Source organism: Physcomitrium patens, chromosome 11, assembly GCF_059467195.1.
Source record: "Physcomitrium patens ecotype Gransden chromosome 11, ASM5946719v1, whole genome shotgun sequence".
NCBI lineage: Eukaryota > Viridiplantae > Streptophyta > Bryopsida > Funariales > Funariaceae > Physcomitrium > Physcomitrium patens.
Genome location: NC_143420.1, coordinates 16,700,885 through 16,770,368, shown reverse-complemented (window position 1 = coordinate 16,770,368; position 69,484 = coordinate 16,700,885). Strand labels below are relative to the sequence as shown.

The 69,484-nt window shown below is 34.2% G+C and overlaps 8 protein-coding genes across 24 annotated transcripts in view; all 8 read left to right on the top strand.

Annotated features, from left to right (window-relative positions):
- The window catches only part of LOC112288978 (VQ motif-containing protein 31), a 2,475-nt gene extending 2,260 nt beyond the window's left edge, over positions 1-215 (top strand). The window contains exon 1 of the mRNA XM_024533797.3: positions 1-215. This exon is cut by the window's left edge and continues 2,260 nt beyond it. The gene's annotated coding sequence lies outside the window, so the exon portion shown is untranslated.
- Positions 216-11,269: 11,054 nt separating this feature from the next.
- Positions 11,270-15,807, top strand: LOC112288822 (target of rapamycin complex subunit LST8-1). Of its 2 annotated transcripts, XM_024533457.3 has the most exons (11): positions 11,270-11,998; positions 12,260-12,361; positions 12,739-12,851; positions 13,243-13,312; positions 13,417-13,494; positions 13,755-13,871; positions 14,198-14,292; positions 14,535-14,614; positions 14,874-14,933; positions 15,325-15,462; positions 15,583-15,807. In XM_024533457.3, exons 1-10 carry the CDS (start codon positions 11,891-11,893, stop codon positions 15,450-15,452), a joined length of 951 nt encoding a protein of 316 aa, XP_024389225.1. In that variant the 5' UTR covers positions 11,270-11,890; the 3' UTR covers positions 15,453-15,462; positions 15,583-15,807. The 2 variants fall into 2 exon arrangements, with proteins under 2 accessions (XP_024389225.1, XP_024389224.1); XM_024533456.3 differs by having other exon boundaries at positions 15,325-15,807.
- Positions 15,808-19,048: 3,241 nt separating this feature from the next.
- Positions 19,049-20,722, top strand: LOC112288824 (uncharacterized). Of its 3 annotated transcripts, none has more exons than XM_024533460.3 (3): positions 19,049-19,357; positions 19,982-20,114; positions 20,402-20,722. In XM_024533460.3, exons 1-2 carry the CDS (start codon positions 19,217-19,219, stop codon positions 20,051-20,053), a joined length of 213 nt encoding a protein of 70 aa, XP_024389228.1. In that variant the 5' UTR covers positions 19,049-19,216; the 3' UTR covers positions 20,054-20,114; positions 20,402-20,722. The 3 variants fall into 3 exon arrangements, with proteins under 3 accessions (XP_024389228.1, XP_090110602.1, XP_090110603.1); XM_090254476.1 differs by having other exon boundaries at positions 20,238-20,722; XM_090254477.1 differs by lacking the exon at positions 20,402-20,722 and adding an exon at positions 20,254-20,301.
- A 3,426-nt stretch (positions 20,723-24,148) lies between these two features.
- Positions 24,149-27,504, top strand: LOC112288821 (mitogen-activated protein kinase homolog NTF3). 9 transcript variants are annotated; one of them, XM_090254472.1, is made up of 4 exons: positions 24,268-24,588; positions 25,155-25,227; positions 25,369-26,190; positions 26,318-27,504. In XM_090254472.1, exons 3-4 carry the CDS (start codon positions 25,768-25,770, stop codon positions 26,999-27,001), a joined length of 1,107 nt encoding a protein of 368 aa, XP_090110598.1. In that variant the 5' UTR covers positions 24,268-24,588; positions 25,155-25,227; positions 25,369-25,767; the 3' UTR covers positions 27,002-27,504. The 9 variants fall into 9 exon arrangements, with proteins under 9 accessions (XP_090110597.1, XP_090110598.1, XP_090110600.1 ...); XM_090254470.1 differs by having other exon boundaries at positions 24,372-24,810; XM_090254471.1 differs by lacking the exon at positions 25,155-25,227 and having other exon boundaries at positions 24,149-24,588; positions 25,349-26,190.
- A 987-nt stretch (positions 27,505-28,491) lies between these two features.
- Positions 28,492-30,540, top strand: LOC112288823 (large ribosomal subunit protein eL32z). The gene is made up of 4 exons (XM_024533458.3): positions 28,492-28,662; positions 28,814-28,995; positions 29,512-29,647; positions 30,077-30,540. Exons 1-3 carry the CDS (start codon positions 28,573-28,575, stop codon positions 29,639-29,641), a joined length of 402 nt encoding a protein of 133 aa, XP_024389226.1. The 5' UTR covers positions 28,492-28,572; the 3' UTR covers positions 29,642-29,647; positions 30,077-30,540.
- Positions 30,541-34,627: 4,087 nt separating this feature from the next.
- LOC112288234 (uncharacterized) lies at positions 34,628-38,330 on the top strand. 4 transcript variants are annotated; one of them, XR_016505642.1, is made up of 10 exons: positions 34,628-35,255; positions 35,546-35,631; positions 35,985-36,040; positions 36,193-36,254; positions 36,377-36,436; positions 36,535-36,600; positions 36,822-36,940; positions 37,154-37,269; positions 37,450-37,661; positions 37,930-38,330. XR_016505642.1 is itself a non-coding variant. In XM_024532228.3 (9 exons), exons 1-9 carry the CDS (start codon positions 34,866-34,868, stop codon positions 37,599-37,601), a joined length of 1,107 nt encoding a protein of 368 aa, XP_024387996.1. In that variant the 5' UTR covers positions 34,685-34,865; the 3' UTR covers positions 37,602-37,784. The 4 variants fall into 4 exon arrangements, 1 of the variants encoding a protein (XP_024387996.1); XR_016505640.1 differs by having other exon boundaries at positions 34,684-35,255; positions 37,450-37,689; XR_016505641.1 differs by having other exon boundaries at positions 34,685-35,255; positions 37,450-37,725.
- A 1,734-nt stretch (positions 38,331-40,064) lies between these two features.
- Positions 40,065-44,694, top strand: LOC112288758 (lysophospholipid acyltransferase LPEAT1). Of its 3 annotated transcripts, XM_024533290.2 has the most exons (11): positions 40,065-40,537; positions 40,835-40,988; positions 41,199-41,705; positions 41,913-42,029; positions 42,530-42,567; positions 42,838-42,902; positions 43,110-43,178; positions 43,391-43,524; positions 43,778-43,918; positions 44,103-44,199; positions 44,510-44,694. In XM_024533290.2, exons 2-11 carry the CDS (start codon positions 40,893-40,895, stop codon positions 44,524-44,526), a joined length of 1,281 nt encoding a protein of 426 aa, XP_024389058.1. In that variant the 5' UTR covers positions 40,065-40,537; positions 40,835-40,892; the 3' UTR covers positions 44,527-44,694. The 3 variants fall into 3 exon arrangements, with proteins under 3 accessions (XP_024389058.1, XP_024389054.1, XP_024389056.1); XM_024533286.2 differs by having other exon boundaries at positions 40,835-41,705; XM_024533288.2 differs by having other exon boundaries at positions 40,835-41,705; positions 44,506-44,694.
- A 7,862-nt stretch (positions 44,695-52,556) lies between these two features.
- On the top strand, positions 52,557-56,833 carry LOC112288936 (GTP cyclohydrolase 1). Its single transcript, XM_024533699.3, has 4 exons — positions 52,557-53,266; positions 53,463-53,682; positions 54,802-55,164; positions 55,285-56,833. The coding sequence occupies exons 1-4, from the start codon at positions 53,171-53,173 to the stop codon at positions 56,256-56,258; spliced, it is 1,653 nt and encodes a 550-aa protein (XP_024389467.1). The 5' UTR covers positions 52,557-53,170; the 3' UTR covers positions 56,259-56,833.
- Positions 56,834-69,484: the final 12,651 nt, after the last annotated feature.

Here is a 69,484-nt window from a genome sequence, read left to right as displayed (position 1 = left end):
AGCCTCTACAGACCCTTTGCTCAGGGGCTTTTGACAAAAATCATGAACATGGTTGCCTCGCTCGTCAGAATCCCCTGGTCATGGGGCCGGGCTGTGCGTTTTTTTAGAATCGTTTTGGACAGCTTAGCGTGTTTTCTTTTTAAGTAATCAGAAAGAGATGTACTTTCAGCGGTGACTGCCGAGTCACAGACAATCAGTGAAGCATATTTTTGATATTGACTAGTCACTAAATCCATTTCTTTTTCTAATTGGTGCTTATGTCGTGCTGGTGAGATTATCGAACGATAGAGGGATGGGTTGTTTGCTGAGCATTTTAAGTACACGTGATACTAACCTCATCAAACCCTAGCCATATATCTCCATATACCCTCACAGTTGTATTTTGTATTTTGTTCATCCACGTCAGTGCTAGGCTCAATGAGATGCCTTCTGTATGAGCATACTTTCATGACTAGCCGAAGCAGGAATGATCATTCCGTGGGCTAGAGGACTGTGCCACAAGGAAATCACTCTAAGCACACGTGTCAATGGAATAGATCCCCCTCGTATATACTCACCCAACAATGTTGATTTTTGAATTGTCTTCGCCTTTCCGCCCCTGAACAACTGTGCTACACCGACAATGAGACGGTAACCGTTTCACAACGTTCTAACCACACGCACCCACGTAACTACTCGGGGGTCTCGTCTCACCCACAGCATCAGCAGATCTGAGGCTGACTGTCGTCATTCGCTTCTGGGTACTCCTTACCTCAAAACGAACCTTACCACTCGCCATCGAAGTTCAGCGTCCCAGGAACACAAGCAGGCCTGTCCTTGTGAGGATTAGGCACCGCCATCCGGAGGATGACACCCATCCACTCGATGGCATTGTACTCTCGCCGCTCTGCAGTGCTAGGTGACTATCGAGAGCACGCATCAGACTCGCAGTGATGGGCCATGAGACTCCCCCCCCTACTTTACTTCAGCTATTACCGTAGTGTACGATATTGTTGCCTGAAGCTTTAATGATTGTGAGGAGGTCTGAATGGCATTGCATCATCACATCAATTTATCACAATGGCGTCAAACCAGCCATCTTCGTTGGAAAGCTTCAAGAAAGATATTTCTTTGCTGCTTGCAAAATTGCTCACACTTAGCCCTTTATCTCCTTTTTCTTTGAAAGATGGAAGAGCTTGTGCAGTTACATGACCTATGCTTTCCAATTGAGCTTCGTCCCCCACAATACTCAAACTTTGCATTCTGCTTGGATCTTCGTATTGTGCATCATTGCAGTCAACAATAATAAGAGGAAAATCTTTGAGAAATGAGCAAAAAACACCTACTCAGCTTGGACAACTGGAGTATGTTCATGTGATTCAAGTTTTGAGAAGATATATTTTCTCAATATAAGGGTTTGTTGAAAATAGAAACTACACTTGGAATTAAGCAACATTCCATTTTCTTTCTTTCTTTTTGCTGTGTTGCTTGTGGCCAAAGTAGAAGTAGAGACAGCTCTGCGTGAGAAGTCTCTTTGAATCTCTACATCTAATAAAACACAGTAATATTGTCATACAGCGGTTTGCCATTTTTTGGAAACTCATCTCACCTCACTATTATAGAAGGTTCTTCATTAGACATTTCTAAAATAACATTTTTATGTGAATTTTCTTTTCTGATAGTATATTTAGATAATTTCTTCTTAACTTTTGTTCAACTTTCAGATGAATTTTTAATACAAATATCAGACCTAAGACAATTAAATCATTAAAATCTAATGGATATATCAAAGAAAATAACGATTTAAGCTTTTATTGATTACTTACTAATTTACTAAAAACATTTGCTGCATTATAATTTATGTGGGATGGTATGTATACGCATATAATTGAACAGGAGTATTCTGATTTACTCATCCAAATAAAATAATGATATTATTCAAATTTATAAAGCCTATTGATAGAGTTCCAAATACCATCCACTTATTGAAATTCTCACTATAAATATTTATTTGTAAACTCTTCTCCTTGAAATTTGCAACCTTTTTAACAATGAGGATGCTCCACTGCTACTCGATCAATTTCAGATTTTAATAATTAAATATCTAATTTACATTTTATTCTTTTGGATGATAAATAAAGAAATAAGAGCTTAAAGTTTATTGTAGAAAGTTATAATTACTAGTTAATTAGATGATCTTATAAGATATTTCATTTTTTCATCATCAATTTCTTTTCATTATTTTATTTATTAAAATTCTAATTTTTTTTGATGATATTGAAACTAAACAAAAAAAAAAAAAAAAAAAAAAAAAAAAATCTCAAAATACATAATCTATTTGATTTGCAAAATTAAAAAATATATAAAATATTATATATATATATATATATATATATATAAAAGAGAGAGAAAGAGAGAGGAATGTTAAATAGATTAAAGCTTTTACTAAATTTATTCACCTATTCTAACCATCAAGAAATAAACAAATGACATCTAGATTCATTTCTCCACTATTGGATCCCAAAACCTATGAAAATCAACCACATTTATCATGACTACCATATTCTTCATCATGGCCAATTTAGTAAAAAGCTGAGTCTATTTATTATCCTCCTAACTATAAAATATATTTAAAAATATGATGTTTAATAATATAAACATCACTGAAAGTATATTGAAAAAAAAAATATATATATATATAGCAATTATTAAGCATAAATTGTCTTAAGATTGATTCCAAAATAGATTTTTGTTGTCATTCAAAGAAAATTAAATCTTATTCTATTACAAATATTTATAAATAACATATATTTAAATATTTATACATATATTTTTTGATACATTACTGTAAATTTATACTAATGATAAAAGTAAACAAAAAAATTATACATATATTTATGGCATCATAAGTAAAATAAAAAATCATTATCTGATTTTTCTATTATTTTTTTAAATTTACCTTCTCATACATATAAAATTAAAAAATATGTCATTGCCAAAACTATTAGCTATATCATCCATAAATATCTATATATATATAGTATATATATATATATATATATATAGAATAATTTTTAGTTTTTTATTTATTATATTAATAATTTTTCTTACACAATGGTAATTCAATTAGAAATATTACTTTCTACAAAAACTAAAAGAATATATATATATATATATATATAAATTTATAACATCATATTATAAAAATTATTTGTTTTATATTATTATTATCAATAGAATAAAACAATGAATTTATAATAGAATATTTATATGTGAATATATTTAATTAAATAACTTTTTTAACATATATAGTTAAGTTTGCATATAATGATACTTACAAGATGTTTTTCAAATCTTCTTCAAGATGTATAAACTACTATTAGAATCAACTTATTATTTGTCTTCTTGAATGTTTCTTACAAATAAGTTGATATATTAATATCATATTATTTAATTAAAAAATATATAAACAATACCTACTATATTATTTTTATAAACCACTTAATATCGTGTATAAGGTTATTTTTTTATATTATAGAAATTTTATAAAAAAATATTATAAATTTAATTATTGCTTATAATTATTTAGATAAGCAAAATTAAATTGTCACAAATATACCTATAATTATATAGATAATGTGAATATGTAGAAGAAGATAAAAAATAATTTGATAATATTTTGTAGAAAAGATTCCTAGAAGCTTCATAGATGTGATTTCACCTTTATACATGTCTATAAGTGATTGGTAGATTAGAAACTTTGCCAACAAATTAATCACATGTCACATGTATTGATATCTTGTGGTAAAAGCTAACAATGTGGTGCACTTATAGGAATTTTGCCTTACAAGTTAAGACATATGTCTGACAAATTAGGCACATGTTTGTGGTCTTATTGAATATTGCCATGTAGCTCTTAGGTAGATAGTATATATAGAAGCAAGGGTGAAGCCCTCTTCATTCTTATTAATTTTTTTTTGCTTCTAATCTAGTTTCAAGAATCTGTAATTTTCTAGCCTTTGGCAATAGCCATTCTAATTTCTTATTAAATATATTTACTTTCTTATTTTTAATTTTTCATTTCTTTTTAATTTATTTCTTACTTCTTTAGATATTTTTTTTGAGTTTTTGTTCTTGATGGATTAACAAGAATGTTAATTCATTGTTCTTGCCTTTCTTTTAGAAATAAGTAGATTCATCCACTTCTATTCTTCTGTTTCAAAGGTTACAAACTACTCACCTTGAATTAACATTTATTTTTTTAATAATTATTTTTTAAAGAGAGTGGATTATCCCTCTTTGTAAAAATTCTCATTTGATATTACAGGTTCTAAATTACCCTCTTCTAATTTGACTTGTGGATTTATTAAGTTATTTGGAATAGAAGAAAAAATCATAGATGCTACACTTAGTGAAAGTGAGAACATATTTGCAACTATTGCAGATCTCCACAAATTTTTTAATACTCTTAAGATGGAAATTTCATGCATCATCAATGCCAATGAGAAAAATACTATTCTTACGCCTATGAAAAGAGTTAAGAGTCTATGCAAAGAAGTTGTGTAATTAAAGGAAGCAAGTAGATTGATTTCACAACCAAATTCAAGAAGTCTTTCTTTTATAAATACAAGAGAGGCAAGGAATATTATGCCTAAAAAGTTTGATGGAACAAGATCAAATTTTTGAAGATTTTTGGAATAAGTCAAGTTTTGTCTAAAGTTGCATACTTTCCAATATCTTGATGGATTTACTCAAGTTGGATTCATAAACATACTTTTATCTAGAAGTACTTTCTTTTAATTTGCATCTTTGATGAAATAGGATTCAAGATTGCTTTATTTTTTGAATTCATTCTTAGAAGTATTTACAGCCACATTTGAAAAAAGTGATTGAAAAAGAGTAGTTAAAATTGAACTCTTATCTTTATAATAAATATCAAGATTAGCCACCATATATGTTGTTGAATTCTAAAATCTTGCTTGTGATATGGACTGAAATAATAAAGCACTTATCAATCAATTAGGATATAGGTTAAAGAATAATATCAAAGATTTATTACTGACGATGTCAAAAGTAAATACTTTAAAATAGTTTATTGCTTAAGGCATTGCTAGCAATAATTGACTATTTAAAAGGCATCAAGAATAAAGATTTGGCTAAAAAAGGACAAATTTGGTAATAATGATAATTCTTAAGCTTTTAGAAACCTATTCATCAAGGCTAAAATCAATACAAATTTATATGGTATATTTTAAACCTCTTACTAAGTAAAAAAAAGACTTAACATCATCAAAAGGGTTTATACATATATTGTAGAGAAACTAAATACACTGCTCAATATTGTCCAAAAAAACAAAGCAATCACAAAATAAGGAGCATGATTGCCAAAGAAGATAATGTATCAAAAAATAAGTTTTCCTAGTTATAATAAGGATTGTGTAGTTGAAATTATGTGCAACATCTAATAAAGGTCCTATTTTCTCCTCAAATCTTGAATCTTCTTTTATAATAGATATATATTTAAAACCTAATAATCATAAATTCTTTGCCTTATTAAATTCAAAAGCCTGAGCTTGTTTTATAGACAAAGAATTTATAATATATATATATATATATATATATATATATACACATTTTAGTCAAGAAAATAAAACTTGTATATATAAAAGTCATAGATGGTCATTTGTTACCTTCAAAAGATGTTACCTATAAGAATGTTTATTTAGAAGTAGCAATTAAAGATTATAATAGTATAGTAATATTTAATAAAATAAGATCTCTCTCCAACTTGACTATTTTATAATTATCATGGTTAAAAAATTATAATCCTTAAATAGATTGATTTTTTATAATCTTAAATTTTTTAAAAATTTAATCTAAACTTTCATTAGTCAAGTAGAAATACATAAATCTAGTATATCCAAACATATACTTCTACACGCAAGAGCTTTCATGCATACTACAAAAAAAAATCATCTTTTGCTATACACGCCACGTTCATTTTGATGATAAAAAAATATCAAGTGGTATCCTTAGTTAATATCAAGATTTTTAAGGCATTTTTGAATTTTTTTTTTTTTTTTTTTTAGACCATTGTCCTTTGATTCTTTAATTGATCGTCAAGGAGCTTAATTGCCATTTGGACCAATCTATAACTTATTGCATAATGAATTAGTTACACTGAAGGAATACATTCATAAGAACTTGACCAAGAATTTCATATACTAGTCTGAATCTCTAGCAAAAGCTCTTATCTTGTTTGTAAAGGAAAATGATTTATCTTTATAGATGTGCATAGACTAAGAGGGACTTAATAAGATCATTATCAAGAATAGGTACCTTTTAACTCTGATTTTAAGACATCTTGACTAAAATAATCAAATAAATATTTATACAAAAATACAAAAAGCATACTTGGTATGCATGAAAAAAATGAATGAAAAACTATATTTCAAATTAAATATATATATTTTGAATATAATATCATATTTTTTTGATTCATAAATATATTAACTATTTTTCAATCTCTATTAAATGATTTTTTTCATGGATTTTTTGATGACTTTATTATCTATTATTTAGATAATATTTTAATCTACTCTAAAAATATTGATGAATATGAATTTTATATTTGTCATATATTACAAAAATTAAGAGATATAAAGATTATATGCCAAGATGGAAAGTGTCTATTTCACATATTCTAAATTGGTACCAAGTCTATTGAAGCATGTTTTTATCAAGATGTAATTTTAAGATCACTTATTGATCCAAAAAACAACAAAATTTGTGAGATGTTCTTTTTAGATATTCTTAACTTGCATCAAAATGAAGAGATGCAACTATTGATTAAGAACAAATGTTTTTCTTTAAAGTAGAGTATTTTTATCTTTGAGTCATGAAATCAATGTTGACTATTGATTAAACTTTTCTCAAGCAAGTTCATTCAAAAATATCCTTTGATCATTTTATTTATAATATTAAGAATAATTTTTCTAAGTCTCATGATACTTCTAAGTTCAAGTTGAAGAATAATCTACTCTATTTTTAGAGATGATTATACATTCTAAAATGTAAAACTAAATTATATGTTCTTTAATCTCATCACAACTTTTTAGCAATTGGACATTTTAGATACAACAAGACTTTGGAGCTAATATCTAAAAATTTTTGGTGGCGTCAAATGAGGAAGGTAAATAAAGACTTTATACAATCATGTGATATTTGCTTAAGATAAAAAAAACTCCTTGTCATTGATCTTATGAACTTCTTCTTATTGATCCTATTCTACAACAACAATGGTCTTTTCTTTTTATGGATTTTATCATAGATCTTTCAATCTCAAATTTGTATGATCTCATATTCGTAATAGTAGATTGTTTTATCAAGATAGTATATTTTATACCATGTACAAAATCTATCATAAGTGAAGAAATGGCTAAAATTTTTCTAGACAACTTCTATTACTATCATGGATTGTTCAAGGATATTATATTAGATAGTAAAATTTAATTTATATTAAGATTTTAAAGAATCTTTTTTAAGATTCTAAAAGTGGATATAAATTTTTCTTTGGCTTTTCATTCTCAAATTAATGGAGAGAAAAAGCTTATAAACTAAGTTTTGGAGTTGTATTTAAGATATACCATCAACTACCAATAAAATAATAAAATAATTCTTTTATTATTGGTAAAATTTGCTATAATAATACGATATATTTTTCTTCACAATAAATAATTTTTTTTATTAATTATGATTATCATCCATGATTTGATGCTTCTTTAAATAGATGACAAGATACAATATGTTTTATGTCATGACCTTGGAAGAAACTTTCAATGTTTGAGGATTTTATTGGAAGTGAGAATGACTCTTAATGGTGTTACAAATGTTTTATTTGAAAGAAATTATAAAGGTTTGAATAATGATTAAATAATAGGATAGTCTTCTTGCTCTGAAATGAAATATTATTAGTGGCTAAGAGGATGTATCAACTACCTTCAAAAGGATGAATGATCAAAGTATGTGTCAAATATAATTTTGCTCCATCATAGATTTTCTCAACATATGATTATTGTTCTTCATGGAACTTCTTTCTAAAAAAAGAGATAATATCATAGATATATCTATAGTTATTTAGAAAATATGAATTGATAGAAATATATAAAAATAATTTAATTTTAAAATATCTTTTGGAGACGGTTTTTAGAAGCTTCATAAATGTGGTTTCAACTTTATACATGTCTATAAGTGATTGATAGATTAGAAACTTGGCCAACAAGTTAATCACATGTCATATATATATATATATATATATAGTGACAAGATTGAAGCCTTTTTTATTCTTATCAACTCTTTTTTTGCTTTTAATTTAATTTCAAGAGTCTCTAGTTTTCTAGCCTTTTAGAAATAGCCATTCTTATTTTTTATTAAATATTTTTATTTTTTATTTTTTATTTATCATTTCTTTTTTATTTATTTTTATTTATTTACATATCTTTTTTGAATCTTTATTTTTGGTATAAATAGAAGTAAGTAGAAGTATATAAATTTGATAATATTTTATATAGAAGCATCTTAAAAGATTTATTGATATAGATGATATTTTTTTTATGTATTTGTGGATATTAGATAAGTTTAAACTTTGTCAAGAAATTAGCAATGTGTGACATATATTGGCAACTCTAGGTACAAATAGGCCAAGTTGTGCACATGTACAAAAATTATCTTGTAAATTAAACATGTATGAAAGGTCTTATAGAATATCACCACATAACTTTTAATTAAATAGTATATATGGAAGTAAGATGATGCCTTCTTCACTATAGCCCATATCTTTTTTATTCTTAGTCTTATTTCAAGAATGTCTAATCTTATTTTCTTTAGTAATAGGCATTTTAATTCTAATATTGTTCTATCTTTGAGTGAATACCTACTCTTGTCCTATAATACAAGAGTATATTGAAGTTTTTAGTATTTGTAATTCATGTCCTTGACAAAATGATTCAATTACAAATTCTCTATTACTTATCTTTAAATATAATCAAACCACTTTAAACTAGGACTTTTTTTGAAATACCTAATTTACCTTATTCTAAGGTTGCATCCAAATTTTATTTTAGGTAAACTATAAATGGATCAAATTCATCTACAAAGCTATTTAAAATCATCCATCCAAGTAAAATTTGACAAATCCTCTTAAATTATTTGAAGAGCAAAATACTCTCAAGCAAGGAATTTGTAAAACATTATCAATACTTGCCTCTCTAATTGTGCAAAGAAAAACCATTGAAGGCTTATTTTAAAGCATCATCCAAACCTTATTCTAGGAAAATTAGTGGTTTTTGCAAACAAATCCTAATATAAAGTGGCATGGATATAATTCAATCAAAATTATAGGTTGAATAGATGAATTTAAATTTCTTTTAAAAATAAAAATAAAAATAAAAACCTTTATAATGATCAATGTGTGTTTTTAAAGTATAACTTTAAAAAAAATTAACAAAAATTTGGTAAATAAGAATATTATTGTCTTGTGGATTATCAAATAATAGATCCTAGTCTAATACATATGCAATAAAAGCTAAAAAAATAGTAAAAATAATCAAAAAATAAATCATATAAGTATGTAAGTAGATAAATGATACTATTCATATAATAATAATAATTATTAAATATAGTATAACTTACAATTTTACATCTGAAACAAAAGTTTACTAAGTTTGTATATTATATTGCTGCTAGTGAAATCAACAATTAATTTTTAAACCTTTTCAAATCTTCTTCTATCAATGGCTTAGTTTGGGAGTTAAAGTCTTAAATTAGATTGAAATGCTTTATTTTAAATACTCTACTTTATCAAATTTTACTTATATTTAGTTTTATTTTATATAGCTTAAAAACATATCTGTCCAAAAGGCATAATTAAAAGTGCAATCTACAATAAGAAATTTGAAAAAAAATATAAAAAAATATACAAAAAACATAAATCTAATAATATATAAAATACAAATTTTATAATATGATTATAAAATTGCAAGTATAATTATCAGAACCTGATTCTAAACTTACATGTATTTTTAATTACAAAACAATACCATCATGCAAAACAAATAAAGTGGTGCAAGAAATAAATTATGTTTATGTTAATGTCAAATAAGAAAAAAGAGACAAATTTGCATAAGTAGTTTTCATTAAAGTTGGTAGTAGAGAAAGTATGTAAGCTTAATCTTTAATTTGCAATGAGAAGTAATTTGGATTTCAGGTAGAAGATCTAGAATGTGTTGATTGAACTTTTTCTTAAAGAAGAAAAAGAAAAAGAATAGAAATTATATTTTTATGTTATTATAGATATAGTTTTTATATACCATGCTTTAGATCTTTATAAACTTTTAACATATAATCATAATAAATTTAATATTTACATATATATATATATATATATATATATATATATATATTCACACACACATATATCTATATATTTTTTGTTTTTTTAATTATTGTTTTTCTTGTTGTGTTCTCATTCAAATTTAAAGCAATTATTAGATATATTTTTTTAAAATATTAATAATAAAAATATATTTATATAAAATTTTATCAATTTTTTATGAGTAAAAGGTTCTATTTGAATATTCAATCATTTAAAAAATCTATAAAAAAAAATTGTCTAATATTTTTGATAATTTTACGTTACATTTTCAATACTTGAATAATTAGACGTTTTGTTAAGCTTTTTAAGGCAAAAAGGAACTCTAAATTATTCAATAGTGATTTATACATGGTGGGTTAATTACTCTCATTTAATTCTTAAGATTTTAGTAGCTTATACTTGAAGACATCACAACCTGAATCTTTGTGAAGAACAGTGAATCATGTTTATTGTTTTAGTTGTTCCCGACTGCACTTTTCAATAGCCCATCGGACCCTGGTTTTTCATAATTTCGAGAATGCAAAATCAAAAACTATACTCTAAACCCTAATTCATTACAGTATTTGGAAATAATTTGGTGGGGGTTCAATATTATGCAAGCCTCGAACAACGGGATACAGCCTTCTAACAATTCAATAACAACAGTGTGTTTGTTATATTAAAGGTCATTGAGAGCGTTATGGGTGCCCTGCTCTGATGCCACGTCGTCAGCCACGTCGGTGTCCACGTCAAGCGTCGGAGGCTCCACGTCACGTCGGCGTCTCCGTCATCCCGCGAAGCCCTAATGGCTAGTTCGTAGGCCTGCGTTGGACAAGGTAATTGTTCAACAGAGCTTGTTGACGCTTGTTGATCAGTAGTAGATGTCCATCCCCAGGGGCTTGTCGCAGAGTGTGCAATGGAATCCGGAAGGAAACACAGATTGCTTCGTTTTCCCGACGTTTACTAGAGAAAACCAGTTAGAAGATCCTCTTCGCCTTATTGTGCGCAGTCGGGAGACGCTCTCTCTCTCTCTCTCTCTCTCTCTCTCTTGCCGTCTCTCCCGTTTGCCCCTGTACAGCAAAGGGTTTTAGGGGAGAGCGGCAAGGCGTCGACCACTGCGAACATCGAACACTCCCGACATTTGCAGTCATTCAGAGCCACAACGGGAGAGCTCAGGACGGATAGTCTCGTGGCTGTTTCTCTAATAGTGATATACGTTGTCTTTTCCAGGGTTTCATATCTTATTGCGTTTGTTTTGTTCCGTGTTGTTTGTTTGTATTTTTCTTTTTTGTGTGTCTTTTTTTTATTTGTTTCTATTCATCGCGTGTCAATCGCCCATCCTCCATGTCCCTCGTACATCCCTCCAATTCCTCTGTATCTTTGTTCCATGCTGCCCCCTCCCTGGTTCTCTATGTTTCTGCATCTCTTCTGCGCCGCTATTCATTCTAGATGACTGTTGCTGGGGGCTTAAGTTGGACTAGCAAGTGAGTGTCAGAAACGATGCCGCATCCGTCGGTTGTGCTGGCCACTGCAGGCTACGACCATACCATCAAATTCTGGGAAGCAACCACTGGCCGTTGCTACCGCACGCTTCAGTATACGGATTCAGTAAGTTTATTGCACACACACACACACACACACTCTCTCTCTCTCTCTCTCTCTCTCTCTCTTTCTCTTTTCCCAGTCTTTTTTTCTGCATACCTTGTAATATCTGTTCTAGTTGGTACCGTTTCACAATGGATGAATTGCACTTTCCTAGCTGTGTGTGTGAAGCTCTCTCTATGTTAATCTTGTATGCCATGCAATTATTTGCTATATATTCACATACCCATATTTAACAATAATAATTTCTTCTTCTCCGACTTGCAGCAAGTAAATAAATTGGAGGTTACGCCGGATAAGCAGTATTTAGCGGCAGCAGGAAACCCTCACATTCGACTTTATGATGTTAATTCCAATCATCCTCAGCCGGTACGCTTTTGGGTGCCCTTTATAACGCTCTTTAGATCCGACTGAATAAGCAACAGGTCTGTGAATGCGATCAGTGTCTTTTAGAGAGCTACTTCAGTTTGGCCGCTTTTTTTAGTTTGAAAACCTGCACTGTCATAACAGCTATGGTCTCACGAATGAGTCTTAACAGCTGTTGTGTATTTGGATTATGTGAGTCAAATAAAAGACGACGTTGATCCTGATTGCACGCTCTTTCTTTTTGACACTAACGATGGATTATTCGTTTATTTATTTATTTATTTTGTTTGGTTTTGTTCTGTATTATTTTTTGGTTCCATTTATAAACAGTATGTGCTGTGTTCTCAGCGAACTTGACTTTGTCTTTCATGTGTTGGCAGGTGTTGACTTATGAATCGCATATGAACAATGTGACCGCTGTTGGTTTTCAGTGCGATGGGAAATGGATGTATTCAGGTTCTGAAGACGGTACTGTTAAGATATGGGATCTCAGGTATGTTTCTTCCACCAGTTTTCTTGCAGTTCAGGAACGATGAGGCTTGGACCCTAAATGAGTTTCTCTGCTACTCGTATTGTGTAGACAGAATTAGAATAAGAGTATTCCAAAAAGGATGCAAAAAATGTTTTTCAGTTGGTTTTTTCGAAACAACGATAGTTCTATGTCTTTTTCTGATGCTTGTGGGTAGCTTCTCGCTTTGTAAGATGTTGTCTAGATTCCACTGTAGCCTCAACTTTACATTGGTATAGTTTGACTTCAATTTGGACCTCTGCATGCTGTGTAGTTTTTATTTTATTTTTTTAATTTTATTTGAGTAGTTGCATCCAACATTGTGTTTGATGATACATGTAATTTACTTCTCAAAGTCCATTAAATGGATTCACAGAGCACCTGGTTGCCAACGCGAATACGAGAGTAGAGCAGCAGTGAACACTGTTGTCCTTCATCCTAATCAGGTAACTCGTGACAGGACCTGCAGCATTTGATTCCCTTTTTGTGAACAATCGCTCGTGAACGAAGCTAACTTCTCTCCCTTTTGAATCCCTGTGATTTTGTATAGACCGAATTGATATCAGGCGATCAAAATGGGAACATCAGAGTTTGGGACCTTCAATCAAATTCGTGCAGCTGTGAGTTGGTGAGACTCCGCATATGCTTGGGTTGTGTGTTAGACTTCCTTCGCTGTCTCGAGTCGACTTACAGTGTGGAGTTCCTAGCATGATTTTCAGATTCTCTTGACAACGGCTGTCGTTTTTTAGTCTACGAGGTGTTAGGTTTTTCTGTTTAAGATCTGATCGGTTTTGAGGTCTGATTTATGTTCTTCCTACGATCTGTTTCTGGAATGACCACAATGTCATTTAGGTGCACTTAGCTTGTGGTTCTGATCCTCTTTTACAGGTTCCGGAGGTGGACACAGCTGTTCGTTCATTGACAGTAATGTGGGATGGCAGTCTTGTTGTGGCCGCCAACAACAATGGCACATGTTATGTATGGCGTCTACTTCGTGGAACTCAGGTTGACCTCTTCTTCACCAAGAACCGCTTTAACTTGCATGCACTTCTCCCTAAATGTGGTCATTCAGTTAAGAAGACCCGTACTAATGGAAATACAAGAGCTTCTTGTGGATTGGGACGCCTGAGTCCGCAGCTCAGTAACTGCGTCTTTAGTCAACTGGAAACCTGTGAGGATGTTTTTCAGAGATAACTATGTATGAACTTATGGAAAGGCCTCTACATTGTACATGATAGGAATGGGACATGAGATTCTATTACAACTTGTGGTTGTAGGTCTTATGGTATTCATCAATTTAACTTTCTAACAACTCGAATCCTTCCGTGCAGATGATGACAAATTTTGAGCCACTTCATAAACTTCAAGCACATGATAGATACGTATTGAAGTGCTTGCTATCACCTGAGTACTGCGAGCCAAATAAGTATGTAATTTCACTTCTCATTCATAGTGATACTGGTTTTTTTTGATATGTCAGTGAGCTCAATATTGCCTTAAATTGACGTAGATAGGGTTGATTCCACGAGACTAGTATGATTTGGAACATTTCTCCAGAAAGAGCCCGTGGAATTTGGATTTATGTTTATCCGATTTGTACGGAGTCAACCTATACTACGCAGTAATTGTCCACAATTATGACGACTGGTATGTTTGTTCGTATTGCAGATATTTAGCTACAACGTCCTCTGATCACACTGTAAAGATCTGGAACATTTTTGATTTTTCTCTTGCAAGGACTTTAAAAGGTGAAAACTTTATTCCCTTGCGACTACAAACTTGTGCGAGCGTAACGTTCTGCTTATTTACATCCGTTGCTTTACGCCACTATTGAGACATTGCACTATGGGCAGGATATTGCTGTAGCTAGATGCGTTACCAGATCTAACAGGGGTGGAAATTTGTATTCAAACAAAATTCTGATGTGCTTCTCTGAGTGCTAACATTGCGGGAAGTGTCGTGCGTACTAGACAAGGATCGGTCTCTCAAATTCGTGTAAAAATGCAGGACATTCTCGATGGGTCTGGGATTGTGTATTTTCTGTCGATGGTGCATTTTTGGTTACAGGTTCGTTGCTATTTTCTTACTCGTCACTTAACAAACCTTGTTAAGCTGCATATTCGTAATTTTCTCACAGTTTTTATATATATATATATATATATATATATATTAGAAATGTAGTTCTTATATACACATATATACATACAATATATACCTGTATGTACAGATGGAAATGAAAAACATTGAACTGTGTGAGGGTTTCTTATATAATCTGATATCATCCTTAGTTTTATTTCCAAAATACTTTACAGTTGTGGTTCAATCGTTGAAGTGCTGATTAATGATTTTTAGTTATAAGATGTCTTGGATAGATATGGTTGCTTCATGATTCTGAGTTGATTCAACTTAGTTATCTCCTTTCTGACGGCTTATTAATGTGAACCATCCTGGTGCACAGCATCTTCGGACCATACAGCTCGACTTTGGGAGCTTTCCACTGGAGAAGCTATTCGAGTGTACCAAGGCCACCAAAAGGCTACCGTCTGTTGTGCATTACATGATGGCACAGATCCGTCAGCTGTCTAAATTTCAGCCGGTGAGTGTATTGCTGTTATCAGATACTCGACTTCTGGTATTTGACGGACTGAATAATGGAGGCTTTATTATTGGATACATATCTGAAAGTGAAGTCTTGAAGTACTGGTTCAACATGCAGGTTATTAGTCCTTTTGCCTGTTGTATTGGAAGGCCCTTGACAGCGCTGCGGTTCTGCTTCCTCTCACATTGTACAAATAGGTTAATTTATTTTGGTAGTCTCATGAAGACATTAGTGCGCATTTATACTTGAGATGCGCTTCAGAACTCCGCTGGTTAATTGCTTAAATATTAGGATCTGGAGTGCTATGAAGATTCTGAAATGCAAGTTCTGTTTAAATCCAAAGCTTCTGTACAATTGTAGCATCGATCATGTTTTGAATGTTCGAGACTTTGCTGACATAAATATGCCCAAGAGCTGCTTACAGATTTGTATACTTGGAGGTTGGCAAGATACCAATTGTGCTAAACATTCATCTAAATCTTGTACATGACGTGCAATCTACTCTTTGACATCTTAAGGTTTTTCAAGACCAATCACAATGATAATCACCTATGATAATCACCTGAAATAAGACCATATATTACAGAAGAACAACTTCTAATTCGTATAAGATTGCTCAACTTAAATTTCCTAAGATATTGAAAATTAGTTCTAAGGGACCACAATTGTTGGCCAAAACAGATATCACACCTAACTAGATCCTTTTTTTAAACCAAGAATTTGTAATAGCATTTTTTTGACACAACGTTGAAATTTTGACCAAATTGAATTCAAATCAATTCACTTTCAAACTATTCATAAAATCTTTAGATAGTTGATGCCATCAACAACATTATACTTAAAACCAAGTGCCATGGACTAGTTCTAACTTGGTAATTTGTTCAAATCAGAATTGAAGATCTTTGGATCTAAATACATGCCAATTATTCTTTGCCATCATTTAAAGAAAAAACTTGTAAAGAATGGATGGTTGTTTACCCTGGTTGTGTAAAAAGTGATAGATGTGTGGAGGAATCCAAGAATATCAATAATATTTATCCAACCCAACTATCTTTTGTCTAAGCTAGACCTCTAATAGAAATTACAAGATTTATTACATGGCATGGTGATGCAACTACCATAATTAAATATATTTATTTTTAGATAAATTCATTTGGCCTTTCTCTTAACATTGGCTTTTGAATGTGATGTTAATTACTCAGGCATATAAACAAAACATCAATTAATTGTTTTAATATTTTTTATAATCCTTTGCAAGAATAACAATAACATCATCAAAAAACATCATTATAGTAAACAAATAAACATTTGAGTTGAATTGATATTATTGTGAATATGTAGGATGTGTGGTATAAGGGGATGTCCATGCAGTAAAAGGAGGGTCTCTAAAAATAGAATTATATTTAAATTATAAAGAAACAAGTTGGTTTTGTTGAAATAATAGCAAAAATTATAATTGCTAGTGCTAAAGCAATCTATTTCTTTTAAATGCATTAATGTATTTATTTAAATATTTAATAATAGTATTAATAGTATTTTGATAGCCCTGTGTCAGTTATATTACAACATAAAATGTTAAAATAAAAACATAAGTAATATATGCTATGATTATTTAACAATAGCCAAGAAGGTTCTAGAAAAAATAACATCTTAGAAGTCTACATAATAAGATATAAATTAGGTCCAATAATAGATAATATAAGTGATTTTTTTCTACATGATACAAAGTTGATTTGGACTAGATGAAAAGAAGTAGAAAAATTATATTTGAATAAAAATAATAATATAAACAAAAAAATGTTTAAAATCAAAGTGGTTAAAATAAAACTTTAATTTTCAAATTTTCGTAAGAAAGAAATAAATAAATAAACTATTCAAACTAAAGTTAGTATAATAATTTTACATTAAGAACATTTAAGTTTTTTTTATTTAATTAATGTTATATGTTCAGATACATGCATTATATAATTTAAATTCAAAAAAATTACTAGAATAATAAAAATAATCTTACTAAGGAAGAAAAACATAATAACTCTCTGATATTTTATTAACAAAGAAATGAATAAAAAAAAAATCTTTCACTATACTTTAGAATTAAAGCCATCAAAATAAATTTTATTTAAAATTCAAATATAAACAATGATAAAAATCCCATTAATAAATCAAAACATGATTACAAGTTTTAAAGTTGATACTTTTTATTAAAATCTTGAAGAAGTCAAAATCAAGAAAAAAATAATTAAACAAATCAATATTTCTACAAATGTTTTAAAGAAGATAAGATAGATTATACTTCAATTTTTCAAATAACTGGAAGACATTTTATACTTAATAGTTTTTAAATTTGGTTATCTTTACAAAATTTTAATTAATACCTAAAGCTTTTATGTAAAATCTAAGAATATATGTTTATTCTAGTGATCTAATTTGATATAATTATATATTACAAAATAAAATAAAATAAAATAACTTTTCAAGACGAGCTTGTCTATATTATCCACAAATTTAGATGGAAAAGTAAAGCCTTGTTGATTCTTTGATAAATTGATATAATAATTTTTCTCATACTTGAAAGAATAATCAATAAAAAGATATCCATATTAGAATGATCCTAATACTAATTGTTTTTTACGAAAAAAAAGTTTTAAAAATATTTCAATTATATCTTTAAATTAATTATGTTGTGTTGTTTCAAATTTATGCTTTTACTCCCATTATAATTATAAAAAAGTATATGTAATATTTTATTTTCAAATTCCTTGATATGGTCTTGAATTGAAATATTTTAAAAAAATTAAAAACATTAATTTTACCACAATTGTATATAAATAATATTTATTGTTATTGATTTCTAGTCAAGATTGCATTTGCAACAATTGGCAACAAAAATTACCGTTTGGGGTTCTTAAATATAAGAATAAAACATTGAATATCAGGATTCACTTGAAATTAGCTGTATGTAGTAGTAATATAATGTGGTTGGTTTGTATTGGTTGCAAATCCAATAGTGGCAAAATAAATCTCAATGAACCCACTTCGAATCAGCAACAATAAGTCAACTGTAGGTGTAAATAGTTTGTAAGGTAGAGTAGACAATTCACTCTTGAAGTGCTACTCAAATCCAAAATACACTACTACTCCGTCGTGTAAGAAACATCTTGATGCAGATTTAAGAATAAGAAAGTTAGGAAATATCCAACAAAGTTTTTGTCTTTATGGTTCAATGTGAAATTCAAAGAAACAAGGACAATGAAGTTGCACCCACAACCCTAACCTTTAAAATTTCAACTTTTTGTAGTTCAGAGCACCAAAGCTTCTCAGCAATATGCTCATCTTAAAATCATATGACAGAAGCTGAAGCACAAATATCACCCCAAATAACATCCTTTTAAAATGAAACACATCACATATATATATATATATATATATATATTACTGTTCTGGCATACTTTACTAAAGGAGTCCCGTCGCCAACATCTGGACGGGGAACAGCGGTAGAGATGATAGTCACACACCCAGCGACCGACCGGGGAACGGCGTTCATAGTTACCCTGTCTTTGCTCATGTGGGTGAGAGAGATGGTTGGAAGTGGATGTCATTTTTTCTTCTGGCGATGGCGGAGCTTACGGCGTGATCGGAAAGGTGCAGGATCGGAACGGAGCAGTGAAGAAGGAGAAGAAGAAGAAGATTTAGGCGGATTCGACTCGACCCAACTCGATTCTTAACAGAAGGGTAGAAGAACCGAAGCGCGATGCAGAGGAAACAGCGTCTGACGCAGCCGTCGCTGCTGTCGAGGGCAGTCGATAGTGTGTTTCGGTTCGTGCGGTTGGCGGAATTCGAGATCCTGTTTGTGCTCTTTTTCGTCATCGTGTATTTGCTCTTTAAGGACTTGGTAAACCTGCACGTCAGCTTTCCTCGCATCATATTCTGTGTTTGTTTCTTCCGCTGGATGATTGAACGACATTGGGTTGGTTAAACTGGATTGTCGTTAAGACAAGGGGTGGCGAATTACGTGCGCCGCGTGCGATGAGTGCTCTCTTATTGCTTTTTTGAAATAGAATATTTTAGTTAGTTTGGATCGTTGAGATGTTGCGAGTTCTGCCTTTTTCGATTAGGCGAAAACTTATTATGAAGGAGAGTAGGTTGTTGTAAGCAACCAGCTACCCCTAAAAAAAATTCGTTTGCCATAAAATGGCAGTTAGCGTATCCAGGGTAATTTGGTTTTATGTAGATTAGGTCCGAACAAATTTGAAGGGCATTTATCGTTTAGGTTTTTGACATGAACCCGTGGTAGAGTCCGATACTCTTTTCAAATCTCTGCGTATCTAAGGCGGTCATAAATGAGTGAACAAGCATCCTTACATGATGTCTTTCTTCTTTGTGAATGTCATTGCCTGGATCTGACATCGGTTAAATGATAAGTAGTGAAGAATGTCTACTTCTTCTTCTTCCTGGTTTTTTGAGTTGGAAAAATGATGCGGTTCTGACCAGTGAGGCTCATGTGTCGTTTGCACAGACATCTCGGCCAGATTACAATCGGATTTTATCCAAGAAGAGGTTAGACGAGATTACTAGTGGTGTGTACTGAGACTTCAGCATGTTTCGGAGCTCTTTTCACGCAGGCTTCTCTTAAGCTTGCGCAATAAGAGGTGAACAGACTCATCTCTTTCGCATTGTACTATCTTGTTGTATCTTGGTGCCTTATGTACACTAGCCGCCCCAGTGAACGTAGTCGATGCGCATCCTGTCACTGCGTGGTGATATTGAACCAGGTGTCCAGTGCCCCAGATGTACTTGGGTGAAAAAGAGCAACTGTGGTGATCGGTGCAATTTTGGTGAAGTTGGTTTTGCGGCATTCTTGTGAATTGGTTTTATCGAAGAAACTTTTGTCTTTCGACGTTCCTCTCAAATGCCTATATGTTACGGCTTGTGACAGGGTTTAAAAATAGGGAACAAGGAAGGCCTGTTGGTCTCCATGCACTGTTCACGGTGCTCATTTACACTTATGCTTTACCCTAAGGAGTGACTGCCACCGCTTGTATACCTTCTGGACTTCTTTGATACAATCATGCACGGTGTGTTGTTAGACTTTAATTTGGGTGACTGGAAATTTGATCCTGTCATGCGCATTGTTGCCAGCAGATAATGTTGGCGTGTGTAACTTGTAGAGCCCACATATAACAGGAAGTTTTCGTATCGTGGGTTTAGATGAATGTGCTTGTACCGTTTTACCTATGAAGGAAGCTTATTCCGCAGTCGTGTTTTTTGGTTCATGAGTGATCTTTAACATTAATCATGAAGAACATGAAAAAATACATCTCATGACCCATGACTGATGACTCTCTATGCAAGCGGTTTCTAGTAATGGTTATGAAGGTTTTGAAAAAATATTTTTCTTTTTAAAGTCAAGTAGTGGTGTTATGAGCATCGAACGCAGGTTCATAACGAAATTAGTCCACATGAAAATTATTTCTTCATGATCTGCATCAGGAACGTTTTCAGAATGAAGTAACTAACCATCGCTACGAATCTGGTCTGTATTCAGACAGTCGAGTTTGGGAAGATTGGAATGAAACATCAATGGTGTAGAGCAAGAACAATTGATATAGTCTTTCGTTAACTTGATTCTTATCGATTGCTTAACCAAGTCTTCAACTGCAGTCAGTAACACACTTAAAGCCTTTCGTATGCACTGTGCAAATGCGGGTGGATGAGAGTTGAAATCAAACTCTGTTCCACCCGTAACTCCACACGGAAGGTACACAGCACAAATTGTGTACTAACATAGCCCTGGCAAGTGCATGCCAGCAGCCGCATCCGGCATGATTACTCTCAAATCGGCTCTACTCCGAGGAAGAGTAGCCAGCAAGAGTTTTGAGAGAAGAAAACGTTCTAAGATGGTGGTGGCCCAATGCACTGAAGCAGGCTTCCACAACATTTTTGAGTTCTGTGGTTATAATTCTAATGTGGGAAGCGCGGAGACGTGTCTCTTGCGACAATCTCAAGACATGCATCTTGCAATCCTCGAATCCTGCATACAAGTTTGTGGGTGGTTTGTCCCCCTCCACAAGTCTCACATCAGTCCACAAAGGTCTGGTTTTGATCAACATTTAATCATCGTGGGAGTTAAAATATTTGTTCCATCTTGGTTTGGGACTATTTCATCCTCTGGAAACCTCATTCGAGGCAACGGTAGAGTCGTTGCAAAGAAGAAATCCTTATCTTTCACTATTGTAAGAATTCTAAGAACAGAGGGACACCGCTCAGGCTTTGTTATCTTTAAGACAGTTAAGTTTATTTTTTGTCTTTTTCAAGAAAGGATTATATTTGTTAAGTTCTTCGTTTTTAAAAAATATTTTATAATATAGTATATTATTGAATAATGTTTATTTTACAAATAACATTTTTTAAATCAATATCTCTTGTTAATATCTACTCAATGGCAAAGAGATACTTTTAATTTCACAATAAAGCTTTGTGTTGTAGTTGGAACACTATTTTTCTTTCTTTTTAATATTTGTTATCAAATTTCAACATAACTAACCAAACAACATAATTCTAGAATGCACCAAAAAGAAATCAATATCTTTTTAAATTTATTTTTATAATTATAACATAAAATTTTGAAATTGAGAAAATAAATGTTATGTCTAAATAAATTCGTCATATATAGAGATATATAGGATAGAAAAAAATGCATAATTATCATTGTTAGTGGAAGTCCTTAGTAAAATCAAAATAAAAATAAAAATGAAATCCAATATGATCTCAAAAGTTGTTTTTACCAATCCAATATGGTTCAATAATATATTCTTCTTTTAAAGCATTATAAAATCAATTACATGTCAAAATTTGAAATTTTAATTTATTATATTTTGTATTCTAAATATAGAACAAAATGTCCTGTCTAAAAATATTGATTGCTAAATTTTAGACAAAGATTTTCAGTGAGTTGGATTTTTTCTAATAATAACATTGATGTAAACTTCAACATTCAGTATGATTTGTAACACTTATGTTTTTTTATTTAGATTAATGGAATATACATATATTGATTGAAATTGACCATGACAACAAGTATATACGAGGCCATTTTTAGTTAATTATATTATTATGGTTTAAATAAATAATAATTTACAGAAACATCCCAATTATTAGACAAATGTAAAAAAATTACATGGTAGTAAAATTACTTAATGTGAACCCAATATTTCCTTAAACGGTTATTAGAAAATATTACAAATATTCTTCCAACAACTATTTATTATTTTTCCAAATCCAATAACATACATGAAAATGTAGATTTAAGATGTTATATATATATATATATATATATATATTTAAAGTGGTTGTTGTAAGGATGTAAATTTATGAATGTAGTTATTGTGTATTTTTTCTTTTTCCATCTAATCTGTGTCTAGTAGTGTGTATGTTGATTAATTATTTGTTGAGTTGCCTTACTTTGTATAAGTAATTTAATCTAATAGTATCGTAGAGCATCAAATAAATACACATTTTAATGATAAGAATTAGGTTATTAGACGGTTTTTATTGCAAAAATGCATATAATATAATATTTTGACATAGAAGACACACATGCACAACAAAAATTGAAAATACAATTGATTTTGAATGTGCTAACTTTAATTACAATGTTATAAATAAAATATATGTATATAAACACACATAACTTTCTAGCTTGGAGTTGCCTTCAATACACATCTGACATCTCAAGACATGCTAAAATACCATCACCTCTAAGATAACAAAATATTTAATTCATCTTACTTATTAAGTTAGATCTAATTCATACAAATAAGTAGGTTAGAATACTAGATAGATCCCTGAGTAGGAATTTAAGATAATCTTTATTATTCCACAATTCAAATTTGTAATATGATCATTACTATGGTTTCTATGTATTGAACTCTTCTGTAGTGACTTTGATTTTTATTGCTTGGGTTGTACTAGGTGAATATACTAGATTTTTCTTCTTTTGTTATCTCTTATGGTTTTAAGGTGAAAAAGACCAATGTTTAACATATAACGTATTTCTAAAGATTCACATGCTTTTGAATAATTTTATATTTTAAAGTGAAAAATCACAAAATCATTTAATCAAAATTAAAAAATAAAAAGCTGAACACACAACCAAATCATTACGGTTCATTTTCAGTTTCCCAAAAACTTAGCTTAAAACTCTTGATATTCTTGATTTGCGTTGTAGGTTTGATTGCCCAAGTCCTCCAAAAAAAAGTTACAACATCAAATATGAATTCTCACATCAGATATGTAGAAATCAATATTAAATCCCACAAACCACACAATTACAGAACTCAAACACCACCTTGAAAGACCCAAATTTAGTTACAAAACTTTGACGACACTCTTGACTATAATTTTCTCTTACAAAGAACGCAGACCGAAGGGAAACAAAATTGTAATAAAATCTGTGGGAAAAGTTCTTCCACAAGGGCAGATTCCATTACATTTTGGGAATGCCCGAGACAGTTGGGGCAGGAGGCAACGGAGTCCACGCTGGCCTGATGACGTGGAACGAAAAAGCAGCTCATTGACGGAGGAAAAACAGACGACGACGGAGACGGGGGGGGGGGGGTTGAAAAGGCAGCGTGATGGCTCGAGGCGAGGAGGAGCATTGAAGAGGGGTACGGGGGGGGGGGGGGGGGTCCGTCAGACTGCACGGGGACGGTGAATGCTAACGCAAGGAGGGCGAGATCCGGGGTCATCACTGATTGCCCGCTTGCGCCGCGCATCCCCTCGTCGTCGTCCACCTCCACTCTCTCTGTGCGCGACGACGCCATGAGAAAAAAACACAGACCACCACTACCATGACCACCACTAGTACTACCACCACGACGTCTCCAGCTTCCCCACCTGAGCTGTGCTGCCAAGCTGCCCACTTGAGGCCGCATCACCCTTTCCACGCTGCTGCCAAAATTGGGTGACCGGGGCCCGTCTGCGCTTGCTTGCGTCTGGCTGCTGGTTCATAGAGAATTCGGTAGTAGTGGGGAGGGAGGGTGCACAAGGGTTCGCGCCCGACGGGAATGAATGGCTTTGCCGCAAGCTTGTGTGTAGTGGAGTGAGCCTTGCGCGTGTGGATGAGTGAGTGGGGCCCTTTCCTTGCCAGATGCTCTCGCTCGCCCTCGCTCTTTCTCCTCTCGTTTTCCTCTCTCTCTCTCCCCTACTCTACCTCTCGCTGCTGCGCCTTTTCTCATGGTTAGGAGCTTTTCTGGTTTGTGGGTTGAGGTGAAGTATGGGCTAGGTCTGTGTGGTGTCACCTCAGGAGCGGTGGACGTTGGCTAGTTGCGTGCGCATGGTACCAGTGTGCGTTGCTTAGGTTTCACACATTCTAGCTGCTGTGGGTTCAGATTTGTGGATCCACCCCCTGGACTCTGTTTTTAAGCATCTATGTTGCTACCGTCAGTTTGCTTGATTAGGCTTTGTTGTGTTGCTTTTTGGTACTTGTAACCTTCACCCCTCCGCCATATTTGTAGATAGCCCAGAGAGTATTTGTCTGCGTTTCCTGCATTAGATTGCGCTGAGTCTTTCCAACACGGAGGAAGAGCGTTAGGATTACTTGGCGGGGGACAAGTGTCTTTGATCGAGGTTTGAATTGCGTGATCGTAGCGACCTTAATATGTTTTTTTCTTTTTTTCCTTTTTTTGCAGTTCTTGATTTCGTGACAGGGGTTTATTTGTGCTCTGGGAAAGCAGCATAGGGAAGGATTGATCTTCATTTTTTGTAAGCCATTTCGTGTGCATTGATAGACGAATCACGTTGGAGAAGGATCTCAATTATGCCTGTTTTGGAAATTGTTGAAACATGTCTCTGAAGTGCCATACCGTGTTATGCTTCTGATTAGGGTCATACCTGAATCTGCAGCGCGGTTTGCACACTTGCATTTGCCAGCTCAAGAGCTGTTGGATTGTGAGCGAGCTCGTATCACTTTCAGGGCCGAACATATGCGCTGCTAGTGGAGTGAAATGTCCTCTTCATTCCCGACTAGCACACTTCGTAGGGGCCGATGACTTCTTAGATGCTATCATTTTAGGGTCGGAAGCTGCAAGTCCTGTGAAAGCTGCAATCAGGTGAGTTTAGTGGATGGAGCGTAACGCTCTACTTGAAAGTAAGAATAGAGGAGGAGCTGATCGGCGAGGTGGTATGATAGGCTATGGTGGTGGACGGAAGAGTCCAACCAGATAGGGAAGGGGGTTGGGTTTGTCGAAAGCTTGTAGTGCTTCGAAGGGCGGACATAGTTGATTGAAGCAATTTTGACCCGGAATGGCAACGAAAGTGGAAGTCCCTGAGGGCACATGTCCTCCTGGTAAACACCACTACATGCTATGGCGAAGTGTATTTGAGATTGACACGAAGTATGTCCCGATGAAGCCGATTGGGAAGGGAGCATACGGTGTAGTGTGTTCAGCCAAAAACAACGAAGCAGGGGATCGAGTGGCTATCAAGAAGATCACGAATGCATTTGAGAATACTACAGACGCCCGGCGTACGTTGCGTGAAATCCGTTTGCTGCGTCATTTGTTCCACGAGAACATAATTGCCGTGAAGGATATCATGAAGCCAGTTGGTCGTCGAACTTTCAACGATGTTTACATTGTGTATGAGCTTATGGACACCGACCTTCATCAGATAATCCGTTCGTCACAGACCCTTACGGATGACCATTGCCAGTATTTTATTTACCAGGTGAGTGCGATTTGGTGGTGATGGATGCCATTACTTCATTCATTTCGGTTGTGCTTTGTGAATGATTTCCAGGATCTTATGCACTGAGCATGCCAATTCTTACTGCGTGCCTCCACCTCGTACGCAGTTGTTGCGAGGTCTCAAATATATCCATTCTGCGAATGTTCTGCACCGCGATCTAAAGCCAAGTAATCTGCTACTCAATGCTAGCTGCGACTTAAAGATTTGCGACTTCGGATTGGCGCGGACAGGGAGTGATAAGGGTCAATTCATGACCGAGTACGTCGTGACGAGGTGGTACAGGGCTCCCGAGCTTCTTCTGTCATGCGATGAGTACACAAGCGCGATAGATATGTGGTCTGTTGGCTGCATATTTGCGGAGCTTTTGGGGCGGAAGCCCTTATTTCCTGGCAAGGATTATATTCATCAGCTCAAGCTGATAATAAGCATCATCGGATCTCCGGACGAGACTGACCTGCATTTTATTCAAAGTCATAAGGCGCGGAGCTACATCCAATCCCTCCCTTTCACGCCTCGTGTATCTCTCGCTCGCCTTTATCCCCGCGCAAATCCCTTGGCCATTCAGTTGATAGATAGGATGCTTGTGTTTGATCCGAGGAAGCGGGTCACCGTGCACGAAGCTCTGGAGCACCCATACTTGTCAATGCTATACGATGCTAGCCAGGAGCTCTCCGCTCCCGCTCCTTTTGACTTCGACTTTGAGGATGAAGACCTCAAGGAGGATGCATTGCGAGAAAGGGTTTGGAACGAAATGTTGATGTACCACCCAGAAGCGGCCAGTGAGATGTGATTTCTGACATCATAGTTGAGTGCCTTCTTTTTTTTCTTTGACTTGCTGCTTCTTCTTTATCTCTCAACCTTTGAACGTCAGAATAACCAAGCTATCCCTGTGTAGCAAGCGAGACAAACATGTTGCACGCTAGATAGCAGCGTTCGAAATTTTTCACTGTGAGGTATGGTCGATGTTCTAAGAGTCAGTGGATCCGCGAAAAAAAAAAAAAAAAAAAAAAAGGAAAAGAAAAGAAAAAGAAGACAGTGTATTCTTTTTTGCTGAATACAGTAACGGGTGCAACAGGAGGGTTTACACAACGTTTCCAACTTCTGTAAATGAGGCCCTCAGCATCACCTCTCAGGCAAGCTCGGTGAGTACTACCCGAGTCACGCATTTCATGTGATGATTTGCGTGTAATCCAGGATACTTAGCGGGCCTTCGTAGCAGCAACCATTATGTGTACATATGATCACTACCTGTATTATGTTTTTCGGAATGTAGTTTTTCGGTTGGCTTATAAACTGGAAGTCGTGTTGCCGGGCTATTTGTTGTCTTACAGCCTTGGTTTGCCCTGTAATACCCCCGTAATCTCTGCAACTTGATTAAAGTGGTCCATGGTATGAGCCGTCACACCGTTGATTTCTCTGAAGTAGGAGCCAGAGAGACTTATCGTTGCGTAAAGTCTTCCATCTTTCAAGTTGCAATCCAACTGTCAATGCAAAACCCCTCATCTATGCAAGTCTCGATGTGCCACTTGGGCGGATGTTCTCTCGCACATTTTTATCCGGCATCCCGATAATCGGCTGTCGTTCGACGTGGATCGATCAACCAGTATTGTATGTAATCCAGTCCAGCGTTTGATCGAATCTGTGTGAATGCCTCTTTGTCTTGCGTCTGAATGAGATTGGCCAGTTATTACATCGGGGCTTTGCTCAATACTTTTAGGGTTCTCTCCAGTCCTTGAAATTCACACAAGTTATATGCATTGGGAAGTCTACGATGTAAGTTTTGTACTTTTATTTTATTTATTTTTATTTTTTTCTCATTTATTTCCTTTTCCTTCCTCGATTTGGTTTCACGAGGAGCAGTAGGGGCGAGAAAGTTTTCGACTTTTTTCTTTTCGATTCTGTCGCTGCGTTGTGCTATCTTCCCGGCACAAGGTTGACTCATTACCACCGTTACGATGACTTCTATCAGAAAAAAGAAAAAGAAACTGTCAGAAGATAATTTCAATGATTTTCCACGAATCGTCTTGAAATGTCTCAAAGTACAGAAGTTGCCAAAATTGGTTAACATTGTCTAGCCCACATGCTCGTAACCGTATGTAGGAATCCTGCAAGTTAAACTCGGCAAATGGGATTTGTATTCCATGATTGGCAGGCTTGCATAAACATAGCTGAACAGATACCGCACGTACTGATAATGTGACGGATGAATGAACCCCCAGTGGGTCGCCTTGAGGCACAGACGAAACCGAAGAAGGACCTCAGAGTGGTCTCCTTTCAGAACGATGCAGGTCTAGCCAGGTTTCGGACCGCCATCGCCCACCTCTCTGCTGTCGCATAGTGTTCCAACCCTCGTTGGTCAGAATGGTGACCCCTCTCGTCAAGCGCGATGTTATCAAGAAGCGCGTCAAGAAGTTCAAGCGCATGCAGTCTGACCGCAAAATTTGCGTTAAGGTGATCGACGTCCAGCCATAAATACTTTCAAGCTCTAACCTCTTCACTGGTTCCTGTACTTGTTCGATGCCAGCTTTTAGGGCCTGTTCGGATTTTTACATGTGGGTTCCTCATTATTCGTCTAAGCCTAGTGCCTTGTGTCAACAACCAGACCAACTGGAGAAGGCCCAAAGGTATCGATTGTAGGGTTCGCCGTAAGTTCAAGGGTACTACGTTGATGCCCAACATTGGTTACGGATCCAACAAGAAGACGAGGCATGTGCTTCCCAGCGGATTTGTGAAATTTTCGGTACACAATGTGACCGATCTTGAACTTCTCTTGATGCACAACAGGTTAGTGTGCCCATAGCCGATCCTGCTATATTTTCTTTCTTATTTTTTAATTGGTTAGGCCTAACTGAGAAGTTTCTATGAATTCAGATTCTGGGTATGAACTTAATTGTCAACCAATGCTGCTACCTGGCCCTTCCCTCACACATTACACACTGGACGTATTCTTAAGAATTTTTGTATAGAAGTGGATTCGGAATTGCCTGTGTTGTCTCTCCCTGTCGTTTTTATCCTCAAAGCATTAAGTTTGGTTAGTTTTTTGAGTGTTCATAACTCGGAGATTTGACCTTGTTTTCTGTCTTCATTGTTTTAGACTGCATTGCTTGCATGTTTAAATATGAACTGTCTTTTTACATGTCTTGTGAGTTTCCAATGAAATCTTATTCGCTCCTGTGGTTTGCAAAGTGTACTCAACTTGAGACACCCTTTCAGATAAGCAAATGTTTTGAAACGGCTTGAGATGTTTGTGTGTGAATGCGGTTTAATGGTGAGACTTGCATCCTATGGAGGGTTTCCCAGGAAGTACAGTGCTGAGATTGCACATAATGTATCCACATTGAAGAGGAAGGCCATCGTCGAGCGAGCTGCGCAGTTAAATGTGGCAGTGACGAACGGCAGTGCACGCTTGCACAGCCAAGAGGATGAGTAGAAGATGGTAAACGAAAATTCTCTGCTTTGATTTAGCCTGGAATTGGCCAAGGGAGGCATGATGTTGAACCTTGCTTTCTATCAATCTTAAAGAGGATTCCTATATGACGGTATATTTAATATTGAGCCATGTTGAGCTGCCTTTTTGGCAAAATGCCCTTCATTTAATTTGGAGTTCTTAGTGCACATTACCAATACAATTTGATGTTAATTGTTTGATGTTAATTGAATGTTGGCTTTCCTTTGATTGATTGTATGCATTCATCAAGCTATTTATATAAAGTGGATTTATTTGTCTATTTCAGTGTTTTAATAATAGCTGCATAGTAAACGATCATAGCATGTATTTTTAGTTCGTCTATAAATAACTATATGGAATAAATAATTGGCTATTTCTAAATAGCAGTAAACAAAATTGTATTTTGTTTATTTGCAGGTATGGAGCATTTGAAGTGCAAGACCAATTGTTTTATCATATCTAGTTATATTTAATCTTTATGCTTTCTTTCTATGTGCAATTAATTTATAAGGATATATCTCATGTTAAATGGGATCAAGATGGTTTTTTAACCAAAAAGGTGAGAATGTATTTACTAATTTAATTTTTACTAGAGACATGGTTGTTGATGTTGAAGATCAACAAGTACTTGCTTAGTTACAACCACATAAAGATTAAGCATAGTAAGTTGCTACTAGTCAAAAGGCAACAAAGAGTTATAGGAAGTTATTGTGGTGGCATTAAGGATTTGTTGGTGGTGGTTAGATTAAGAAAGAATTTAGGGTTTAGTTGAATGAAGTAAAAATGGATGTAATATCAAAAGGATGGAAGTTGTTTCGTTGGTTAGCAAACCACCACCTGTAAGTAAAAAGTGTTAGAAGTAAGAAGTATCTTTTTCCACACTTCTTTTAGAGTACAATTTTTGTTGATGGTAAGTATTTGTAGCTTTTAGATTTTTTTTTTAAATAGGTTATGGATCCACTCACATTTGTTTGAGTGTTTTGAAGTTCTTTGAAGTGGTTGTTGATGTGTGGATTAGATCAAGTTGTTGTTGCTGATGTTAGGATTTAGAAGTACCTAACTTTTAGATTCAGATTTAGATCTAGATCTTGGTTTGTTTTTACTTGAGGTTAAGAGCATTTTTGGTATTAGTGTTTGGTTTTCTACCTTAAGGCAAAGTTATAAAATAGTTACATGGTACTATTGTTGAGATAGATCCTTGATACTCTAACTTTATAGTTTCATGTCCTAAAATTGTTAATTGTGCTTAAAAGTCCTTTTATAGTATATGAAGGTGATTTGTAAGTATAAGAGTGATTTTTGAGTGGCAAATCAGATTTGAGATACTTAAATAGATCATCAAACTTATGAGAAGTCTTCAAAGTGAAGTTGAGAGTGTTTTTGAGAGTAAGAATACTAGTTTGTTTATAAAAAAGGTTTTTGTGATTCTAAGGCAGCAATATCTTTTTGTTGATTTTGAGAGCATTAGGACTTCTCTTTACAATCTTTTTTGATACAAGTCTTCTTTAGACATGGCTTCAAGTGAGGGTGAAGGATTGAGAGTTATTGAGAATTTAAGAGGTGAGAATTTTTATCATTGGAAGATAAAAATAGAGCTTTTGTTGGCATCTTTGGATCTTTGGAATATTGTAGATGAAAGTAAAGAGGCTCCCATCATAGATGTTGATATGAATGAGAAGAAGGAATTCAAATGTCGTAAAAAGAAGTCTTTTGGATTGATTGCAACCAATGTAGATGAAACCAACTTCTCCCACATTATCTCTTGTAAAAGATCAATAGAAGCATGGAAGACTCTTTGCAACATCTATGAGAGCAAGAACTTGTTCAACATCATCTATATAAGCAAGAAGTTCTTTACTTGTAAGATGGAGGAAGGTAAAGACCTCATGACTCATGTTAATAAGGTAAAGGCTCTTGTACACCAACTAGCAATTGTTGACAAGCCTTTAGAAGAAAGTGATATTGTCATGATCTTGTTAATGATCCTTTCCAAATCCTATAACTATGTTATTGTGGCATTAGAGTCCATTAAGCTAAAAGAGCTTACAATGGACTATGTGATGACAAGACTTATCTATGAAATAACCAAGAAGAAAAAAAAGGAGCCTCAAAGTGAAGATTCAGCAGTCTACTCACGTCAAGGCAAGGACAATTATCCAAATCAACAAGGTAATGTCAAATCTTGCTTCATTTGTGGCAAAGTAGGCCATTTTATTCGAAATTGCTAGAAAGGCAAAAAGATGGAGAAAGAGAATGCAAATAGTATATAAGATAAATTTGGAGGACAAGATTATGCATTCACGGCAAGATATGGGATCTCTATAGCTACCATAATAAGATGGATTATGGATTCAAGTTGTTCTAAGCATATGACACCTTAAAAATGTTCATTTGATACTTATGAGGCTATTCCAGCATCAAATATGGTATTGGAGGATAGTGGCACATGTAAAGCCATTGGAATTGGCTCTATTATAGTGGCGGTGGTTGTGAATGGACAAACCAATAGGATCAAATTTATAAACGCCCTTCATATGCCTAAGATGAAGCAAAATTTATTTTCAGTAAGTAAATGAGCATGCTTTATGTGCAAAACTTTGATTATGACTTTTGGATAGAAGTTGTGGTAAATGTAGTGTGTACAAGAAACATATGTCGAACAAGTGCTCTTGCATCAATGATACCACAAGAAGCTTGGAGTGAGAGACAACCTTACATTTCTTGTATGAGGACTTTTGGTTGTATTGCATATGCCAAAACACTAGATTGTATGAGATCCAAACTTGATGCAAAAGGTACAAAGTATGTGTTTCTTGGTTATTGTAAAGGTACTAAGACATAAAGGCTAATATGCTTGGAAACCAAGAAGATCATCAAAAGTCATGATGTTGAGTTTTTAGAGCACAAGAATGTTTATGAGCACTTAGAGATGTGTCCAAGTGGAAGTAATGGTGTGTTTGTGGACACATCTTTGAATTCATCAAAGAAACAAGGAGATGAAGACAATGAAGATGATGAAGATGAAAAGCCAAAGAAAGTTGAAAGGATGAAGGCTCCTACAATTGCTAGGACCAACAATGAAAGAAATGAAGATGTTAAAGATTGAGATGATCATAATGATGAAGAGCACCAACTATTGAGTAAGAAACGTCAAGGTTTAAGAGAGAAGAAGGTTGAAAAAGAACATGGAGTGCAACAAGGTGAATGTTCTTCTACAAGTGAAAGGAGGCAATGTGGTGAATAGTGGAAAGATCACATCTTCCCTCAAGTAAGTGAAGAACATGTAAATGTTGCTCTTCTTGCTGATCCATTATCTTTATGTAATGCTATGAAGTGTGAAGATGCAATCAAGTTGGAAAAGGTTATAGAAGAAGAGTACCAATCTCTTATAGACAATGGTACATGGCAATTGGCGCCTCTTCCAGTAAATCGATCTAGTGTTGGTTGTAAGTGGATGTTTAGGACTAAAAAAAATGCAATGGGTGTGGTAGTGAGGCACAAGGCAAGATTAGTTGCCAAAGGATATTCACAAGTTGGTGGAATTGATTTCAATGAGACTTATGAACTCATTGCCAAATTCACCACCATTAGGACTATTGTAGCAATTGGGGCAGTAATGGATTTGGATATATACCAAATGGATGTGAAGACAACCTTTTTGAATAGAGAATTGCAAAAAGACATCTATATGGACCAAACTCAAGGATTTGTACAACAAGGCAAAGAACATCTTCTATGCAAATTGAAGAAATCTTTATATAAAGACTCACTCATGTATGCAATGGTAGCTACAAGAGTGGATCTTGCGTATGCAGTGAATGTTGTAAGCCAACACATGTCTAAGGCTGGACCATTGCGTTAGACAATGGTAAAGAGGATTTTGAGGTACTTAAAAGATAGAAAAGACTTCAAATTGTACCTTGGTGGGAAGAACATTGATTTACAAGGTTATTAAGATGCATATTGGGTTGGAGATACAAATGATATAAGATCCACAATAGAATATGTGTTCTTCATTGGAGTAGAAGCTATTTCATGGAATTGCAAGAGAGAGCCTACCATTGCAAGATCAACAATAGATACAAAGTACATGGCAGCAAGTCATTGTGCAATGGAGGCATGTTTGATAAGACAACTCTTAAAAGACATTAAACTAGTACAATTAGAAGCAATTCTAATTATGTGTGACAATCAAGGATGTCTTGCATTTACCAAATATCCAAAATACCATTCAAGGACCAAGCACATTGATGTTCAACATCATTTCATATAAGAGAAGATTGAAGATGGAATAATAGATATAAAGTATTGTGCTACAAATGATATGCTTGTTGATGTGCTTATAAAGGCATTAGTGAAGGATAGACATCACGAGTTGATACAGAGATTATGATTGAAAGCTTTTTGAAAATTAGCAAAGTGAGAGTGTTGAAGATCAACAAGTAACTTGCTTATTTACAACCACATAGAGATTAAACATAGTATGTTGCTAATAGTCAAAAGATAGCAAAGAATTAAAGGAAGTTATTGTGATGGCACCAAGGATTTGTACGTGGCGGCTAGGTTAAGAAAGAATCTAGGATTTAGTTGGATGAAGTAGAAATGGATGTAATATCAAAAGGATGGAAGTTGCCTAGTTGGTTAGCAAACCACCACTTATAAGTAAAGAATGTTGGAAGTAAGAATTATCTTTCTCCACACTTCTCTTAGAGTACAATCCTTGATGATGGTAAGTGTTTGTAGCTTTTAGACTTCTTTTCTTCAATAGTTGAACTATTAGGTGAAGGTTTGATAAGGTGATATGTTGGAACAAAGCAAACCCTCCACCTTTAAAGTAAGGGACCCACAATCTAAAATATCATGAGATGAGGCTGGAAGTTCATACACCTTGTTGATCTCTCAACAAACTAAACCCTTGTATGAAGGAGACCCATCTGTTACTAAACGAAAGTCCAAACCTGAAGGCGCTCCGGATGAGTATATTTAGAGTAAAATTTGCTAACACCCTTCACACAGACACACGCTCCGCTCTGTCTCTTTCTCTTAGCTGGAGCTGAAAATTCCGGAGCTCATTCCTCACGTAAGATTAGTGCCTAAGGCTTCATCATTAGTGTCTCATTTGTTTCTTATCTGACTAAAGCTCTGTGAGATGGTCACTGACAAATCCCTCCAATTGTAAAGCACGCCACTCAGAGACGTCAGTAGTATGTTACGGTGCGGACTCTTCTCGACAATTTTTGTGGGAGAGTACGTGGGTTCCAAGCAGCTTAATATGATTCCCACATCTACTTACATTCGGAAACGGAGAAAAGCTATTGTTGATGGCGTCTCTGGTAGCTCGGAAGTTGGTTTCTCGGATTCGAAACCCGATTTTGCTGAGTTTCGGCATGTCGCTCTACAGGAAGTGGTGAATGGGGTGAGGAAGCCGGATTCTAGACTAAGAGATGGGAAGAAGGTGAAAAAGGAATATGGGGTGAGGGGAGGAGCTCCTGGGGTGCACAAGCTTGAAAGTGCTCGTAAAATTGAGATTTTCAGCGGTGGCGTCGATGTTGAGAGAGAAACGGCAAAAGTTGCGGGTGATACCGCAGCAGTGGAGGTAATTTGAATATATTTGTTGTGGGCTGTCCTTGGCTGAATTGCAATAGGGCTAAATTCTGTGCTTATGATCTTCTATTCTTCAGAAGCAAGGGTCAGAGTACATTTACGAACACATACCTTCGCTTCTTTGGGAACGGTTTCATATGTTTTACATTTTCTGGGGCAAATAATCTTGATTAGCTCGGGCTCGCTCTGCCGAAACTCCGAGACCCTTGAGGTCACACTGAAATTCTCTGTTGGCCCAGTGGATACGTTATGAAGCTAACTAGTCTGTTTGATTGATTGCAGGGAAGGTGTGAAGCCCTTCTGAAGGTTATGGACGACATGGCATCGGCGCTTGATCCTCTCAGTTTCAACTCCTCAGTTGCATTTGTGTAAGTCATTCCTCTATGATCCTCTCTCATTGTTTTCCATTTTCTGTAGCAGTGTCAGGTGCCAGTTCTCAACGTTATTTTTCGACCTTGCCATGGAGCACCGTAGAAGTCTTTGTTAGATTCTGCCGCAGAGGTTGCGTCTGTAATTTCAAGGGGTTTAAGCATTCTGAATTTGTAACATTAGGGAATCCTTGTGGCCTTTTGATCACGAATACGGAGAAATTTGATCGGTGGAATAGATGCTAGTGTCTTAATCCTTGAACCATTCTATGCCTCTGGAAATGATACGACAGTAGTGAGATGCTTGTTAACCTCAAAGCGAGTAGTGACCATTCTGAATTCTGTTTGTGTAGATACAATCCGCTTCATTATGCAAGGAAACCTCATGAGGAGTACGTGCGCAAATATGGTGTGGTTTCTTCTTCTTGTTGTGAACCTCCTGAAACCCAATTCATTGTTTAGTAGGGATTTGGAACTTTTGCAAAGTTTTACCAAAGCCACTCTCTCTTTTACTAAATAATTTTATGAACTTACTTTTCAAGTGTCATACTTGAATCACAGGGGGCAAGGAAGTAGAGTGCTTGCTTGTGGGTATGAACCCAGGTCCTTTTGGAATGGCTCAGGTCTGATTTTCCCTCAGGCTCATTTCCAAGGTTTTCTATGAGTATCTTCAATGTTCGACTCCGCAGTTTTGGCTATGAAGTACTGAAATCCTGATCCAATCATGGTTTATTGATGTGTTAAGACAGGAGTACCATTTGGTGATAGTGTGCTTGTTCGCGAATTTCTCCACATAAGTAGCGAGGTAAATCATGTCCCAGTTCGTCGAGCATTTTATTCGGAGTTCTTCTGATGGACTCAATTCTTAGTTGACATTACTTAATGGACTGGGGTGCAATGCAGGTTGATCCTCCGGAAATAATGCATCCCAAGAGGCCCATTATTGGTCTGAACTGCCCTCGCCGTGAGGTCCCACACTATCTTCACTCTCTAATTATGCTGAACGCTATTTGAGTTTTGTCCAGAACTTTTGTGAGATAACATCGACACATTGGAAATGGTTCTGATCTCTGTATAACGTCATTTTCAGCTTGTTATAGTGATTCCATTTCATAGCTTATGAATTATCTAAATATGTTAACCCTTGTTTGTTCCAATTTACATTACACAAGATATTTAATTGTGAACAGGTGAGCGGACAACGGCTATGGGGTTGGGCTCAAGCTCGGTTTGGTACAGCTAGTGCATTTCTGGATCAATTTTGGATCCATAACTACTGTCCTCTGTTGTTTATGGAGTCGTCGGGCAAGTAAGAAAACTACTCAACTATGCTCTTTGCTTTTATGAAGATGCTTTATGCTCTAAACTTGACGTATCTGCTATTCTTTGTCGTGGCAGCGATGAGATGCTCACCATCGTCAGACTAGTTAACGGATGGAGTGAGCAAAAGCTTTTCACAGTGCTCTCTTCATCTACCTTTCCGGACTTGTTGTGTTTTTTTGAGTTTGGGGTACATTTGCAGGAATCGCACTCCAGACAAATTGAGTAAGGCCGAGAGAGCTTCAATCGCCGATGTTTGTAACGTAGCACTTCGGGCTGTCATTGACATGACAAAACCCCGGTTGATTGTGGGTATAGGTCAGTTCTGGCATTTTTACTCAATTGCTTGATGGAAGTCATGTGATGTTTTCAGGTTCTCATGTGTAAGAACTATCAGAAGAAGTTCCTGTAAAGTATGGACAAGTTTGTGTCCACTCAGTTTAGGTGAGCATATCCCCAGAAGTCACAGATGTTCTGTGGATGAGAATTGGAATGCAGGAAAATACGCGGGTGAGAGAATCAAACAATGTGCTCCTCCTGGGATTCAGGTGGGAGATATTCTACATCCAAGTCCTGCTAATCCGAAGGCGAATAAGGATTGGGACAAACAGATTGAGGCCCAGCTGCGGGCTTTGGGTGTGGATATATAGTCTTTTGTTATAATCCCAGTGGATAGGATTTCTCCGACGGCACGGAATCATGCCATAGTGGTAGGGCTGCCGAATGGCTTTTGATCAGGTTGAACTAAGTGAACTCCTGTTTGTCGATGCTCAGGTTATTTGCGGCTACTTGTCAACACATTTTTATTCAACGTTTCATACTTGATCATTCAACACTTGTTAGAACTGCTTTCATATGTGCATGGTTAATTATTCTTGTGACGCAAGTGCAATGGGTTTTTTGTGACATGTAGAGTTTTACTTGAGTGCGAACATCCTACCTTCCAATCACCTATAAAATACTGGTGACTTGATGCAGGTACCATTCTTTGAGAATTTTTATGCTGATTGGCTGGGTCACGTCGCCAGACCACCCCGTGTAGCACAACAGTGCACCAGAACTATTTCAGCACTCAGATTGAAATGTTCGACAAGGCAAGTTTGTAAAAACGTCTCACGCTATTGCTTTTGGTGATATTCAAACGTAGTAATATTTCGGTGCCCTCGGAAGGCTTTTGATTAGAGCTTAAAACGGCTTTATTATTTACAGTTTAAAAAAAATCAAAAGACGTTTTTTTTAAAAAAAAGATTAAAGCCAACATACAGCCAACATAGATATATTTCTTTTCGAAGCATGTGTCTGATGTTTTTATTCATGTTAAAACATGTATGTGCAAGACCTGAAACTTTGAAATCAGTTGATATAAGATATATGATTACTTTTAATTGTTTTTGATATGTAGCTAAATATAAATATATGTATGTATAAAAATATATATATGGGGACATATATACTTAATGTCTTTCCTCTATTCAAAAAGAAAAGAAAAGAACAATTGAAAAAATAGATATAACAAATAAATATATTTTTTAATATAGTATTGATGAGGGGTTTTGAATCACATAAATTAATGTGTATATATATATAATCTTACAATAATTATGAAAATGACGTAAATATGACAATAAATCATAATTATTTAAAATAAATTTTTATCATGCATGTGTAGTTGGAAAAAAACTATACTTATATTAAGAAAGTGTTTTATAGACATCAATAGGCTATTCACTTGCTTCATATTATTTAGTTAATTAGTATTTTGTCTTTTTAAAGAGCTAATAATTTTTAAAATATTTATTTTATATTTTTGTTATAAGTGTAAATTACAAAGTTTGTAAGAGGCTTTTGTACCTTAAAATCCACTTCAAGTAGTCTTAAAATCTTATAATTTTTTTTGTTTAGTACATAAAAATTGTCATATAGAAAAATTAATATTTGGAGATGGAAGAAAGTGAAAGATGCCATTTTCTATACTAAGTCAATTTTTTAAACTATTCAAAACATTGAATATGAGGTATAGGTTGTATTGCAAGTTTGTATAAACACATATTGTGTTAAATAAAGTAATTTTAAATTAAATTTTTTTCTTTTTTTTAATAAGTTGTATTATAAATATATATTTTATATGTAAAGTATGTTATCTTAATTATAAGTGTTATTTATGTAAATAGAAGTTATTTAATTATAAGTATTATTTAGAAACAAAAAAGTAAAATTTATTCCAATAAAAATATCTATTATAAAACCACATTGATTTAACTTAGTTGTAGTTATTAAATATGTATTTGAAAAACTATTTAAAATAATGATTATCAAAAAAATTAAATCTTATACTATATAATAATAATAATAAAATTTCTTTATTCAACACAATATAATAATAAACTATTCTTTTAACAAGATTCTAAATATGTAAAAAAATCTATCAATTTCAAAAGTTATAGCAATTATTTAAAATATATTTTCAAATATATATACATATATATATATAGAAATTCATAATATGACTTCTTAAATTTTTGTAAAATCCACCTCTCTTGAAGGTAATTCTAGTGCAAATTTTGAAGAACACAATCATTTATGTCATGTAGGAAAAAATACATTCTTTTATAACATCTTGACTTGATTCATTTAAATATAAAAACTTATTTAGAGATCCTTATCAATTTTAACCAATCACAAGCTATTGCCTCTTGCCTTCTCTCCTCAACCCAAAACCTCATCACTTTACTCCAAGAATCAAAAAAAAAAAAAAAAAAAAAAAAAGAACATAAAAAAGAAAAAAGAAAAACATAAAAAATCCTCGAATATTTGACTCATTCAATTCCATCCTGGGGTCCTTCCAAACCCATTCATCGATGGGATGAAATTTTACTCTGCCCGCCGGAACTCAGCGTAGAACGGGCAATGAAGATTAATTATCCAACCGTGATGAGCTGGCGTCACGAGGGCCAGGTAAAAATAATTATCTACCCGGGGCAGCGAGCTTCGCGGGGGGCGGGCAGAAATACTTATCTGCCCGTGGGCAGCGGGCTGTTCGACGGGCTGTGCACGAGGCAAGGCAGAGAGAATCAGAGAAAGCTCGTGAGCGTGCGTTGGACCGAGTCCTCCCGGAAGACGAGGCCATTGCTTCAGTGTGCATCACTGCGCTGGTTTTTTCGGAATCCTTTACCTCAGGCCCCGTCTCAGGTGCTGGATAGCCACGTTTGTTTCTCACCCACATGATAATTCTTAACCATTGGACTTAATCCTCAGGTGTTTGTTGCACACTCTGGCATTGCACATTGGAAGAATTAGGGTTTGGCCATGGTTTTTTGAAAGATTGGGGTGTGGGGTTTCGTTGCGGGCCGGTGCCGTGTGAGAAACGATGCGTGCTGAGTACGAAGAGTTATATTGGCGGGGTTTGGAGCCGCAGGATGTGTCATCGTAGTCGATTCGAGACGAGGTGTTGGATTACGGCCGATTGGAGCGTCCTTGTTGGTGTTGTTGCGGAAATCCATGTCTGTGTTGGGGACGGTGTCGCTGTCGCCGTAGAAAAGGAGGAGGATAGGGCGGTCGGCCGAGAATTGATTCGTTTTATCGGAGGGTGTGTGTTCATGCTCGGATGATTATCTTGTGATGCTCATTTTGATCAGGCTGGTTATCGCTGTAGATTAAGCTCTTGTGAGGATCAAGAATTGCATTCTTGTTTTTGTAAATCGTCATTGAATTCATAATGTGCACAAGATTGTCGGTTCAAGGTTATTGAAGTGCTTGCCTCACTTGTGATTGAGTCGTGTTAGTGGTGAATTGATTCGAATCTGTTTTCCCTCTAGCTGAACCGTGCTATTCTTGTGTAACAAGAAAGAACTGTAAGGGTTTGCGAACTGGCTCTTTGTGACAGTATATGAATTCGTGAAGACTCTTGCTTTGGTCTCGTCTTCGGCACATATAAGGCAGACATGGGGAACCCATTGAAGGAAGTCGAGTTAGGTGGATCAAAGAATCCAGAAAAATCCCAGTCGAATCTCCCTGGAACTTTGATTGAATCTGCCGAGGTACCCCTGCTTTCTGAACCACCTCAAAATGGTGCACTTGATGGTTCATCAGACGTAAATGAAGTCCAGAAAAGTTCACTAACTTCTGTCGTCAGTAATAAAGAGTTCAAATCCTCGAGTGACGACCTCAAACAGTTCGAGGAAAAACTTGACAGTAGTCTTGACAGTTCCTTAGCAACAAATGACCACCCTGATAGAGGGGATGACCAGGCTCCTCTTCTGTCGAAACAATGCCGGAGCGATGAAGTCAATGGAGCACTGCCTCCGTCAAGTGGTGCAGCTATTGCAGCTGATGATGCTGTTGTATATCCTCCGGAGGTCATTAAGGAGATGGAAGTCAAGTATACAGCATACGTTCGCCACGATGTGTATGGTAACTGGGGCATGCGTGAGATCTGTTACTGGGAGAAGTTTAAACTACTTTTGGCTCTCGTGGCACTTTGCCCCATTAGGGTATTTTTGCTCTTTTCGTGCTTGGTATTATTCTATGTAATTTGCAAACTGTGTACATACCGAGTAGCGGCTTCCTCAAGTGATGAAGGTCAGGAGAGTTTTGCGCACATGACGGGGGTCAGGCGGACTGTCATTGTACGCTCGGGTAGGTTTCTTGCGCGTGCAATGTTGTTCATATTTGGGTTCTACTATATTCCTGTTTCGTATAGGACATCAGCGACACAGAACCTTCACTTAGGTTTGGAGGATTCTGAAGAGAGCAAGGTAAACATATGGCTTAACCAAGATGCTCGTTATTTTATTCTGTATTCTCTATTCATTAATATCCACTAAATGACCATGAGAACGGTTTGGTAAAATTAATGATTTTGATCCTAGGCATGAAAGGTCAATACAAAGTGTTCTTCGGCTGTTTGTAATTTTCTTGTTAGTACAACACATCTCAATGGGAGCAACACTGACATTTTGCAGGAAAGTGAAGAGAAGAAATCGGAGTTTGTTCGTCCTGGAGCTATTGTCTCAAACCATGTCTCCTATTTGGACATACTATATCACATGTCAGCTTCCTTTCCCAGTTTTGTGGCTAAAGTAAGCCACGGTCTTACTCCTTGCTTGGCTTTTTGATCCTAGGATTGCGCTGTGGTACTTTGTTTGGACGATTCGTATTTTTTTTGAGCTTTCTGATCAGAATCTGTACCAGTCTAGCGTTTCTCGTACTTGACGCAGGGTACTGCAATGCGTTTGTGTTGCGCATCCTTTGTAGTGGATGTTTAAAGTGTCAGCTTCAAACCTCAACTTTTAGTAGCCACAAGAGAGCATATTGCTTTATGTATGCATTTAGTATTAATTTAGTTATAGAAGTTTGTTTGGTTAGGACTCTGATGATTTTTTTCCAAATGGAATAAGCCGAGATGTAAGATAGCACCTTTTGACGCTGATGGTGATAAGCACTGTAATTATTGCTAATGGATGCACTGATTCTTGTCACTAATTCTTTCTCATATGCATCTTCTCAGTTCACTAGCTTTTGCATCATTTTATGTATCTACCTTATTCGTTGTGTGGATTGTGCATGTATCGGTGGAAAGAGATCAGTGGCGAGGTTGCCTCTAGTTGGCTTGATTAGGTCTGTCTTTCTTTATCTTTTACCTTTAACTCATTTTGTATTCATGTTCATTTTTGTGTTTAAGATCATTAGAAGCCTTGGAACTGCTTTAGGATGCATAGTGCTTAATCTTAATTCCTCTTGTTCATTGCCAGTAATGATGCACTCATAGGCTGTAAGTGTGCTTGTTGAGGTCAAGAATGGTGGGGTCGGAAACCCAAATTTTAATATGTGGCACAACGATGTTGGTGAAGTTTATTGACATATGAAGTTGGACCTTGTATTTTGCAGCAAATGCTTGGGTTGCGTGTATGTTCAACGTGAATATAAATCTTCCGATCACAAAGGTGTATCAGGTAACTGCACCGAGTTGCAACACTCAATCATATGTTTAACTCACTAGATTTTGCCCATGGGTTTCATCAAGCAGTGGTGGATAGTAGTTGGTTCTGGAAAGAGTGCAAACATGGGTATTTCATACTATGATACCGTTTCAGTTCATTTTACTAACAGTTGAGGACATGCAGTTTCTTTCTCATGCTAAATTGCTGTGCTGATATCAGGAGTTGTCCTCGAGAGATTGCAAGCTGCGCACAATGATTTAAAGGCTCCTGGTCTTCTTTTGTTTCCTGGTATAACATTCTCAATGCCTTGCTTTAAAATAAACAATCTTTATGTAGAATTGAATTTTGTTCAACTTAACATGTTACTTCGAACCAATGTGGATATAAACACGGGGTTTTGAATCTTGGGTTTTGGCCATCCCCAAGTGGTGGATCTTGTAAGTTCTCGTGACGTTCTTCAGTGCTTGCAAACTTGTTTAATCTGGCATTCTATAATGCAGAGGGTACTACAACCAACGGTGATCACATCTTGCCATTCAAGACTGGGGCATTCCGCGCTAAGACGCCTGTGCAGCCTGTGATCCTCAAATATCCCTTTAATCGCTTTAGCCCTGCCTGGGACACGATATCGGGGGTAAGTTGGTGTTTTTCTTTTCCTAATTTTTTATAAACTGGACTTGTCTGTTTACTATTAGATTAATGTTATTCTCCCTTCATACATTTGGAATACTTGTTGTCGCTTCTTTTCTCTGTTGCAACCGGGTAGGCAACGTTCCTTGCAGCTGGTATTTGTAAATGTTGTCTATGCTTTTCAAATATGTTTACATACAGACAGCTCAGTCGCGTGCAGATCTAATCTGCTTCTGTGTTCGGGTTTATTTTTTCAGGTTCGACATGTGATTCTTCTTTTGTGCCAGTTCGTGAACCATCTTGAAGTTACCCACTTACCTGTGTATCGTCCAACAGAAAAGGAATGTTCTGATCCCAAGTTATATGCCAATAATGTACGCACAGTAATGGCTGCGGAGGTGAGACAGCTTGCATGTGGATCATGTCTATGAAACTATGAGCTGATCTTCGAAAACTGTTTTACATCTACACGATTGTGTGTGCCTTTGCCTTAATATAATACTTACAAACACAGATACCGTTGGTAGGCAATGGGACAGTGTTTGTATTTTTCTAATGTAATGATGATCGTTTTGATTGCAGGGTAATTTTATCATGTCAGACATAGGTTTGTATGAGAAGCGTATTTTTCATAATGCCCTCTTGGGAAAGCCTATGCCAGTTGCACCAGCACCTGAAGGTAACTAAACTATCTCTTTTGTTCAACGTATTTAGGTGTCAGTCAGATTACCCTCAGCGTGTACGACAGCAGTGGGAAACTTGGTTGTTCTCTTATTACATCAATGTTTTGGGAAATCTAGGAAACCTGGGAGGAAATCTATCTTATCCTGTCTGTTAATGTTAGGTTCGCAAGTATTTAGTCTCAAGAAGGTTCCTCCTTTGTTTTATTCGTTAGAAGGATCTGTACCTTTGTTTTGATCGCTCATCTTTTGAATTTAAACATGCCAACATGTCGAGAAAACCTGACACCGTTTTCTTGATCAAGCCAGGGAATGAGATGAAGTAGGTGGTACTAAATATGCACTTTCACGATGCTGGGGGTTGTTGAAAATCAACAGCACCACTTAAACATGCAGGGTTCGGTTTCAGTGGAATCATACAAAAACGTTTGGTTTTGACTTTGAAGATTTCTCCAACACTAATAGTAGTTCGTGTGAACTCATTTTTCTTTCAATGACTTCTCTTTCTATGTGGTTGCGTATTTTTCATGTTCTATATCGTGTGGCTGCAAATTTACTTGTTTCCAACCCGTTCGACATATGTTTTGTAACCGAAGAGTGGATGGAGGAGACCTAAGGAGTTGTCTTATCCTCGATGACTCGTATGCAAGACATGGATATTAATGTTAGTAACTGTGGTTCAGAAACTTAGGATTGGGGAATGGTTTTCAGGAATTCATTCCTCTAACCGTTGCCTTTTCTTTTGGTTGGATGCATCCATTCATGGCTGTGATTTGAATGCGAGTATCTTATCACTTTGTAATCAAATAAACAAATAAATGGTTCACTGTTGTTTGCATCGTTGGGGTTTTTTTTTTTTTTTTTTTTTTTTTTTACTCATGAAAATATATTGTGCTGTGAGGTTGGTTTTAATTTGTATAACTTTTCTTTGGTACATTGCTATCTCATACCAAAGGCAATTATATCTTATCTCTATTTTATCAGATACTGAGGTCATGTGACCAGCTGACAACTAATAGTACAACTTTTACTAATCACATCCAATTGACCTTTCTTCATACTGTAAATATATTTGTAATCAATTTAATAAATATACATCAGTTATTTGCATAAAAGTCAAATTGATATGCCGGAACGATTCCTCGCTGACATGGCTAGAGTTGTCACGTGCTTGTGCCGGAGTGGTTATCGGGCATGACTAGCCCTCGAAATCTACGCCTCGACTGGACAACACTTACAGGGAGACAATTTTCGAGCATGGATGGCAAATTGGAGGCAATTCTTTGATCTAGGCCCCCGCTACCCACGATAAAAATTATCGGGTAACCACTCAATCACAAGAGGTACGCACCCCATAATGATGGTAGACATTCAACGCTAGACATGATCATACACAATAGTATGTGCCGGACTTGCTAAGCCTGTCCAACAAAAGGTTATGTCCCAATCGCCCTCAGCTAGTGGTTGAATGAAATGTGTTAATGCATTTGATGTAACACACCTAGGTGCTTGGTCTTAACCCCAGAGGGTATTTCACGGTTATCGGGCATGACCCAAAATCATTTGGACCCTGCCCGCGCTAGTTCGAATTCTGCTGAGCTCGCCTTTTGGGGTTCCCCACGCCTGCCTGAATTTTCCATACACGTTCAGATTTTTGTTTCACGCAATGCCTTCCTTCAGCTCTCGCTTCCGGACATCGCTGCCCCCGCCAGGGATTGCTCAATGTCTCGTCTCTCATGTATTTCGGCGTTCTCTTTCGAGCACATCCTGCGCCTGAGCACTTGCCACTCCTCATATTCACCACAGTCAGAGTCGCCTATTTTACAGCCATTTACAACACGTCACAGTCCAGGATTTTGTACAAGGCTGGTGCCCTACACCTGCAAGTCTACCTGCTAACCTGGAGTATACTGGTGATTCTTGTAAGTAGTTATATGTTGAAGGCGCCTGCAGACATCTACGCTCAAACACACAAGTGATATTCAAGTATTTGATAGATGTTTGAGAACATTACAATTTGTAGGCATAGAAGTAAAGATGACATTTTTATTCTATGTGATGATACAAATTGATGGTGGCTTATCATAACATGAAGGTGGCTTGTTGTACCATGAAGTTAGCTTATTATCACATAAAGGTAACTTAATTTGACATGAAGGCCAATGATGTTGTAAACATGAATTTTGGAGGGACAAAATTAAAACATGTAGTTGAGTACATGTGAAGTTGATTGAGTTTGGTGTATCTAAACTTAAAATAAATACTAATGGCATTCCAATAGGAGATTGGCAAAATTGAAAACATGGATATATAGCTCTAGAAGCAAAGAAGCCAAATAACAAACCATTTATAAAATTTGATATATTTAAAGTAGATGTTTTTAGCTATAGAATAATCTAATGTGAAATTTTGACGAGAAATAGAAGCAATTTTGATGAAAGGAATATTTCAAAAGATATAAATAATAGAATGTAAAGTTTATAAAGTACAAATTATGACTTAAGGCTTGCTTAACTAATTGGAGAGTGTTTCAATATTGATAAGTCTTCTAAAAGACCTTTATTTTTAAAAATTCTCAAAAACTTAAAAGAAACAAAAAATTGCTATTAGAAGATCTACTTATGAAAAATGCAATGATTATGTTGAATCTCTATACTTGGTTATAAAAAGATTATTTATTAAATTTCATTCAAATGCCTCAAGTAAAAAAACATATACTAAGTATTTTCAAATTTATTTGTAAATTAGATGAATTAAGACTACGGACATGGCCATGACAGTATATCAAATATCATCTAATCAAATATAAATTTTATATATTATGCATTAGTGTTAATACTTTTATTTGAAAATTTAAGTAGCATAAGAAAAATTAACAATGAATATGGATTAATGTAATTTTTTAATTTTTTTTTTGATAAATCAAATATTAAATATTTTTAGCCAAAAAGTGATAGACTTGATTGTTTTTAAAAACCTTAAATCAATCTTAATAAAATCTTGAATAAATTCTAAATAAATTTTAATTAATTTCTAAACAACTCTTAAAAAATCATAATAAAATCTTACATAAATATTAGTTAAATTTTAAAACAATTCTAAATAAATCTTGATAAATAATAAAAAAATAATAATTAAATATAATATAATTTTCTAAAAATATTTATAAAAATTTTAAATTTTTTTTGATACATTCTAAAAAGCTTTAATCAAATTTTATTAATAAATCCTATATAAATCTTATATAATATTATTAAAAAAATTTAATATCAATAATTATTATAGAAATCTAACAAGAAGATATTCAAAATATTCTTAGAATATTCTATTAGGTTCTATCAGGTTCTAGAAGATGCTCAAAATATATTAATAGAAGATTCTAAAAAGTTTTCTAAATTTTTTTAGAATATTCTTAAAATATTCTAATATATTCTAAAAATTTCTAAAAAAATTAAAGAAGTTGTTTGAGAAGCTTATTAGGATTGCTTTATCTTTGAGCAACATAAAAAATTTCTTGATAAGCTTTTTAATACCTAGTATATATTGGAATTAAGACTAAGGGGATTTTCAATCTCAACAATACATCTTTTGGAGCTCTAATTTACTTCTTTTGGTGTTGATCTTATACTTATTTGATTTAATTAAGTTTTTGGTAGTTTTTTTCTTAAAATTATTTTATTCAACTTCATGTTTCATCTTCTATATAATATATCTGTAATAATTTATCAAAATTATCTTCTTATTAATACTAGAATTTGATCCTTCTTCATAGACAGTGGACTATCTTTCTTCTTAAAAACATCTAAGCACTTTAAAAGTTACAGAGTAGCTTCTTTTAAATTGATATTTTTTAATTAATTAATTAATTTTTTAGGATGGCTAGAGGTGAAGATGTTAATATGGTTGAATCTTCCAAATCCAAGTTAGATATTATCATGAATATGTTGAATGCTTTATTACATAGAATTACAAAAATTGAAGAATATTTTGTAATATTTGATAGTAATGCAAGACCTAGAACAATTCAACCTATAATGCAACCACCTTCTCAAGCTTCTATATCCAAGGAGGTGGTGGCACTTGTACTTCAACAAGAAAATTTACCTATTCAACAATATAAGGAGCCTCAAATTAATCTTCCAAAAAATTTTGATAGCACATGCTTTAAGTTTCAAAATTTTATTAACCAAATTTGATTGGTAACATTTCTACAATCTAAGAGCTATTAAACAATGGAGTTATGAGTTAGTTTAGTTAGAACCTTATTCATAAGATAAACCTTATGTTAATTTGCTCTTTTATTTGAAAAGAAATCTCTAATCTTAAGCAATTTGAAGCTTTTTTAGAAGCATTTGCAAAGGCATTTGGAAAACATGACAAAATTCAATGCATAACAACAAAGATTTATTCATTATATCAAAGATTATACTTTGTATTAATTTATGTATTTGATTTTAGGTGATTGGCTTATGACATCAATTAGAATAATAAGCTTTTATATGTCAATTCTATTAGGGATTAAAAAATGATATAAAAGATCTATTATTATCATTATTAAATCGATCCAATTGATTAGACTATAGTAAGAAGTAGGAGGGGGGCTCTTGACAAGCGTCGTGTTTTCTTTTGTGTAAGCAACCATGTATGTATATTTTGATAGATTAGTTGTGAATGCTTACTTATGTTAGAATACAATGGCAATTGAGAAGACTAAGAGGCAGTTGAATAGGGAGAGAAACAGCGCAATGTAAGGTGCAAGGATGAGTTGCTACCATTGGGGTGTATTATTGTGACTAACATGGAGCCGATCCAATTGGATGTTTGTTGGACTAAAGAGAAGTAGCAGGATTTTTGAGGAGTGCATAGGCATGGATTTTTGCGTATTTCGCAAAACTTACCACCAATTGACGTTGTGCTGGTGGAGGTTAGGGTTAAGGAGAAGTAGATGGTAGAAAAAGAGAAGGTGGCGAACATGGTGTCTGAGAAAGCAAGGATGGAGACCGATTGGAAGAAACGGCAAGAGTGGCTGTAGATAGAGGTAGCGATGTTGCAGACTAAACTAGCCTCATTAGCAAAGGAGGCCAATAATTTAGTGCAGATCAATATGCCAATTTCATCGACAACATTTTTAGAGATATCTTTGAAATCGACAAAAGAATGGCAGAAGATGTTGGAGGAGCGCGATAATCAAATTACCCGTCTTGAGTCTCAAGTATGGGAATTGGGTTTGTTGAATGAAGATCTGACGGCACGTTTGGATAGAGAACCCTCGATCACCGAGACAAATGATGAAGATGTAGTAGAAGAAGAGGTCACCAATTCAAAGGGTGGTAAGCTAACGCCATTGATTGAAGAAGCCAACACTGCTATGTCTTTATAAGTTGAGGCTATATAATGTTTGCGAGGATGCTGCACAATTAGGAGTGGAGCTATGTAAAATATATAAATAAATTTTGTGGTAAGTTATTGGTTGGTTACTGAGAACCTTAAGAATTAGACTTATGATTAGGTAGTTTAGTTGGTAACAGTAGGTTGTTAGTGGAACAAATGGTTAAGAATTTAAAGGTTCATAACCTTTGGAATCTGCTGGCCGATGGTCCAACTTTTGGTAGGATAAAGAGGTTGAGAAAAGAGAGATTGGTGCCAGATTGTGAGAGTCGTAAGCTAGAGTAAGCTTGGTGCTACATCTTTATTTTTTTTACTTTTATTATTTGCTTATGAAGAATTGTGATTGAGAGAAGTATTGTTGAAACTGTGATTAGAATATTATGGAATATGACTTTGGACTGACCATTTTGGAAAAAATCTGTGACCTTGAGAATTGAGATTATTGAATTGTGTTGTATTAAGTGAAGATATTGAATTTTGTGTAATGAATTGAAAAATTGAATATAATAAGTAAGCTGGAGATCAGTAATTGAATATATATAAACTGCAAAGAAAGTAAGTGGGAGATGAACTGATAAGAATATGGAAGTATTGTTGAATTGATAGTAGTAGAATGGATTATGTATTGAATTAAGATAGAAGTAGTAAGCCTTTGTATTTTGTAGTTTGATAATTGATTTCAGATAGCTAGAGTATAGTCAATTGTGACACTAACAGACCCAATTCATATAATCAGTCTTTCCCTGTGTTTGAACCCACCTCTATTAGTTCAATTGCTTTGGTATATTGAAGCTTGAACACAACAAGAACAACAAGCTTACATGTGAAATTTTAATGCATGTATAAAATTAAAAAAATATAAATTATTTTATATATGTCTTTTTTTGAATTGATATATTACAATAAAGTTATAGCACTATTTCAAGACCGTTACATGCTGATAAAATATTAATTATAATAAGAGTCTAAAAATACTATGTTATATAAGTCTTCTTAAGAATCTCATAAGATCTTATACTCTTCTCGTTTAATGAAGTTCTTGCTAACTTTCTTGTTAAAACTCTTTTGTTCAACTTCTTCTTTGGTTTCTTATATAGTATTTTTATGACAATAATTTATGATTTAATGGTTGATTTTGATTCAATTTTTTATTATTTTTAAACTTCTAATTTACAATAAGTATAAAAAATTTGAAAAAAATATAATTTCTTGATTGAAAAAAAATCTTCATAATTTGATTAAGTATTGGCCATCTTCATTCTTCAATCTTTATATTGACCTTTTAGCATCAATAGTATTATGAACATACATATTTATTTTTATAAGAAGTATTAAATAGAGAGTAAATATAAGTAGATTTGATAATATCTTATGACAAAGCTTCTTAGAAGCTATATAGAGGTGGATTTGATTTTAGATATGTTTATAGTTGATTGATAGGTTAGAAACTTAGCCAACAAATTAGCCACATATTGTATGTGCTGGTAGCTTGTGATACTTGCTAAATAAGTGGTGCATGTGTAGGAAACTTATCTTGTAAGTTAGATACATGTTAGAGGTCTTTTTAGAGTATTGTCATATAGGCTAAGATTGAAATAAATATCAATATAGAAGATCTTTGTAGTGTAGTTATTATGGATGTTGGAGCTATTTGAATAAACAAATATTATTCATCATTTTTTTTATCAATCAAATTTAAACTTTTTATTTAAATTTGACAAAGCCTTGGAGTGACCTTTGTGTTTTTGGCACATAAAAGAAGTAACAAAATATCCACTCTATTGAAGCCTACATCAATTTGGAAAGTATTGGTATATTGGTAATTGAATTGCAGTGAAGATGAGACTCTTAAGAAGGCTTGTATAACATGATATTTTTAGGCTTTCATTGCAATTAATTTTTTATCAGCATGTAGCGGTCTTAAAATAATGTATTAGCTTTGTTATAATATGTCAATTCAAAAAAAGATGTGTATGAAAAAATTTGCATTTGTTTCTACTTAATACATATTGTAAAATTTCATGTTTATATTAAATGTGTTAAACATCAATTTTGTTGAGATTTATATAAAAATATTTTGATATGAGAAGAATTCTCTTGGTATATTTACAAAAAAGTAATGAATTTATAAGATAAAAGTATTAGATTTAAATTTAGTCTAAAAACTTTAAAATTAAGTTTAATATTCTTAAATATTTTGACTTGTAGGAAAACAAACTATCTAATTCAAATATAATTTAATTGATTGATGTACCATATAAATAAAAATTATATAATTTAAATGTTATTAAATAACCAAAATTTTAATAAAAGATGCCAATAAATAATATAATATCAAATGTCTAAATATAATTATATAAAATTTAAAAAAAATAAAAAAAATAAAAAAATTCCTCTAATATCACATTCGGACATCAATGCATTACTATTCAATCATTCGATTGATTATTTCACACATTTTCTATGAAAAAACTGCACGGTCCTAGTATTCTCGTATTCTAGTTGGAACAGCATATCACAACTCCCCAAGCCTCAAGCACACAAATATGGGACCTTACCAACGCCCTTCAAGATACTGGAATATACCCAAAACAGCAAGCAAACCAAAAATCAGAAAGAAACACCTGAAGCGACCACCAAGTTGAGCTAATCTGCACGAACATGGATGAACTAACCAACAACGAACACTAGACTTACGGATGGATAGATGGATGGATGGATGCATAAGGTGTGTGGAAGGAAAGCATCGTCGAGGCGGATTGGGGATGGAGAACCAAGAGTGCCCAACAGTCAAACAATGGGAATCAGGAGGGAATCGAAAAAGGGGAAGGGGAACAAGGAGGGGAACGGAAAAGGGCAAGGAAAGGAGAGGGGAGGGGGTGGGGGTGACTGACTCATCAGTGGCGCCAGAGGCCTCAAGAGGGAACGAGCATTCACATGTGAAGAGGGAGCGAGCATGGGAGGGAGGGAGAATGAATGGGGGTGGGGGAAGAAGATGCATCATCAGATGGTGCCCCAGAGAGAGAGACACAGAGAGGGAGAGGGAGAATCAATCGTATGCGTCGCCGGGGGTGGGGGGCGGAGCACCGACCCGTCCATTCTGGATTTCGCAGCTCCACCACCCATTGCCATCTCAGCCACGAGCTCGCCCACCTCGTCGCGGCTTGTGTCGCGGCTTGCCTGCCTGCCTGCCTGCCTTGCTTTGCCTTGCCTTGCCTGCTGTGGGATCCATCGTGACTGGCTCTTGCCATCGCCGTCGCCTCTTCTTCCTTTCCTCTTCACACGCTCGCTCGCTCGCGCGCTCGTTCGCTCTGTGCGCACTTTGGCCATGCCCCGCGCTGTCTCTGCCTCATTCTTGTCCTGGATCTTTCCGCGCGCCTCGCTCGCTTGTCGCTGCTCCCGTGCTTCCACCCTTGGCACTAGCTCGTGGTTATTGGATCTGGGAAATTCATTTGGGAATTGAGTGGAGTGGAGTGGTGAGGATTAAAAGACGAGCGTGGAGATTTTCTATTTTTTAAAATTTTTTAAAATTTTTTTGGGAGTTGAGGCGGCTGCGGGAGCCGGGGTTTGTGCTTAATTTTCATGGGCGCTCTTCGGGAGAGGCCCATAGTTACGTCCTACGATGAATGCCGTGAAGACGGTTGCGTGCTTTTGCGCAATGGGTTTCACAGCGCGCAGGTGGGTTTACGCTCATCATTGCGTTTTTTTAAATGTAGAGGGGGAATTATTTGTTTATTGTTTTACAATGTGTTGATGGGGGTGGTGGTGGTGGTGGTGGTGGTTTTTTTTTTTTTTTTTTTTTTGAAACTCTGGGTGTAATTTCTGGGTGCGTTTCTGATGTGACACGCTACGAAACTTGGTGGGTTCGGTGCAGGGGCAGGTGCTGGAAGAGTGGGTGGAAGAGCTTCATGGAGAGAGCGAGGATAGCAGCGATGCATCCACAATTGCGTCCGTGGACGGAGACTCCTCCTGCCTGCCGGATATGATGTCCGCTGTGAAAGTCTTGCTGGATGGGTTGGGCGAAGATGTGAGCCGGGATGGGCTTCTCAAAACGCCGCTGCGCGTGGCACAGGCATTCCAGGGCGCTACGAAAGGTAATCATGTTTTCGCTTGGGGTCAGGGTTTACGGGTTTTGTGTCTTGCGGCATTTTCACCCTGTCTGTTGCAGTCTCGCATGCATCTTATCTTTTTAGAGCATTTGGCTTGGTAGATCGAACTCCGGGAAATTTGAGATCCTTTTAGAGAGCTCAGTGTGCTTTCTTTTCATCGAACTAAGAGGGCACTTTTTCCTTACATCTTAGCTTTATCTCTTAGGGTTTCAATTTGCAGCTTTGAATCGAATATCTCATCTGAGATATAGCTTGGTGATAGCCTGATTGTGTAGGTTTTTCCAAGCTGTGTCAAGATTGCGATAGCTATGCCGCTGGTTTTACTCATGTTGGATGCATTAACTTATTTCGTATTCGTAGTCTTCCGTAGAGTTTCTCTGTGGGAGACAGCAAGATGCAATTAAATCTGTCGGGTTTTCGGGCATCTGTGTATTATAAGGATGGAGGACTGGTGTTAATATGGTTCAATAGAGTGCCCTTTTTGGAAGTGGCGGCGATGTCCTGAACCTCTCTCTTTCTCGGGAATTTCACTCATCGTTAGAAGGGTGTGTATGGTTAAACTATTGATTATATGTGAGCAATGGCGGTTACGTCACACGATTTGATTTATAAAGATTTAGGAAACGTTTTCCTGAGCCGGTACATTGCTTGCCGTTCGATTGGACAAGGTCCTTCATGAGTACCTAGTAGTCCTTACAGCTAAATTGGACGCAGCCTCACTTTGTATGACACGAGAATGTGTCGTGGGTCAGTCTGCAGTGTTGCATTGGATGGGAATTGTGATGCTTGACTATTCCTTGATAATCTTTGCATCTTCTTGAACAAAACTTGGTTGACTGCGTCTGACAATGCAACAGCGAGGGCGCCTAGGCTTACAAGTCAGTAGACTGTTACGTCAACGCATGGTATAGGTTTAGTTTTTTTGTCTTCTTCTTCTAGCTCAATTTTGACTTAGGCAATTCGTAATCGACGGTGCCTGGCCATCCTTATCACACCTCGTTGCTACATTCACTGGAGTTTGGATGGGTCCGTCTGCCAATGCATTGCAGCAGGGGGGCTGGTTGGAGGGCAGTATCTAATAATATGAGTGGTTGGTTGGTGTAGGGTACCGGCAGGCAGCGAAAGACGTAGTAGGAGGTGCGCTCTTCATGGAGCCTGGAACAGGTGGTACTAATGGCAGTGGAGGTGGTTGCGGTGGCATGGTGGTGGTGCGGAATGTGGAGCTTTTTGCTCTATGTGAGGCTTGTCTTTTACCATTTCGTATACGATGCCATATAGCTTACGTCCCCGTTGGAGAGCGCGTAGTAGGGCTTAGCAAGCTGCCGCGTGTGGCAGAGATCTTTGCGAAGAAGTTGCAAAACCCTCGCCGATTTGCTTACGAAGTTGCTTCGTCTTTGACGGAGGCTCTGCAACCAGAGCCATTGGGAGTTGCAGTAGCTGTGGAGAGCTGGCATTTGCAGTGGCCAGGTGTGGCATTCGTGTCATTTGTTCGCACAGGATACTAAAAAACTCCTGGGCAGGCTCAATGGTTTTGTAATACGTTCTGATGATTGTGGATCAGCTCATTTGGATTGGGGTTTTATGCAGGTGTTAAGGAGAATGGCGTTGCGGCCGATCTGGAAAAATACGTGGGTTGGGTGCCTTCGACTGCGTATGCTGGGACAGGCCAGTTTGAGGACAAGAGTGGCGCACTGTGGGAAGAGCTCGTGGCCCTTCTGCAGCTGGAAAGTTGTAGTGCAGACAATCGTTTTGCTCTTGATGCAGAGGCAGATGATCCAAATTTGTCTGGGTGTCCGTTTGCTCTCTTTGACGGAATGCCACTTCAGAATGGAAACAGTGCATTACTTCCTTCATCCTGCAATGGATGCGGTGAACTAGAAATCGTAGGCAATGGCCTCCACAAGAGTAGCTCTACGTTGTGCGTTGAGTTTGACTGCGATGCACCAGCTCGACCAGCAATGGTTGCTGCAGTGGAATCCTTACTGAGGTCCGTAGGAGAAGATCCCAATCGGAAAGAGCTTCGTCTAACTTCTTCGCGGTTTGTGCGATGGCTTTTGACATCCACCCAAGGTAGCCGAGTCGGAACCCCTGGGAACCTAGACTTAACAGCAGGGATACAGGGATTGTTTTGTGAAGCTGATCAAGTTCCGAATGTCGAGCTTGTAGAGGATGTAATGTCCACAGAGTTCAACTTCCCATTCTGCTCGCAGTGCGAACACCACTTGCTGCCTTTTGTGGGAGCAGTGCACGTCGCCTATTTGCCCCAGCGGCGAGGACGAGGGAAGAGGCAGCAGCTGGACAGAAACAGTGTCCAGAGGGTGGTGAGAGGCTACAGTCTTCGGTTGCAAGTGCAGGAGCGCTTGACGAGGGAGATTGCGGAGGCCATCGGGGGTTCGGTGATGGTCATGGTGGAAGCCAGCCACATGTGCATGCTTTCACGAGGTGTGCAACAAGTAGCATCCTCTACCTCTACCTACGCGTCTCTGGGTCTTTTCTCCTCCAATTCTAGACTCCGCACCGCGTTCTTGCAGTCAGTTGCCAAAAGAACTAAATCTGGCTGACCTCATTGCACGAATCATTCTTCTCTCATCTAATTCCATTCAATTTTTCATTTTTTTATTTTCAAAAAAAACCATTCCGTATTTTCATACCTATCCATTCCTCTTAGTGTGTGCCACCATCCATTCAAAAGTCTCATTCCAGCCCTTGGTCAAACTACCCCATTTCCCCATGGAAGGGAAAAAGCGTCGTGCTGAGTTTGATGAGTTGTATAATAGATACTAGCAGAATATTTCTAGGAGTTAGCTTCAGCTGTTGCCGAAACTAGTTTACCATTTTAGCTTATGGCGGAGTTGAACGGTGAAGAGTAAGTCGCAGATTGCATGACATTACTATGATGCATTTTGTAGTTCATGATATTCTTCCGAGAATTCAAGAAGCCTTAGTGACTAACACGAAGTCGCTCTCAGTATACAAGTGCTTCTGATAACCGAAACCAGTCAGATACATTTGTGAGATTGTCTCTTCCAAATTCAGATGTACACGAAAGATCTTAGCATAATGGGTGTCCACAGCTTATTGATGTCATTTCCATTAAAACGTAAACGAAATTTAGCAAGCACTTGTCGGTTTACAAGCACGTGTTCTGTTATCAATATTTAAAAGTCAGATCTTGATTATGTTTATCTTGTAAATGTAGCAGTAGAAAGGATTTATCAGTAATGTTAGATTTCAGATTCCTTAGATATCTGAAGGATGTGATGTTGCACCTAGGGATTGCTGAATTGCAAAATAGCTTTATATCTTATGCTTAACATATCAAAACAAATAAAAAATAATAATAATTGCAACTGCCGTGACTTACTAAATCTTTTGAATATGTTTGATATTTTTATTAAATTATTTAAAATTGAGTAAAACATCTAATTTCTATGTCTAATTTATTATTTAGGCAATCTAAATGTAAATTGAATGTTATATATAAATATATATACATACATATCTATATTTGTACATATACTTGTGTATATTATAAGTACAATTAATAAATTTTTTATTTTTTTATTAATTTATTTTTAAAAAATTGAATGCCTTTTCAGAATTTTTTTATTGAACAAAATAAAATCTAAAATCTTATAATTTTATTACTTGAATTGTGTTTGGAATTTATATTTACATTTATATTTTATAATTATTTATTATTATAAAATTTTAAATAAAATCATTTAATTTATACATATTATTAGGTATATAATTAAGTTTATTTGTATGCATATAATAAAATACAGTATGTATATTACAATAGAATTTTAAAGGTTTTATGTTGTTAAGAACTTGAGTTTCAAAAAGTTTCTTCCACCTTCTGGAAATTTGATTAATTATTGTTCTTTACAACAAGAATTTTGTATCTACAAATGTGTTAAAGCTAAGCTTACCAAAGTTTATTTATATTAATCAATAATGACAATCAAAGACACCTCTCGCTTTTGCTTTAATAAAGTACTAAAGATTTGTATAGTTTAGATAAGTGTTTATGAAGTTCATAAACATCCTACATATGTTCAACTCACATATAAGTTGCATTACCATTACTAAGCTCTAACTAATTTGCAAACACTTCAAGATTTATTTTATCTCATTTTGGTGATTTTTATGGATTCTTGATTGCATAGATAAGCACTAGTTTGAAATTGAAACAAGAAGTGTACATGCAAATAAGCAATATGTATTGAATTCCTTTTTTGATACTATTCTATAGTTACCAATGTTTGACATACAAAAAGACTTGTGTTTCGTTAATTATTGTATTGAATAAAGAATACATCAAATTTATATAAAATTGGAAGGTATTTAGGGTAGTTATACATTGTAATTATATTATAGAAACTAAGAGAGGCTAATGAATATTAAAAAAATTAAAAGTTCTTATATATTGCATGAGAATTCCAAATTTTGAGTCACAAAATTGATTCATTTGTGTGTTTTAGTACAAAAAATGTACTTATGATGTTTAAAGCCACTATTTTAATGAATTAATATAGGAGTTTTGAGATAAATAGCAAAATAATTTAATGTCAATTGCAAGAAGGGGCTCTTATAGAGTTTTTTGAGAAGAAATTCCAAAATAAATATTTTCTTCTTAAACTAGCTAATATAAATTATGATATTTTAATAGTGGTTTTATTGTTGTGAAATGTTTAATTAAACTAGAAGCTAAGAGGGATTGATCCAAGTTAATCTAATAGAAAAAAGTAAAAAAAAAAAAAAAAGTAGAAAAAGAAAGAGTAGGGAAGAAAAGAAAAAAAGAGAGAAGAGAGAAGAGAAAAGAGAATGAAAAAGTAGAAAAAAGAGAAGAGAAGAAGGAAAAGAAGAGAAGAAAAGAAAAAGAAAAAGAAACGGAGAAGGAGAAGAGGATGATGAAAAGGGCGAGAGGCTGTTCAGGAAGGGCGGCAGCCTCTTCGTCGATTGGGGTCTGGGCCGCCCCGGATCCACTCGCTCTTGGTTTTTTTGGTTTTAAATTTTTTCCGTGATGCGTCCGGAGGGCTCTGACTGCTAGGGAGTTCGTCTGTTGTGTTTTTTCCTTATGCGGCTGCGAGGTGCCCGTTGAGACGCTGTGGTACTACAGTCTGTTGGTCAGCGTGGGAGCTTGAAAGCATACAAAATAGTTGGCATGGAGGACGTCGACATCAACATTCGACTGGTGGCTACATGCGGGAAGCCATCCCTTGTGTGTTCTCCTTGGTTTCTTTTTGATGCATTCCTTTTGTGTGAAGTTGTTGGTCTGCGTGCGGCGTAGGCTCAGTTTGGAAATTTGCAAGGTGTACTTTTTGTGGCTGGACCGTGTCGAGGCGGACCTCTTGGTTTTTGCCAAAGTTGGCGTCGAATACCAAGTGTTGAGTGAGCAGGCGGGAAGTTGGATCCGTCTTCGATCAGGTCAACGCTCACACCCACGTCTATATTGTCATATTTGCGTTCGCAAATTCATCTTATTGATCACTTCAAGAAGGCGCCTCACCGAAACTGAACTCTGTAGCAACAATGTGGCTGCTGCCATTATTGCTAGTGGATCTAAGGTTTCTGGTTAACGTGCTGCAGCAGAAGATGCTCCTGCCCAGCCTCAACCCAAGTCATCTTCGACACCCTCTTCAACAATCGTTTGTTATCACTCGGAGTCCCCTCTGCCCAGCCTCAACCCAATAAACTTATATACAATTTTTTTATTTGTTGTGAATTATGATAAACTTTCAATTAACGGAGATTTATTATACCTCACACAAGTGTGATTTGAGGAGGTTAAGAGTGATTTATTTAAGATTTAAATGAGAATTAAAATTTCTAAGATTCCATATTTAATTCACTTGTTGTGAATTAGAATAAATTTCCAACTAGTAGAGGTTTATTTTAGCTCATACAAAGTTGTGCAACATGCTACTTTTTGGATTAGGAAGAAGATCCATTAAAAAAATTGCCATTGATTATACTATTGATGGCCTTAAATTCCTTAATGTTATGTCATCATGTATAGTTAAAAATCCATCTTGTACACTATATGTAAAAAACTAATTAAAGTTTAGTCCAACAAAAAATCAAATGTCTAATGTATGTATTAAATAAAATTAAAATTAATTATCATGTATTCATTGGTCTTAAGAGAAGGTCATTAGCAAATACAATTTGAACAAAAAACTTCTTAACCTATACAAGGAGAATAGATATTAGTGGTAGTTGTTCATTAAGTTTAAAATATAGCTAGGTACAAATATTTTTTGGCACACTTACCTATCTTGATAGCTAATGGATGATGAATAAAATCCAAATAAAGATAATAAATATCAAAATCATATACCACACATGGTGAATTATAGTATTTAAAAAAATTAAAATTATCTTTCAATATATATAATCAAATCTAAAATAATATTAAAACTAAGATTTATATGCTATTATTTATAAATAAAGATTGTCATACATAAAAAATTGAATGTCAAAAAGTATCATTAAGTATGCAATCAAAAATGAAATATGTATGCATGACTAATATATTTTTAAGAAAAGACAAAGCATCTAAACACTACAAGTTAAATTCCCTCTCATGCCACAAAAAAAGAATCCAAAATATAAGCATGTAGAAAAGACCTTAAGCTTTATTCAATGGCTTAATCACTATATCTAAGAAAAAAATTGTAAAGAATTCTGTCTTTGAAAAACATTTAAAAGACTTGACTTCATAAAAAATATTAAGTCAAAAGAACTTTACCACCTAATATCTTTAAATCCTAAATGACACTAACAAGGCTAATTAATATAAAATACTAAATAAATAAAAATTCCATAAACTAAAGTAGATTACATAAACTAATGTAGTTTATTAGCTATATCCATCTAATATGGTTTAGCACCCAAGACCATGCTACATGATAACTATTGTATAAATAAAGATTTTCATATACAATAGTTTGAGTGCCAAAAACCATTAAAAAATATATTTTTAATAATAAAATAGGAATACATAATAAACACACTTTCTAAAACCTCTATTTTTAATTGATTACAAGCTCTACTAACCAATTAAGACTACAACTCATGTAGTGAGGAATGAATGCCACAGTGATGTCATTGTAACAACTATAGTCATCTAAACCAATGTCTTGATATCTAGACAACCAAGAGCTGTAAAAAACCTAAAAGATGTCGTTAATTCTTGTTAATAGATAATACATGGCTACAAGACTTTCTACAATGAGGATAAATCTAATCTCTTAAAAGAAGAATCAAAAGAAGTGGTGTCAAGCATATCATATGCCATCCACATTGATATTAATCACACATTAGCATGGTAGTAGCCTCTTTCTTCTCACCACTCACAAAATAAAGGAGGTCATATAGCACAACTACTAGTTCAAGATGTACATAATTATCAATATAAAGATGACATAGAATAAAATTCTTTGAATGCACTCAATACTTTCATCCATCTTTGCTTTCAAGTAATTATATATCATTAAATAATATATTTTTTATATAAAGAATTGTGTGCCTTGTCTTAATATTAAGTATTGCAAGCATCTTTTGTTGCAAATATACATAATCTCCATTAAAAAATCTCCACAATTAAGATTAATAAGTTCTACCAATGCGTGCATATCTAAAAGTATCACAATGTTGAATAATAGTCTCTGCAAATGAGATTGATAAGTTCCTCTACGGATGTAAGCATATCCAAAAGTATCATAATATTTAGTAATAGATAAGTTCTTCATAGCCATGAACATTATTCTTTTAAAAAACTCTACATAATCATATAGAAATTAAGTCCAAATGCTAAGGTTATGAGTCAATAAATTGACTCATGTGTTGTAATAGAACTAAAACAATCAAATTAGAATGCCAATTGCAATGGTTAGTAGAAGAGGAGTGGAAAAAATGCTAAACAAAAGCAAAATAGAGTTAGTAGAGTAATTATAGCCACTATAGAAAATCTAGTAAAAAAATCTCAAGGTTAGAAGGCATCTTAGAGGGTATCCAATTGGCATATTTTTTGTATTTTAGAAGCATCTAGAAAGAATATAAAATATCCCAAATTATAATATTAGTTGGTTGTATATGGTATAAATATGGCCATGATATGTAGTAGATTCAGTAGTAGATTCCACATGGGATATGGACAAGAATACAAGAATGGAATATGGTATACGGTGCACTAGGTTGGACATATCACACAAAATATGGCACAATCCAGAGTACAATATCACTGACATATAGTGGGAAAATACAGCATATGACAGTACTGATATGGTATTTTTGCGGTACTGGATATGGTATACAAAATATAGTTTGTACACAGTAGAATATATTATAGTATATGGTCCAAGGTACAATACAGTATACTGTATATAGCAGCATGTGAAGAACATATAGTAGAGTAGATAGGATATGCTCCAGTACTAGTATGGGCGAATCTACTATACGGGGTACGGGGCAAAGTATCTATCCGCCGGATGTCAGGCCGTGTATCAAACCTACGGGGATAAGGCCTCCCTTTCCTAATAGGGATCCGGGCCGCCCCGAACCCCCTCTCTTTCTTTTTTCCTTTTTTTTTTTTTTTTTTTTTTTAATCTTTTGTGTCATGGGAGCTCTGAAGGTGACGGCAGCCCAAGATTGTTCTGTTCAATTCCCTGTCTTGGTTGGATTGCAAAAGACCCAAGGCTATGTTGTTGGATTGCTGGGGTGCAACAATCCCTTATTTTTTCCTTTTTTTTATTTTATTTTTATTTTAATTATCTGATTCTTCCATGGAGGCCAGCTCCGACTGCTCCGGTCTTGTTTCCTGGTTTTATCCTTCCTACAATGGGTGGCATTCTTGTTTTACTCAATCTGTGCGTGGAATTGCGGTGTGGTTTACATGGCTGTGAAGTCAACCTTGACCTGGGCTGCCATGTGAGGTGTGTGGGTGCCGTGCTACTCGACGGTAGCATTGTGGAGCTGGCTAGAGTTGGTTTGGCAGTGCATCGACCAATAATGTGGCAAGGTGCATAGTCGTTGAGGCTGCGATTTGGAAGTTCAGCATCTCATTATTTTTTCTATTGCGCGACACGGTGTAGTGGCAAAGGTCAAACCAATTCCAAGGGCTTTGAGGCGGCTCAAGCTACCTATGAAGGAGCGTCAATTAGCTGTCGTGTTCCCTCACCCCATTGAGCAACTAGTCGCGATCTGGTGCCTCTTTGATCTGGACTCATCTGACTGTAGTGGGGTTGCGGCTTTGAGTTCAACCTGAATACTAGGACAACAGATCGACATCCGGATTGTTAAATTTTTGTGGATAGGCTTGGTGTTCAGATCTTGGCATCGTAGATCATCAATCTTTTTGACTGAGCCAGTGGCAGGGAGCTGCGGCCTTGGTGAGCTCATTCATCAGCGAAACACCCATCACCAGCACCCAAGTAGAACCACAAGTAGAATTCTTTGGGTTTTTATAGATAGAATGTTAGGTAGTGCCAATTGGATCATAGCGAGACGACTAGAGTAATCAGCGAGCTGTGAAGTTAACATTACAACTCTGCTGTAAACAACCAGCTCCGACTCTAGTGTTTTGTTGTGATTTATTATTCTTTCTTAGTACGGTGGCTTCAACAACAATTGCAGAGGTCTCTCTCAGTCAGATTCTCTACCATCATCATCACCATAGGGGTCGTGTAGCTGCGACTCTACACTTGCTTTGGTCCAAGCTCATCGTCAAAAAACTTTCACGGAGTGAAAACTCTTCCAGAGTTAATAAGGTGGGCAAAACAAGGTGGAGTGCCGATGGAAGCATAGGCTTTCTTTGATGGTCTGTTATCACTCAATTTTATAAAACTTAAGGATTTTTAGGTAAGAAATAAGAAAGCATTTAGCTAATTAATTCACAATTAATAAGTAATTGTGGGCTAGAGAGATCACCTATCAGAAGTTGATATCTAACTCACAATTGAAGCATTATTGAAATTCAATACATAAATTAAACACTAATAGGAAGTCTTTACAATTTTTAGATAATAATTTTTTTTTGTGAATTAGGATAGACTTCCAACTAGTAGGGGTTTATTTCACTTCACAAAGATCATCTAAGTCTATCATTAGAACTAATTCTTACATATTGAATTGGATAGAATTGGTTTATACTAATCAAAAATTGATAGGGATTGTAAGATATCAAAGATGTTTGCTTGCTAAAGTAGTATCCATTGCAATCACTGGCAACATCAAGTTTTAATTATAATGATTACCATGAAATAATTTAAATATTTGTAAACCATACTTGGCTATTTAAGTAAGCCATCTATCTTAAAATAATTCCTAGAAGTAGTATAATAATCTACCAAATTTTTTAGTAAAAAAAACTTAAAAAAATTCAAGTCACTCCTTTTGATTTCGTAAGACAATAACATGAGTTCCAAAACATGCTAAAATATGATTAAAAAAAAAAGCCAGAGTTGCCAACAAAGTAGAATTTTGTGGCAAATACACAAATTCAATGTACTTACTAAAATTCTCTACCATCACCAAAATATATTTATTTCCATGTAGAATAACAACAAATAGCTTAGATAAGTCCAAAAATCTATTGTAGTTCAAATCCATAATTGAAAAAGACCTTTATTTAGGTAATAAAGTATTAAAACTTGATTGAATTGAATCACACACTTTACAATCAGAAATATATGTAGCAATCTATTAATATGTATTAGTTTTCCAACATTGAATGCATAATATTGAATTTGTCTTGTACATCCCAAAATATCTAAGTTCTTTATATACTTGCCACACTAATGAAGCTCTCTTATTTGGCCTTAAAACTATGCATCTGATTTTATTAAACCAAACACAAAATAACACATAATTCTCTAAATGTAACCTTGTCTCATAGACATACATATTTACTTAAATGAGAAGTGTTGGATAGATAGTAATTATAGGTTGATTTAATAATATCTTATGCTGAAGCTTTTTGGAAGCTTTATAGATATGGTTTGACTTTATACTTATTTATAGTTGATTAATAGATTAGAAACTTAACCAACAAGTTGGCAACATGTCATATCTATTGGAAACTTGTGGTACAAGTTGGCTATGTAGCACACATGTAAGAATCTTGTCATGCAAGTTAGTCACATATTTTGCAAGTTTGGCACTTATTAGAAATCCTAGAGAACATTGTTATATAACTCTAGATTAGATAGTATATATGGATATAAGAATGAAGCCTTCTTTACTCTTCTCCATGCCTTTTTTGTCTCTAATCTTAATTCAAGAGCTTCTAATTTTTTTTGTTTTTAGCAATAGCTATTTTTATTTAATATTATACCATATTTTAATGATTATCTATTCTTTTTGAATGACCCAAGAATATATTGATCTATCAATTCTTTATAATTTATATTCTTAATAATTTGATAAAAATACTAACTTTTTTTTGTTTTATTTTAGAAATAAATAAATTATATATTTTTATTTATTAAATTTTAAAGATTATGATATACCTATTTTTAAACTAATATTTTTTATTTTTAAAAATTCATTCTTTTTTTACAGAAAATAATCTATCTTTCTTTGTTGAAATTTTTATTTAATATTAGAAGTTGCGGATTATCTTTCTCCTAATTGATTTGTAGATTTATTAAAGTCCTTTGATAAAGTCATAAAAATAAAAGAAAACATTATGGATCCTATACGCAACAAAAGTAAGAATTGATTTGCAACTATTGCAAGTCTTTATGAGTTTGACAAAACTCTAAGAATAGAAATCTTACATATTTCTTATGCTAACCATGAAAGTAGTATTTCTATATCTACTAAAGAAGTCAACAATGAAGTTTAATATTTATGCAAAGAAACAATGATGATGAAAAAGTCTTCATATAACATTCCAAGCCAAAATCAAGATTATTAAGATATTTTTGAAAAAAAATGCAAACCTTTTCCTAAAGCATTGTTCCTAAAATTATACAATTGATCTTTAAGAAAGAGCTTAACTACCATTTGGACCAATTTATAGTTTATCACAAAATAAGTTGTTTGCACTTAAGGAATACATTAATAAGAATGTAGCTAAAATTTTCATATGTCATTTAAAATTTGGAATAGAAGCTTTTATTTAATTTGTAGAGAAAAAAAAATGATCATTATAGATGGATGCAGATTATCAAAGACTCAATAAGATTACTATTAGAAATAAGTATTCTTTATCTTTCATATCTAGCTTCTTCATCAATTAAATCAAGTAATGATTTATATTAAGATAGATCTACAAAGAGCATATAATCTCATATTTATCAAATACAGAGATGAATAGAAGACTCTAATTTAAACCAAATATGATCTTTTTGAATATAATGTTATAACTTTTGGATTTACAAATGCACCAACTAATTTTCAACATCTTTTAATGATATTTTTTGAAATTTTTTCAATGATTTTATTATTTATCACTAAGATAATATTTTAATCTAATTTAAAAATATTAAAAGAAATATATATATATATATATATATATATATATTGATCATATATTATAATATATTTTTATATCAAGATCAAGAATTTGGTATTTTACATATTTTATGTTTATTTTGTAGAATATATTATTTCAAATGATAGATTTATAATAGATTCTAAAAAAATTCAAACTATCATAGATTCAAAGATTCAAACAACAATAAAAAAATATGCAATGTTTTTTTAGATTTTTCAATTACAATTAGATATTTATGAAGAATTTTTGAAGTTACTAATCTACTAATATGTTTGACTTGAAAAGACAAACTTGAATGGAATAAAGAAGTTGAAGTAACATTTGAAACTTTAAAGATAATTTTTACTTTTATATTAATCTTGTATTATGTCAACTTTTTCAAAGCATTTTTTATAGAAACTAAATACTTTGCTTTGAATGTAATATTTTTACAAATGGAAGAAGATGAAAAATTCATCCAATAGCTTTCATTTGAAAAAATATTTTAGTACCTAAAATCAACTACAAGATCCACAACAAAGAACTTCTTGCATATATAGATTCATTTAAAAAATGGTGGTATTATTTAGAAGCCATTGTTATAGTACGTGTATTCTTGCTTAAAATGCATTAGATACCTAAATATGGAAGGTAAATAGAAATACAAGAAAAATCCTACTAAATCTAATAGAATCTTAAATAATTTTAAATAAACTTTAAAAATCTTGATAATACTTTGACCAATTCAAAATAAATTTAAAAGAAGTTATAAAAGAAATAAAAAAAGTCCAAATCTAATTTCAAAGAAAAATAACAAAAAATCATAAAGAATATAAAAATAAACCTTTAAAGAAATAATAATAATCTTAAAAAAATACTAAAAATAAAAAATTTAAAAATAATAAAAAAATCCTATAAAAATATTAAAAATAAAAATATTAATTAAATCCTAACCAAATTCTAGATCAAATCCTAATTGAAATCCTAATTGAATCTTAACCAAATCCTAAATCAAATCCTAATGAAATCCTAATAAAGTCCTAAATTCTAAAAAAATCCTAAATAAATCTTAATTAAATCATAGTCAAGTTTTAAACCAAATCTCAAGCAAATCCTAATTCTAACCAAATCTTAAGCCTTAATCAAATCATAGATAAATCCTAAACTAAATCCTATAGCAAAATGGAACTTCAACAACTAATGATCAAACTATTGATATAAACTCAAAATTTGCAAACTTTTTATTATCTTAGTTAGGAATAAGTATAAAAAAGATGAAATTGATCACACTTACCTATTGAGAGAAATATAAACTTGATGAAAGTAAATAAATAAGTATAACAAAATAGAAATAAAATATATATATATATATATATATATATATATATTAAAGAAAAATCAGAATTGCTATTGTCAAAAGACAAGAAAATTAGGGATTCTTGAATCTAGACTAGAAGCAAGAAAAGAATTGACAAGAGTGAAGAGAGCTTCACTCTTGCATCTATATATACTATTTAATTATGAGCTATGTGATAATGTTCTATAAAACCTATAATATATTTTGACTTTGTAGAACATATGCCTTAACTTACAAGTCAAGTTTTCTATGTATGTGCCACATAGTTAGCTTGTTCTTCAAGTTACCAATATTTGTGGTACACGGCTAACTTATTGACTACGTTTTTGCCTAAAAAATCAATTGTAGACACCTATAAAGTCAAAGCAGCATCTATAAAGCTTCTAGAAAGCTTATATAGAAGATATTACGGAATTAATCTACTTTTACTTATTTTTATTTATTTCTATGTAATCATATAGGTAATTATTGGTTTACATGTATATGTCTGTGACATTAGGTGTTGGACAACCTCCTACTCCAACCTAAATGCTCAACTTCCAACACCAATACCTCCTTCTTGAATTGTTGAATTGTTCTCAAATTTTACTTAAATATTATAAATCAAGTCTAATATTCATATAAAAAAAAATTCACCTCAATTTAATTGATAGATTATTGAAGATCTTAGAAACACTCACTAACTTTCAAACTCCAATTTCTAAGACTTCAATCTACAAAAACTTTCACACTTTTTTATCTAATTGTTCAATTGACTTCAAAATTTGCACACACATTAACAATTAGCACAATAGCACACTATCCAAAATTCACTTTTATACACACCAAAAAATTCAAAAAACCCTCTAATTTATAAACATATTTTTATTTTTTAAAATCTAAAACAATCAAGAATATAACTAATTTTAAAAATCCTTCAAAAATTCAATATTTATTCAATTTATATAAGACTAATGTCCAAAAATCTCTCTTCGAGTTTTCTTTCAAATTTCACTCTTTAATCTTCCAAAAAGAAGGAAAGTCGCTATATGGATGCAATTTTATACCTTGGGTCTGATTTTGTTCTAGGTTGGCAACTGATCTTCTCTGGGTATCAATTTTTCATAATTTGAGGTAAGTTTTATATTATCCTATTGTTAACTCTTTTCTTAATATACCTATATCAATTTCTTATCTCATTTATTTTGATTTGGCTTATTTATGCCTCTATAAATTAAATAGAAATTTTTTCTATAAAAAGACATCATTAAGTCTATATCTTTTACTACCTTTTTAACTTTCATCTTTATTTTTCTACTACATCTTTCTGATAGGTTCTTCTAAAATAACATGAATATTTTTATTTTTCACTATATAGATGTGTTACCACACAACATTGCTTCTAATTTAGTCGTTGTATACATGGTTCACAAAAATCTCAAGTATACTATATCAATATGTTCGAGCATTTCTTTGTTAAGATTTGAATTTAAGATCACTTATCAACAAAAAAAACAACAAGATTTTTTACACATTTTTTTCAAATATTCTTATCTTATTCTTTAAAATATATATATATATATATATATATATATATATATAACTTTACTTTAATACAAATAATTCTTTTAAAGCTAGAAAAATTTTATATTTAAGCTTTAAAATCAACATTGAATGTTAAATCAAGTTATTTTTAAAAAAAAATTCAATCAAATATATCTTTAGGTCATTTTATTTATGATATTAAAAATAATCCTTCTAAAATTTATGATATTTTTAAGTTTGACTTAAAAAAAAAAATCTGCTTTATTACAAATAATATTTATAAATTCTATAAAAAAAAATACAATTACAAGTTCATTAAGTTTAATATGATTTGTAAACTATAGGATATTTTGAAGACAACAAGTTCTTAGAATTAATATTAAGAGATATTTGGTAGCATCAAATGTAGAAGGTAATTA

Coding starts and splice junctions, on each gene's coding strand:
- LOC112288822 (XM_024533457.3), top strand. CDS start 11,891: ATGCCGCATCCGTCGGTTGTGCTGGCCACTGCAGGCTACGACCATACC. Junction 11,999..12,259: donor CGCTTCAGTATACGGATTCA/GTAAGTTTATTG, acceptor TCCGACTTGCAG/CAAGTAAATAAATTGGAGGT. Junction 13,872..14,197: donor GTCTACTTCGTGGAACTCAG/GTTGACCTCTTC, acceptor CCTTCCGTGCAG/ATGATGACAAATTTTGAGCC.
- LOC112288824 (XM_024533460.3), top strand. CDS start 19,217: ATGCAGAGGAAACAGCGTCTGACGCAGCCGTCGCTGCTGTCGAGGGCA. Junction 19,358..19,981: donor ATTTGCTCTTTAAGGACTTG/GTAAACCTGCAC, acceptor TCGTTTGCACAG/ACATCTCGGCCAGATTACAA.
- LOC112288821 (XM_090254471.1), top strand. CDS start 25,768: ATGGCAACGAAAGTGGAAGTCCCTGAGGGCACATGTCCTCCTGGTAAA. Junction 26,191..26,317: donor GCCAGTATTTTATTTACCAG/GTGAGTGCGATT, acceptor CCTCGTACGCAG/TTGTTGCGAGGTCTCAAATA.
- LOC112288823 (XM_024533458.3), top strand. CDS start 28,573: ATGGTGACCCCTCTCGTCAAGCGCGATGTTATCAAGAAGCGCGTCAAG. Junction 28,663..28,813: donor ACCGCAAAATTTGCGTTAAG/GTGATCGACGTC, acceptor GTCAACAACCAG/ACCAACTGGAGAAGGCCCAA. Junction 28,996..29,511: donor CTTCTCTTGATGCACAACAG/GTTAGTGTGCCC, acceptor AGGGTTTCCCAG/GAAGTACAGTGCTGAGATTG.
- LOC112288234 (XM_024532228.3), top strand. CDS start 34,866: ATGTTACGGTGCGGACTCTTCTCGACAATTTTTGTGGGAGAGTACGTG. Junction 36,041..36,192: donor GGAGTACGTGCGCAAATATG/GTGTGGTTTCTT, acceptor CTTGAATCACAG/GGGGCAAGGAAGTAGAGTGC. Junction 36,437..36,534: donor TTCTCCACATAAGTAGCGAG/GTAAATCATGTC, acceptor GGTGCAATGCAG/GTTGATCCTCCGGAAATAAT.
- LOC112288758 (XM_024533286.2), top strand. CDS start 40,893: ATGGGGAACCCATTGAAGGAAGTCGAGTTAGGTGGATCAAAGAATCCA. Junction 42,568..42,837: donor CCTCTAGTTGGCTTGATTAG/GTCTGTCTTTCT, acceptor TGTATTTTGCAG/CAAATGCTTGGGTTGCGTGT. Junction 42,903..43,109: donor CGATCACAAAGGTGTATCAG/GTAACTGCACCG, acceptor TGCTGATATCAG/GAGTTGTCCTCGAGAGATTG.
- LOC112288936 (XM_024533699.3), top strand. CDS start 53,171: ATGGGCGCTCTTCGGGAGAGGCCCATAGTTACGTCCTACGATGAATGC. Junction 53,267..53,462: donor ATGGGTTTCACAGCGCGCAG/GTGGGTTTACGC, acceptor GGTTCGGTGCAG/GGGCAGGTGCTGGAAGAGTG. Junction 53,683..54,801: donor ATTCCAGGGCGCTACGAAAG/GTAATCATGTTT, acceptor TGGTTGGTGTAG/GGTACCGGCAGGCAGCGAAA.